The sequence below is a fragment of the Canis lupus genome, chromosome 13 (genome assembly GCF_048164855.1).
Source record: "Canis lupus baileyi chromosome 13, mCanLup2.hap1, whole genome shotgun sequence".
Classification (NCBI taxonomy): domain Eukaryota; kingdom Metazoa; phylum Chordata; class Mammalia; order Carnivora; family Canidae; genus Canis; species Canis lupus.
In genome coordinates this window covers 65,418,071-65,479,018 of record NC_132850.1, presented here as the reverse complement: position 1 = coordinate 65,479,018, position 60,948 = coordinate 65,418,071, and the positions used below count along the sequence as shown (strand labels likewise).

The following is a 60,948-nucleotide window of genomic DNA, read 5'->3' as shown; positions in this document are numbered from 1 at the left end:
TATTCATGTTACTTTATCTATTTGTTGCGTCCCTCCTCCACTAGACCATGAGCTCATGAAAACAGAGTCTCCAATTGTAAGGAGTCAACTTACCCAGATTATGTACTCAATAAATATGTGTTGAATGAATGAATGAGTTTTTTGAATAATTGATTATGTGGGTTTGGGGACCAATGTTTTGTCAACCAGATAAAGAATTTTTTTTCATATGCAAACTTTACCAACTGACTCACATTGTTTCTGCATATCTGCATTACAGGTCAGACCGTTCAATTTTTTATTTTTTTATTTTTTTATTTTTTTGACCCTTCAATTTTTTAAGGTACAGATTTTAAATGAGAAACTGCACAAGGACTAAATATCATACCTTCAATCAAAATTAATTCTCCTTCCATATCATTTTTTCATAAATGAGGTCTAGCCATAAAGCATGATTCTATACATGGAGTGTTGGATAATTCTTATTAAATGAATCAGTTATTAATAAAATTGAGACATTAAAGACAAGACTATTATTACAAGAAAGTAATAAAGCAGAAAAAGAAAAAAAATTTGAACTTTTGGAAATGAACTGGATACCACAGAAACAGTTACAACCCTAGGAAATGTAGATAAGATGGAACACATGGGTCATGTTATGCCTTGTGAGACATTAAAGCAAACATTGCAAAGCTCCCCTCACATTTTCATAACACGTGCACGTACGTGCACTCGTGTACCGAAGCTCCTCCCTAAAGTTCACAAAACCTCGGCGTGTGCACACCAGAGAACCAGGTTTTTAGAAGTCTTAACTGGTGCCACTTATATTTGAAAGCCTGTGAGAGCCAGGTTACAGGGGCCTTAGGAGAGAAACCGCAGGGTTCTCCTGGGAACCCCTAAGTCCCCACACCCTCTGAGTTATGGAGGTCACCATGGAGACATCTGCGTACAGCCCTGCTCCGCCGTGGACGGGCCACAGCTGCTAAACCTACTGGGGATCCATCACGCCCTGTCTGGCTGCATATTAAGTCACAGTCTTATTCCACAATTTCTGAGAATCTCTGAACCCTTGAGCTCATCCCAGGAGAAATAATTAAAGTCACACTGACTTGACTAGCATATGGGATGGCGTATGTCATTAACTATTTACGGTTCCAGTGTGACAGTTTGGAAGGCAACCGACTACACCTGAGAGGTGTGGCCCCCGTGAGTGGCCCCGAGGGAAATGCGCTGAGCAGTAACGCCCTCGACTGAGTTATCTCAGCCGGGGAGGCTGGGCAAGGTGCCATGGTGCCAGGGTATCAGCCATGCTCTTTGTTAGAGGTGACGGGCCTTCTCCGATTGCTGTGACTTAAAGTATGAAGTATGGGCTGTTCCTGGGTAAGTGTGTCTGGGATCGTCCAGTTCTGAAAACCTGTAAACACAATTGGGAAAATATACACCGCAAAGATATACACGTAGAGACAGAAGAGCCCCACATGCTTTTTAGAAGCCGCCAGACCCACCCATGATCTGCTGCCACTGAAGAGACATGTTAGGCAAGTTTTCCTTTCTAACGTATGATCTTCTAAGTACCGAACTTAGTATACCCAAAGCTCGCTTGTTCACACTCCTACTGGGATATGTTAAAAAACCAGCCACCTCTTCCAGTACATAGTTCCAGTTGTGCACTGCACAAGTAGGACACATCGAAGGAGGTACCACTCAGATCATATCCACGTGCTAGCGTACACATGCACCAACGTAGAGATCCAGCTCATGAGCCAAGTTCTGGATCAGCAGGCAAGGCATGAGCCACGCTGGCACGGAGGGCCACGCACACACCTGGAAGAGCTTGCACATGTATACTCATTAGCACACACCATGTGCACGGATGTCCCGTCAGAGCTCACGCTGGCGTTCCTGAAACCACGTCTCTTGCTCCTCTTGCCCACTCCACTCAGAGTCCTCACTTCCGCCCCACGCTACCCCAGCCTGGTCAGGTCTTCTGACCTGTTCCAAGTTCTAAGGATTTAATTACAAAGGATCTTTCCTAAAAAGGAAAAGAAGGCTTGGTTAGAAACCCAGGTGACTCTGCAAGCACGTCGGTGAGCATGGACTCAAAGCGAGAGGTTCGGGGTCTTGAGGAAACTGGAACAAAGCAGGAACTTGGAGGAGGAGGGCAGGCTGGGCGGGCAGGGCCCAGAGGGTGAGTGGGACACCGCGGCCTGCCGCGTGCGCGAGGGGCTCGGGCCCCCCCAACCCCGGGCCACACGGACTCACTTTTCCTCCCCAACATCCACACGGGAAGACCGGCTGCTCCGGAAGCGTCTGTCAGACCCCGAATCACGTCAGCATAGGTGCGAGGGTGGCCCATGGGCTTTCGGGGAGGTTCCCACAGTCAGGGACCCTGTGCACCTCCGGCCCAGGGGCCCCGGCTGCAGCTGTCGGGAGGGGGGACGGGGCTGTGGGTGCAGCGTGTGGACGCCTAGTTCACCCCCAGCTCCCACCCTGCTCTCCTCACGTGCATGTCCCCCGTCTCTCAGGGCTTCCAGAGAGCAAAACCAGGCTTTCCTTTAGGGTGAAGCAAGGGGCGCGGGGATCCACCTTCCCCTATACAGTCTCCCAGGTGGTGCCTCCTCTGCGACCTTCTCCTTCCATAACCTTCTGAAGTAACTGGCTCTTCCGGCTCTGAGCCCTCCGGGGTTCTCTGCAGTGAGCAGGCTTCCTGGTCATCAGCCTCCTCGGTAAGACGCTAAGTTGCAAGATCGGATCTATATTTGCTTGAAAAAAAAAAAAAGTATTCCTACCCTTTCTCAAAATATAAGTTGACGAAAGCAGAAATACCGTGTGGCTCATTGCAAAGGAGAGGGCTGGTAGCAGGGCTCCACCTGCTTTAGGGAGAGATGACAGCGGGACGACAGTGGGGCGACAGCTAGAGACATGGTGCAGGCATCGTGGCCGCTGAAATGGTCTCTCGCTCTCTCTCTCTTGAGTTTCTAATTGCTTTACTTAGATGCATCATTTTAGTGCTATTTCAGGAGATTCAAGATACCCGCACGTATTCAATCCATGGGGTTTACCAGGAAGGCTACTCTTTCTTTTAATCGTTTACCTTCTCTTCTCGTCCATTTCCCCACCAGAATCCATGTGGCCCTGGTGACACTAAGTCAGCTTATAGTCCTTCCATGCTCATATCCCTCCAGTTGCTTCCCAATTCACCGAGTCAAATCCAAAATCCTTAAAATTCTTGTGCAGCCCTGCTACCTGGCCCCCCTCCCCTCCCACCACCTCTTTATTCTCATCTCTACTTCTCCTCAACCAGCTCTGCTCCAACCACCGGCCTCCTTGCTCCTCCCAGATCACAGAGAGCACACTCACACCACAGGGCTCCTGCTCTTTCTGCTCCCTCGGCCTGGGATAGCTATATTCCCAACTCCCTCCATCCCTGTAAGCATTTCATAAAACATCTCCTCAATGAGCACTGACCCTTCTGTTTAAAACAGCACTACCACCAGCCCCCATCTCTTCCTCCAACACTTGCTTTATTATTCTCCATAGCACGATGACAATCTGAGATCCTTTGTATTCAATTTTTATTTATTTCCCACTTGTGCTCAAAATATGTCAATGAAGACAGACTTTATTCTGTTTATTGCTAAGAACAGTGCCTGACACATAGTAAGCACATGATAAATATTTGTTCCGTGGATAAATGAATACGTGAATGAATGAACAACCCCACTCCCCAAGGATCTGAGTTAGGAAAATCCGTCAGGTAGTACAGGGTATCTCTGACCAAGGTCTACTGGCAGATGGAGACCCAACGAGAGGTGAGGACAACTCACCAGGAAGGAGAGGGAAGTCCAGGCTGGTGATCCACGATGAGCATAAGGCCATAGGCTTTACAGGAGAGGTGGATTCCAGCACAATACGTGGTTGGGTCTGGAGACGTCTACAAATCAGCTGTCTAGCCGCCTTGACATGGTTCTGTAACATGAGCAACAGTGGCCGACTATGTAAGTGTGAACAGAGCTTGTAAACCAAGCATAGGCAAGACCTCAGGCTTTTTATAGACCTGGGGCAATAAGAGCTTGGCCACAAAGTGGTGTCTGCACGTGGGATCATCCAGGACCAGAGTTCAACGATGTAGGCACCATGGGATTGGAACAGAAACACTGGTGCTTGTGCATCAATAAGGCTTGGCAATTTTCTCTCTCGCCTGGCCTATGAAAAACAGACAGACCTTTAAACCAAATAAAGGATAGCAGGGAAGAAGAGAAGGGCCATGGGGATGCAGGGTCAAAGGATCAAAAGGGGCCTTCCCGATACTTGGGTGCTACAGTGATTACGTTGGAAAATACAAGAGATTTGACCCATTATTTCCATGAAGCTGATGAAACAGAGAGCATACTGGCTAAAGTAGTGAGCATTTAATGGAGTAGGATGAGGAGACCTACCTTTCCGACTTACTCTGATAACTTGTCATAAAACACCTGGCAGTGTCCATACACAGAAGCACTCAAAAAATGGGTGCTCAAAAAATTAGACAAGTAGTAAAGCACCCCCAAAACCATTAGTTGTATTTCAATGTCCATGCTGCTAAAAACTAGGTCAGCATAATTTTCTCAGTTACTCTTCATTGGCAAATTAAAAAGCTGGACATCGTCCATCTAGGCCGTGAAGCTGCATCACTGGCATTATTATAAACGGGGCAGGTTACGTCAGCTTCAAGGAAATTGGTGTTCGTCACTTAATTGCTTTGCCTTACAAAATAATACAGGCTTTTAGTCCAGTGACTTTTTAACTATGTTTCTCCCAATTTGAATTCAATTCCCTCTGCTACAGAAAAGGAAGTAATACCTACCTCACACACATTTTATGAGGATCAAATGAGCTCGTGTTTGTCAGCAGCATATAAATGTAAGGCTCTGTTGTTGTTGCCTCTGCTGTCCTTTCAGAGAACACACTTCACGCTTCGAGTACCTGTTGCATGATCCATGAGGCAATGTGCTTGCCTCTGAGGGCCAAGCTAAGCCAGACACCTACGATCCCCTCTGAGTCCGTGGGTCTCTGCCATGTGCACAATGGGAACAATGGATGTGAATGTTCCAGTTCCATGGTCCTAGAAGGATTTGATAAGAAAGACACTGTATGGTGGCATAAGACCATTTTTACCTATTTTACTTATTATAGGGCAACTTTGAGTTCTTAAGGGGCATTACTAAACCTGAATTGATCATACAATGCAAAGGTCATGCTGACAATGCCACCACCAGCATTTCCACAATGTGTTAGTTACTCGGATGTACATTAACAAAAATTTGTTATGTGTCTAATGCAGTGGGATAAATATTAAGGCCATGATGGATAATTCTGATATAAATAATCATGGTCCCCTGAGGTGAGAATTTTAGGATAGGTTTGTATGCTTTTTGTTTGTCTATTTCTTTGTTTTTTATTTTGTTTTAAAATAATTCTTTTTTTAAAAAAAGATTATTTATTTATTTATTCATAAGAGACCCAGAGACACAGGCAGAAGGAGAAGTAGGCTCCTTACGGAGAGCCTGATGTGGGACTCGATTCCAGGACTTGGGATCATGCCCTGAACCGAAGGCAGATGCCCAACCACTGAGTCACCCAGGTGCCTCTGTTTTAGAAGAATTCTTAAAAGGTGTCTTGCTCTTCCTTCAAGGTAGTGTTGCCAGATTCGACAACTAAAAATACAGGATACACTGTTAAATTTGAATTTCGGACAAACAACAATTTTTAAAACTTTTTTGAAGAGTTGACCACTGATTTTGGTTTTAATCTAAAGCAAATAATTCTCTAATTTTTTTTGGGGGGGGAGGAAGAATGACATATATTGAGGTAGCAGCATACCTACATTCTCTACATAGTTCTCTCTCTCTTTTTTCTTAATATGGCCTGCAACTAGAAGGAACTGAATGTTTTTAAATACAGAAGTCATATAATCAGAACTTTCCCCTAGGATGAGAGTTCCAGCACATAATATATACAACAGGTAGAGATAAGGAAAATCAGTTGAGATCCTGCTGTTCAGGGTCGGAGAGAAGTCTGAAACCCAGAGACAGAAATACAAATAGAAAAGGAAGGAACGGTGTGTGAGAGATGGCGAGTCTACATGCCCAGGCATTCATTAAATGAGGAGAAAATTAAATGTCAAAAGTAATTCTAGAGTCCTGAGTCTCAAAGAATGTAAGTCTCACCTGAGGAAGATGAGGAAATCAGAAGAAAAGACTAATTTGGAGGACAAACACTGTAAAATATCTTTAGGACTTACAGAATTGCAAATTTTCTATTAATTAAGCATATCCAAAACTAGGATATCTAAGTCTGCATGGAAATCTAAATGCATTAAAATAAACTCGATAAAAGCAGAAAACATACCTATGCATGCACACACATACACGCACAAAGCTTTAAACGTAAATAAAAAAATTATGTGATTTCCCGGGCATGATAAATTCAGATTGTAATTTCACCCATTGAATTAATCTTCTTTCCAAGAAAAGCAAGCATTAAAATTGTTTAACTCGAGTAATCTAATCAATACTTATTATGCATTACTGGACATGCTGGGGGCACAGATCCAGAGATCGGCCAGGCCCCTGGCTGCAGAGTTTAGGTACGTCAGAGATAAGATCGACGCATAGACGTAGTGCATCACTCCAGGGGGAGATGAGAGGGATGAAGAAAAACGAACCAGGGTCAGTATTAGAGAACGACTGGGTTTCTGGGACTCTATCTCAGGGGATGTCAAGGAAGTGTTCTTTGAACAAAGACCTAGATAAAGTGAAGAAATGGCTCTGCTCAAAAAGCAGCCCAGCAGAAGTACTAGCAGCAGCAGGGTCCCTGAGGCCAACAGCCAGAGAGTATCACTTGTTACGACTTTCCTTCCTCCCCATCCTTGCTGTGGTTCCACTCTAGGCGGTTTACTCCCCTCAACCAACTGTAGGCTAGGGCGTGCATTTTGCTTTGGGGCCAATGGCATGGGAGTGGTTGTAATAGAGTCACTTCTGTCCAGAGGTTGTGCATGTCCTTGTATGGTTTGGCTTGGTCTCTAGTGTTCTTGCCATCTGTCATCGGTGGGTGGATGGCCAGCTCTGGGTGGCCACGGCTCTCAGGACGAGAGACTCATGAACCTGACCTGGAGCCTGCAACAGGGCTGCCCACCCAACCCACCAGGCCATGAGCAAGGAAAAAAAAATCTTTATTTTAAGCCCCTGGGATTTGGGGAGGTGGAGGGATTTGCACAACTTTACTGCAACCGAGACGTGAGTGATTCAGCGACAGAACTGAGCTTGAAGGTTTGTGGAATACGAAAAGTTGAAAGAGCTAGAGCAGAACACATGGCAGGAAGGATGCTTCAGCCCACGGTCACAGAGAAATTACAGTAGACTCTGTGGGGAGTTCACGTCAGAAATGTCCTCTAAGTGGGATGGGGAGGATTGTGAGGCTTGTGCTGTTCAAAGGTCCTGCTGGAAGCTGTGCAAAGAGTAGAATTAGAGGAGACATGGATGGGGAGGGTACCAGTGAGAGGTGGTTCCAATGGTCTGGGCCAGGTGTGACGGGGATGGCACCACAGGTAGCGGTGGGGAGGACAGATGTGACTCCACGTGACGCATCTGTAGGTTGGACTGGCAGGACTTACTGGTGAGTTGGAGGTGGGACTGCAGGTCAAGACACATAGAGGTGACACCTTAGAATCACGGAGAACTTCCTAGAATACTCCCAGCACAACTATTTGCTCTATGGGAGGCAAGAGACACATGTGACATGGTTCTCACATATTCACGCCTGTAAAATAACACATGAACTTTACATTAAAATAGACTTTGCCTTTAGAACAAAAGAAAATTGAAATCTTACGGCAAATATTGAGGATTTCCAGGAACATGCTACACAAGAAGCAGCATTATTCATGTCTGGTACGTTCACAGATTTGGACCTGTATCCACACACACACACACACACACTTTTAACCATGATTTAAAGCCACCTTAAGCAGTGCAGACACTGAGTCCTGCGTGAGTTGCTGGTGACCCTGTGCTTTGAATCAGGATGTCAGGAACTAGAAGGAAAGGACAGAAGCAACGACTTGCCACGGCGTGTGCTGGTGTAGCCGCATGGCAGGAGGTTAAGCACGGCTTTCAGGTGTCAAGCAAGGCTGGCTGAGAGAAGATGACCCCTCAGATAAAGAGCGAGCCAGGCCAGTTTGGGGAGGGGGTAATGTTGGCGTCCACAAGTGTCATGTTCAAGGTGACAGCAGACTATTGCGTGGAAGCGAGCACTGGTGCCCGGAGAGAAAGGCCTGGAATACCGCTAGCGATCACCAGCTAACAGTTTTGAGCACCTGCTTGGTGCTTGGCACTCGTGATCTCACTTGACCCACATAAGAGCCCCGAAAACCAGGTCCCATTGAGGAAGCTGACTGGGGGAGTCCTACGGCTTCCCAAGTGGCAGAGCCAGGCTGGTTGCAAAGCAGGTGTGCAGTAGAGGCTGGGGGGGGGGCGGGCACGGAGAGCTTTGGGAACCGAGTGCCCTCGGCCTCTCTTGTAGTCGCACTGAGGCCAGTTTTCACGAACTCTGCTAGAGGACATCGGCCTCCAGTTTGCCCTTCCTACCCCCTACCCCGGCTTTTCAGCCGCCAGAGTCCCACATGCGTCTGCCTCTCCTTGATGCTCAGCACAGTGACCGCCGTGTCCACTGGTTCGCTCGCTCGCTCCTGCAACACATCTTTACCAGACACCAGGCGAGGAGGACCAGGCACTGGGCTCTCAGGGTGCGCGGATCTCAGGAAAGATGACGCTCCCCAGCCTAGAGAAGACACGGCCTGGTGGAAAGGAGGGAGATGAGAGCTTGCCGCTGCAGGCCAGTGTGACGGCCGCGTGACACAGAGGCAGGGCCTGGCCTGCACTGCGGGTTGAGGAAAGCAAGAGATGCTTTCATTCTCTCTGACCAGATACAAAAAGGCTGCACTAATTTCTAAGGATGGTCAATGTAAAATGACAAAAACTGGGTGGCTTGCAACAACAGAAATGTATTCTCTCAGTTCAGGAGGCCAGAAGTCTGACATCACAGCGTCAGCAGAGCCTCCAGAGGCTCTAAGGGCAGATCCCTCCTTGCTCCTTCCAGCTTCTGGCGGCTTCTGGAGGCCGTCGGCTTGTGGCAGCATCAGTCCAATCTCTTCCTCCATCGTCATGAGGTCTCCTTCTCTTCCGTGTCTATCTGTCCTCGAAGGAAAGGACATCTCAGAAGGACATTTAGAGCCCGCCCTAAATCCAGGATGATTTCTTCTCGAGATCCTTAAGTAATCACATTTGCAAAGACCCTATTTCCAAATATGCTCACATTTTGAGGCTCTATGGTTCCCATTATGAGAAAAATAAATGGTCTTCCCAGGCAAGAACAACTCTGGCCACAAGCGACAGACTTATGGTGAGCCCAGCTGGATGAAAGAGGGAAATCGGGGAGCCTGTAAATGGAGAGGACGGTAGTGTCCAGCGGGGCCCGGTAAGCCAGCTGGTCTCTCCTGCTTTGCTGCTCATTCGTCCTGGGTTTTCTCTGGGTCTGTGTCATCCTCTACACACCTATAGAGTGGCCTCACCCCCAGGCTGGAGACAGGGCCACTGAGAGCACCACACTCTCAACTTCTCCTTCATCATTATAGAAAGTGTGATGCTCATGTCCAGCCCAGAAGGCAACACGGCAGAAAGGATTGTATTGGCTTTTTTCCAAAAAAAAAAAAAAAAAGAGAGAGAGGTACTGTATAAATAATGAAAAAAAAATCTCTTTAGACAACCAAACAAGAAATTAAAAGTTTGAGACCATGGCCAATCTAAAGGTTCGAACAGAAAGCATATGACTCAGAATGGTTGATAACTACATATAAGAATGATTGCTATTTTTTTCTGATAAAATAAAAATCTAATGCTTTTTAAAGCACTACTTTAAAAAAGCAAAGAGAATAATTAACTTAACTCACTGGAGAATATAAGACAGTCGTTCATCCTGAAGAGAGGAGTGGAGTGGAACCTCTCTTTCGACCTAACGGTCATTGCAAGTATTTCTATTTTAACTTCTTACACAGGGTGTGAATAATGCAGGAGTTAGAAAAATTTACTGGGCCAGATACTCATATTTCAGGCCTTGCAACCAAGAGGCAAATTGAGGATATAATGTAGGTGCTTCTATAAGAATGTAAAATATAACCATTTAAAGCCATAAAACAATGCAAAGCAAAACAAAAATAAGACTTTCCTAGCTCTTGGTTCATACAAGGACAGGTGACAGTCCCAACTTGTACTTCCGGCTACAGCTGGCCTCAGCTGGCCAAGCCCTGGGGCGGGCCTTCGGGTCCCAAGCCCTCCACATCTACCATTGAAGTTTGATCTTGGCTTTCCTTGAGCCCACCCCTGAAGAGCTCTAGAGATGGTTGGGTGATGGCAGTCGTCTAGTTGATTTTTCCCTTTGCCGTAAGGAAATGGCCCCGGGCTCTGACGCAGCCTGCTCCTGCCTCCAGCTCTCGTCTGCACCGGAACCCAAACAAGAACTTGGTTCTTTTATCTCCTGACCCTGGGCCCTTCCCTCCATAGTGAAGTGCCTCTTACAGATTCATTCTTCTCAAATCTCCAACACCAGGCTACTCAAGTTTGAAGACACCGGCATCCCTGTCTGAGCTAGGCCTGATCCTGTGGTTGGTCCCAGTTTGAAAATTGCCGGGGATGCCACGGCCAACTGGAGCAAAGAAATGCGACATCTGCGGGGAGGGAGTTGTCCTGCTTTAGAAGGGCACTTTGTCAAATCTCCCAGGCCTCAAGGGCTATGGCCCAGGCCGCCAACCTCCCGGACTCCTCTGTAAATGGCAACAGCGACACCAGGAACTGCAACAACAATTAACATGTTTGTGCATTTACTCTGAGCCAAGCCCTTTTGTCAGCTTTTACAAGCATTCATTCATTGTTTTACGATTCCCAAAAAAGAAGTAAAAATCTTTGCAGCTTTTCTTTTCTTGCAGCCCATCAGAAGATGCACACAGCTTGACTGCGTGAATAATCACATTACATAACCCAATTCATTTGTCGTGATTCAGGCCGGTTTTTAGAGCTCATGATTTATGGCTCTGACATGCCATCATGAATTAAAACAGGGCGGGTGTCCAGTATAGCTCACAGGAATGACGTTCCACCCATGAAGCCCAGATTCTCCAAGGTGGAAGGCAGCCAGACATGCCGTGTAAAACCTTATGCACGATAACTTCTTGTGTTCCTTGGCGTGCGGCACACTTGTATCACAGCACGGGCACCCCCGCCCCCTCCAGCACATAATTCATTCTCATCCGCGGTGAATTCTCACAGCATTTCATCAGGATCCTGCACCTGGTAACGGAGATGCTTGCAGAGAGACCACCATGGAAACAGAAAACATCACGAAATGAATTCTGAAAATTGGACTCTGTTTACTGCCAGAAAGCAGATGAATGAAAACATTTAAGCAGAGAAGACCGCAAAGGCCAGTTTAAGGTACCTAGATATTCTAATGGCAGTTACGGTAAGCACGCAAGGTCCTACTCTGGAAGACCTCAATAATCCCCCAGCTGTATCCTGCAGTCGATCCAAACTGCCTTCTGTTCTGTCCTTTCCGCCTTCAGATCTTTGTCCCTTCACCCAAGCCAGCCTCAGTGTCTGCAGCTTCCCCACCACTATCTTGATGTTCCAATTAGTGGTTCTCAGTTTTTTCCCTGACAGATACAACTAAGGACCTCAACGCCCTGCTTGTGGGTGCCGTGGCCCGTGTTGGCAGGGTGAAGCGGCGGAGGCATATCTGCAGGGAACTGCATGCCATTTGAGAAGTCCCTCCGATTGAGGGAAGGGGTGTGCAAGCTCCCAGCTGAGAATCCCTCGTCTCTCACTGGATCTCAATTCTGGCTACACAACAGAACGATCTGGAAAGTTTACAAAAGATCTGAAGCCCGGGCCCAACGGCAGAGCAATTGAATCAGAATCTCTGGAGGTGGGTCCAGGGCACTGTCAGGTTTTAGAAGCTGGACAAGGGGCGCCCGGGTGGCTCAGTCAGTTAAGCAGCTGCCCTCGGCTCAGGTCCTGATCCCAGGGCCCTGGGATGGAGCCTGGCTCCCCGCTGGGCAGAGATCTGCTTCTCCTCCCCCTGTGCCGCTCCCCCTGCTTGCGGTCTCTCTCTCTCTTTCTCTTTCCCTCTCTCTCTCTGTCAAATAAATAAATAAAATATTTTTTTAAATGCTGCACAAGTAAACAAGTAAGTCTGTTAATTCTGAGAACCACTGGCCTAAGTTCTAAATTTTACCCTATCTCCCAAGATCTCAGCTTTCTTAAATCCCTAGGTAGAACGTCAGTAAATACTGCTCCACAATATCTTCTTTGAAACCCTGGGATCAGATGTATTTCAGAATTCAGAATGTTTTTTGGAGACCCAGTGTGTGTGTGTGTGTGTGTGTGTGTGTGTGTGTGTGTGTGATTAGATTACGTAACACCCCCAGGAAAGTATGGGGCAGCACCTCATAATCAAACACATTAACACCCCACAGTTGGATAAAGAGATATCCAAACAAAGTGGGATAAATAGTCCATATCTTAGTTGAGACCAGATTTAGTTCCCAAACTAGTTAAGAAATATGTTTCGATTTTCAGAGCTTTGAGATGTTGGAATCATGGGTGATAGATTGTAGATCTGGGCTAGTCAAGAAGCTCCCTTTCCTGAAGTACAGACATTGATCACAAAGATGTGCAAGACTTGGATCCCTCCCTTGACAAGGTAATAATCTAACTGGGGAAAAAAGGTAAGAGGTCGTAGACAGCCAACTATAGTCCGGGCCACCTTTCTCGAAGCATCCTGAGGACAGTGTTCTCAATCCTGCCTGCGCGCAAAAGTCACCCGGGGACTTACAAAAATATTGTCACGGATACCCTCCAGAAATAATTAGATCAAAATTTACATACACATATTTTTGCATAAAAATACATACTTTATACATATACATATGTTTGGCACAAATAGTGGGTTTAAAAATAATTGTGAAGGAGAAAATACAATTAGAAGAAAGCAAGCAGATTGATATCCTCTTGGGGAACGTAAGTAAAAGTGGTTTCAACACTTGTGCTCTTTGGGGTTTCAACAGTTGAGAAAAGACCCAGGACGTGAGAGGAGGCTATGGAGGGATACGGAGCAGTGGTGAGACATGATCTAAAAGGAGAAACTTGGTTTGTTAAAAACATAATAATAGAAAAGGGGGAAATAGTTGATGTACTTCTCTTTCTTTTTTTAAAAAAGATTCTATTTATTTATTCATGAGAGAGGCAGAGACACAGGCAGAGGGAGAAGCAGGCTCCATGCCGGGAGCCCGATGTGGGACTTGATCTCGGGATCCTGGGGTCATGACCTGACCCAAAGGCAGATGCTCAGCCACTGAGCCCCCCCCCCCCCCAGCCGGGTGCCTGAACACATTTCTCTTTCAACCAGTGCCTCTTGGTTAGGTCGGGGGAGAGGAGTGGCAGATGAAGATGAAGTAAGAGAAGCTCCTCACCCTACTGTGTCTCACCCTCTTGGCCAGCCCCCACTCAACACCAGTTAAAGACAACTTCTCCAAATCTTCTGCCCTCATGGCAATTTCTTATATACTATCTTGCGATATCCCATCAATTTTTTGAGCTGCAATTTAAGTCCTTTATTATGAGTTAGGTCTTTACACATACATGCCTATCCTCCTAACTACATCATAAACTAGAAAGGAGAGAATATTTCTTATAATTCCTTGTTTCCCCACAATACTACCATGCCTTACATAATTTAGATTTTTGGTAATGTGATTTTTTTCTGTAATGTGACATCATAGCTTGATGTCAATGAGAGGACGCTTGAAGAGGGACGGCTGAGCGTCCATTTTTTTCCTAATTTATATGGAAGCACGTGGCACATGCTTAGTGCCATAGTGAGATACATGCTATGCGGGGCCTGTGACGTTAGTTATGTGCACAGAAAACAATCTAGGTCATGGCACGTTAGAGGCTCAGGGAGGACTGACTCAGGGTTCAATCAGAGTAACAGATTACTAGGAAAAAATAGATATATTCTCCATATATAATTATATAAAAATGCATATTCTCCTGATATATATGCAAATGCCCCACACATACAACATGGATTTGTTATGAGACTTGAACCGGGCGGTCGGAACGGAGGGTGGATGTAAGGAGGGGAAGAGCAAGAACGGGCTGGAGTCCACAGCACAGCCTGTTCTGACTGAGACCCTTCTACGTCCAACCTTTGTGCAAAGGTGTCCTACGGAAACCAGAGCCCTTGGTCACAAGTCCACACACGTCTCCCAGCCCAGAGTCTAGGAAGTCATCTGAGGAGGGAGGGGCCATGGGACAGTCCAGGCCCCAGGGCCCCCACTCAGGATGAGTCCTTGGGTCAGCATCAACACCGTGAGCTACAAGACAGTCGCTGGGGCCTCCGTGCCCCCTAAACAGAGACGTGAAGAAAAGCAAATTCTGGGAAATGGAGTTCCACTTAATCAGGTTGACACATTACAAAGCCCCCATGAGGACTTTAATTTACATTGTTTAAGAGGTTTTAGTGGAACAAGATATTTTCTTTAAAAGTATTTTTTTGACGTCTTTACAGAAAACAATTCTAAACCATTAAACTATGACACGTGGACTGGAGATCAATGATTTATTTTTAAGGTTGTCATGACACTGACGATATCCAAGCCAATGGCTTAGGTAAACCATCAAAGACCACAAAAGGTATGCAAGCTGGATATTTGAAAATGTCCAAAGGATGAAGGGAATTTCCTCAACCAGGGTTGGTATAATAATGGCACACCCTTTATAATTTTCTATTTTCTTCGAAACATGAAAGTGGAGTTCTGTGCATCTTCCACAGAGGCAAGAGTTCTAGAATTTAATGTCTGACATAACATCTTTCCCTTAATTCACCACAAAGACTTATGTCTCCAGCAAACTGTTCATCATATTTGCATATGATTTCTTTCCAGTGAATCCAGTCCTTTGAAGCCATGAACTTCCAAACATAAATAGAAATGAAAAATAGCACTCATCAAAAAGAAGACGTCGTACGTCTCCACCAGTCATTTTTTTTTAAATAAGAATCACCCTTTTTCTGGAATTTGAAATAAACTACTAGCACTTCTGAAAGGCCTCGCTAAGTGTGACCCTGAGAGTATGGCGTTGCCGTTATCCTTATGCAGCCCATGGGAATGTGAAGACCGCATCGAGGTGGAGCAGTAGGAAAGGGGCCCAGTAGTGAGAGGCTATCTTACCCTCGGCCGTCTTCAGTGTCTGATCCATCTGTGTGGCTCTGGCTTATTGTCACGCGGCACTCTGAAAATCAAGTTTTCCAAGCCATAGATGAGCACAAGTGTTGGTCTGTGCCACAGGTGTGAAGTGCTGATGCTGACGTAACCCTTGGTGCTTACGCCCATCCACACTACAGCTAATGGCCAATGAAATCGGGCCACAGGCCCTGAGTTAGCAAGGAGTCACCTTGCAACAGGCAGCAGCACCTAAGTTTACAGGCTTGGCTGAACTTCCCTTGCACAGCAAGCCAAAGAGGTCAGCATTGCCTCTGTTTCACTAAGGAGGAGAAGGGTTGAGTGACTTGTCCGAAACCTGTCTGGTTCCAAAACGCACGTGTGCTGCTGTAGTATCCCCCCTTCTGCAAGCTCTCTTTGTGGTCACAACCCAGGACTTTCCTCATTTCAGTAATAACAGCCCGGATTATGGAGAACCGTCCGTAAAGATGCGAGTGTAAATGATTTATGACTTTATGATCATTTAATCCTCACCGTTGTCCCACAAGATAGAGATAACTATCATCAGCATGATATACAAAAGGAAAGTAAGCCTCAGTGAGGTTCCTTTAGTGGGAAAAAGAGAAAGAATTTGTGCCCTACAGTGAGAAGAGGAGAAAGAATTTGAATCCTGGGGTTGGTTCATCTTCCACATCTTTATTTCAACTTAAATAATACCCCCCAAGCCCATGCACTTATCCAACTGGCTTCAAGCTACTTTATTTCTAACCTTGCTTCTCATTACATTGAATTGCCTCACACTTTTGGTTCTCTCTAATTTGGGGGTTTTACCTTTGACCTTTTAAAAATATTTTTATTTATTTATTTGAGAGAGAAAAAGAGCTCTAGGGGTAGGAACAGGGTGGAGAGGGGGAGGGAGAGGGAGAGAATCTCAAACCCATACCCCCCTGAGTGTGGAGCCTGACATGGGGCTCGATCTCAGGATCCTGAGATCATGACCTAAGCTGAAACCGAGAGTTAGACGTTTAACCAACTGAACCCCCAGGTGTCCCAACCTTTAAACTTCTTGAATTTGTTTTTTCTTACTTCACCCATCAGACACTCTAAACATTTTGACTGATGGCCAGACCCCAGCTATAAAGACACCCCTAAGGACCTTGTTCAGTATATTGCACTGTAGGACTGCATGACCCCAGGCCTGGATGTGCTCCGTGCTAGTCCACAAGGGGATTAGGACCCAGGCCAGACCAGACTTCTCTCTGTAGCCATCCCTCAGGTGTCCACATGAACAAAAAGTAAAAATTTTTGCTTGTCCTTCACCACCGCATTCCCTGACTCCAAAATTTTTTACTATACCTTTGACCATAGTCTGCTGTGCACACTCATCTTGAAAGTCTGGTAAAAGCTAATAGTGAGATGAATCAGTCAATTTGTGCACATTAATGCATTCCCGTAGATTGCACTTCTATGTCTTTGAAAATGACTAAGCAGCATCGATGGCTCTGCCCCAACCCGGAATTCAGCAGAATTTCTGCCATAAAAGACCCATAAGGAGGTACATTTCCAGCTACAGCTGGAGGATTAACTGCGTTCCTGTTTGTCAATCTACGGCAATGGTGTTAATACCTCCAAGTGTGAAAATCGTCAGCTAGTCCCGTAGTAGTCATCAAAGTTTTGTTGACCAAATGGCTGAATGGAAAAAGAGGTTAACCATCTCGGTGGACCAACTGTGAAGTGTTGATTGAGCCAGCAGGGAGCTCTGAAAAGGAGTTTCCTCCTCCTGGAGTTGCCACCTGGTACCCTCAGGGTAGACAAAAGTGACAAGCTAACCATTGTATGCGGAAATCGCGTCCAAGTGTGTTCTGCAAACAAGTGTGAGGTGTGCAGTCCCACCAGAGGAAGACTGGGCAGGTTCCCGTAGCTCCGCAGCCGCTCCCCGGACCCAGGGCGGCTGCCCTGAGCCCCATTTAAGGAAAACCATGAGACCCCTTTAGCCATCTCTTTATGGGCTAAGCGAGCAGATCAATCTATTTAGGCCCGTTCAGGGTACAAAGGAAAATCTCAAATCTCTGCCTTAAAAACACTTTAAGAAATGGGCTGTGTCTGGTTACTGCACACACTGCGCGATAATTTCCGTTGCACCTTCTCCACACCCCCACCAACAGGTCTTGGAAGCAGAGTATAAGCCTTAGAACAAATGAGTCGTTGGGGTCATGCAAGAAGTAACGCGTTTTTTGTCTCAGCCACAGGACCTATTAGCAAACGTAGTGGCAGCTGCGTGCTGCAGCTCCCTGGATTATTCCTGACGCCAGCACGGCGAAGGGACTGTGGGGAGCGTTTGCACCAGCCTCCTACAGGAGCGTGTCTGCTGGGCACGTTTGCAGGAGAGAGAGCTTCACGGGCTGTTACTTTGAAAAAAGTTGGTACCGATACTCTGCCTCGTAGGTCGCCGTGGAGGAAATATCCAGGATGTTGTCTTCTTTCTGCCTCCCAAAATACCATATGTTCATGCTTTTGCAAGGAAGAAATACACAGAAAACTAAAACCAGGGTTAGCAAGTTTTACTTGTTTTTTAATTGGCTTTGTGCTCTTCGTGGCGTATCAGAGTCACTTTCCCAGGTCATTCAATCTTCCCCTGACTGTGAGTAATGGAATATTCTAAGTTTAGCAATGCTCATTCTTGAACTTTTGGGTTAATTCCAAACTCACTATTATAAATCACACTTTGAGGAACAAGCTCATGCATTAAATCTCTCCGCGGGTTTCTTGGAGATACATTTTTAAAAGTAATGACAGGTCAAAGCTCTTCGAGTATTTTTAAAGACTCTGCTAAGCGCCGTCAGGTGCAGGCCGGCACCGACTGTGCGACAGAGGAGAACGGGTCATCTGTGGCCTGTCCTGGGCAGGAGCAGCCTCGATGCAACCCGGCCTGTGGGGCGCCGGCCACGCTCCTGGCCACCAGGTGTCAGCGCAAGGCAGGGCGACCGGGCCAGGCCTGGCCGGGCCACCCCGGTCCCCTCGGCCACGTCCCCCTGGGCGCCTGCAGTGACCTCGGGTCCAGGGCTGACCGTCGGCTCTGCTTTAGGGCCCCCCAAACTGTTCCACGGCCTCTGCGGGGCGAACCTGGTCTGGGGAGGATCTGGCCGGCGACAAAGCCCTCGCATGTGCTCGTTCGGCAGCCACAGCGACACAGAGTCCCCCGGAGACAAGTGGGTGTCCCCCGGGAGCTGAGCAAGGTGGGTCAACCACGAGGTGGGGACGCTGCCAGGAGGGCCTCTCCAAGCGGACGGGGGGCACTCGGGTCTGCTGACCTCGGCGAAGGCTTCCTTGCTTTTCTTTTCCTGTTATTTTATTTTCTTTTTATTTTTTTTACTTCACGAGAGACACAGAGAGAGGCAGAGGCCCGGGCAGGGGGAGAGGCAGGCCCCATGCGGGGAGCCCAATGCAGGACTCGATCCCAGGACCCGGGGTCACAGCCTGGACCAAGGGCAGACGCTCCACCGCTGAGCCCCCGGGCCCCCCCTTCTCCTGTTTCCGAGGAGAGGCCACCTCACACCCTATTGTGCGTGGAACGTGCAAAGATGTGATGGAGCTGTTTTAGGGGTGCTTGGTGCTTGCAGAAGCCTTGCACGTGCAGCCCGAGGTGCCCTTGATGTGCTGCGGCCACCGGAGCAAAAGGTCCCTGGAAGGGAAAGAGACACGGGGGTGCTTCACGTCGTCCCGCATCATGAAACATTAAATGAGGCTTTAATCTAAAATATGCTCAGGAAATTAAAGGGACTTTCGATTGATACCGGTGCTTTCATCACAAAACATTGAAAATGTGAGGATAAGGGTAGTGACCTCTGTTGAGTAATAAGCCCTCCATACCAGCAAAAAGGAGGGTTAAAAATAAAAACAGGGGGATCCCTGGGTGGCACAGCGGTTTAGCACCTGCCTTTGGCCCAGGGCGCGATCCTGGAGACCCGGGATCGAATCCCACATCAGGCTCCCGGTGCATGGAGCCTGCTTCTCCCTCTGCCTGTGTCTCTGCCTCTCTCTCTCTCTCTCTGTGTGTGTGTTACTATCATAAAAAAAATAAATAAATAAAATAAAAAATAAATAAAAATAAAAACAAGGATAAAGGAAGGTCCTGAATCTATAATCGACTAATTAGATTGTCTAATCTAATCTCTGCCTCTCTCTGTGTCTCTCAGGAATAAATACACAACATCTTAAAAAAAAAAAAAAAATTAAAGCTTCCCTGAAGGGAAGACGTAGGTAACAAGTACCCAAGGGTTGTCTTCTAAGCAAAGCCTTGCCACCTGCCCATGGCTCCTGTGCGCAGGCCAGCATCGGCGTGGAGGTCACGAGGGGACAGACCCGGAGACCCAGTCGCAGCTCCCGAAAGCCAGGGCCCGGGCGTGGAGCAGAGTCTTCCTCGCTCCCCTCCGAGGCAACCAGCCCCGCGGACACCGACCGTGGGCCCCTCGCCCCCAGGACCGCCAGACAGTAAGTTCCCTACAGGACACGGGGTCTGTGAGACTGGGTCGTGGCCGCCCTGTACCTCCTGAGAACAATAAGCACCTGTTTATTTAACTAAACCGCTGGCTGGATTTTCTATTCCCTGCAGTGGATGCAATCGTCACTAAGATCGGGAAAGGGAAGAAAATGAAGTCATTATGGGGGTGGTGGGGGGAGGAGCTGATGACCGGGATGAGGCCGCCGGTCACGATGTCAGAGGCCAGAATCTTCCTTTCTTCACTAGGAGACTCATATTTTATTTGTCCAGTGACATATTTGCAGCGGAACGGACATTAGAGACCTGCTTGCACCCCAAAGCCGGGTCCTTTGGGTGGTTGGTCGGCAAGACCCCCAGCCTGCCCAGAGAGAAGCCTCCACGCCTGGGCCCAGGTTTTCAGATCTGCCAGCCTTGAGCTCATCGACCGGAGGTTTCCGATCTTCATAGTAGTTGCGACTTATTGGAGCCATCGGTGCAGGTACACAGACCCCAAAATATATCCCACCTCATTAAGAGCGAAAAGTTTGTGAGGTGTACCCCCAAGGTTTTTCTCCAAGCTTCCTCTGAGCGGCCTCCTGTACGGCGTCAGAGCTTGGTGGCATGCAAGGTGTCACAGGAGAGCGGAACTCGAGATTTTCCAACCGGCTTTCCATCAAACGTTGTATGAAGAGCTGCTGCTTCATACACTCTCGCCGCAGGGACTCGTAGAACTTCGTCTTCGCTCGCAGCAGAGAGAGCCATCCGGCCTGTCTTTGGGCCAAATCCAGGTCTGGAAGCGTGGGTGCTGCTTTGTGCCCGTCTGGATAGTTGGGATTTTTGTGGGGTTTTTGTTTTGTTTTGTTTTGTTTTACAGCTGCTTCTCTCCTCTTAGATATTTCTGGTGTGAAATTAAATCAGCCCTGAAGTCACCCATGATGAGGATTTGGGGGGACAACATGGAAAGACTGCGACCGCCAAGAAAAACCAGGAGTGAGCAGATTTGAATGACACCAAAAAAGGTGATAAAGTCTGAGTGGAGGAGATTCAAGAGAGGGAAGGGTTTTGTTTGAAGGGTGAAAGAGAATGGTCTAGAAGGATAATGATAGTCTGATGATTGATAGAATTCCAACACCATCTCCAAGCCTCATGGTAGATGAATTACGGGAAATCTAGTTCATTCAGCTCAAGGAAACTACAAGTGAGATGGTGACTTTGACCTTGGGTGATGGATGATGTATACACCTTAAAACATTATCAAATGAATCATTCAAACAATTGATGCCCAGTGGAATGTAGAAGCCTAAATTATTTGAGTGAGTCTCAGATTTGGAAGGGATTTTATGGGTATTTAGTTCAATCTCACACCAGAGTAAGGGGATTGTTTTTGAGTTTTCATCTCAAGTGGAGGGCAAAACCCCGGCCTTAGATTTTCCCTGGGTTACGTGACTGCGTGTAGAGAATAAAGCAAAGAAAAGAATGGTTGGTAACACATTGTTCTGAATGTGTTGATTCAGCAGATTATTTTTAAATACACCCAAATTAAACTCTCATTTTTTTCTTTCAGATTCCAGCACAAAGGGGCCTGTTTCCAAAGAAAAAGCTCTTCTGACTATAAATATACACTGACAAACTGCATACAGAATGTCCCAGAATTAGGGTAGGTTAGCAGAGAGCTAGCATCCCACAATTTGCAAAGGATGGTAATAAATATATGTTTATTATACATCATTTCACGCCTTAATTTTTTGAGGTGCTACCGTAGTCTAAACTAAACCTGACGGAACAAAGTACATTACTATTTTCCCCTTCCCTCTCTTCTATTAGAAACAAGAAAAACAGCAGCGGCGCCTGGGTGGCTCAATCAGTTAAGCATCTGACTCTTGGTTTTGGCTCAGGTCACGATCTCAGGGCCGTGAGATCGAGCCCTCCTTCCAGCTCCGGCTCAGCCCCTCAGCCCAGAGTCTGCTAGTCCCCCTTCCTCCCCTCTCTTCTCCTCCCTCTGCTTGCTCTCACATGCTCCCTCTCTCTCTATCTTTCAAATAAATAAATAAATAAATAAATAAATAAATAAATAAATAAAATCTTTAGGGAAAAAAAAAAAACCCATAAAAGCGAAATGATCTGTAAAGTGCTCAGTGCTGGGAGGAGAAGTCTCTCTGGATTTGGCAACTTGTCACCCTGCCATGTACTGCCTGCTGAGCACTGGCTTGCTAGATGTTGCAGAGCTAGGCTAAGAGCGAGAGACCTCCTAAGTATTAGCTGGAGAGCTCCTAAGCACGGGTATTCATTCGGATTGGAGATTTTGAAGAATGAAAAATAAGGTACTGATTAAGTGCATGCAAATTATGTGATGAAAATCGGAGAAGGACAAACATTGAATGTTCTCATTCATTTGGGGAATATAAATAATAGTGAAAGGGAATATAAGGGAAGGGAGAAGAAATGTGTGGGAAATATCAGAGAGGGAGACAGACCATGAGAGACTCCTAACTCTGGGAAACGAACTAGGGGTGGGGGAAGGGGAGGAGGGCGGGGGATGGCAGTGACTGGGTGACGGGCACTGAGGGGGGCACTTGATGGGATGAGCACTGGGTGTTATGCTATATGTTGGCAAATTGAACACCAATAAAAAATCAATTTATTAAAAAAAATTATGTGGTGAAGCAGCACACCCGAGGCTATAAATGCCTCACTTTTCATTGAGCAAGGAATGCACACCATGTAGGACTTCCAGGAATAACTAAGTTTGAGCCACCCCCTGGACTCTTTTTGCAGCATCAGGGGTTAATGTGATAAAACAAATAGCTCTGAAAAAAAAAAAAAAGCTCTGCTAAAACCTAGTACTCAGTCTCTGCAAAAGATACATTTTATTTTTCCAGGATCAAAACAATTAACCCAGAAGTGATATTTGTCAGAAATACATGGTCCTCGGATGAAGTAAAGCAGCTGCAATATCCAAAACTCACAGTTTTCTTTACTCTTCTATACCTGAGTGCGGCTTACCAACCCTAATTTCCACTGCATACGGAAATACCTAATGGTGTCATTTCAAGAAAACCTGGTTCTTGTGGTTTATTATTCAGGTTTTTTTGGTTGTCTCTCTCGAGCTCAGGGATTCTTACTCCCTCCCTTACTCCCAGGTGGCATCCCGGCCTGGGGGAAGCTTATGCAGCGTCCCAGGACCAGTGGGGGGGCAGGAGCCGAGCTTTGAGTCTGTGTGCTCTCGTCTAACCCATTACAGAAAAACTTACTCTGACACTTGCTAAAATGTTAAGGGAGATTTTATTCAACTATTAAAATAGGGGCTTGCAATAGGGAAGGGAGATGGGGCTCAAGTTCTAATGCAGTTAAGGACAAGTGGGGATTTTTAGGCAAGGAACAGGGTGAGGGGGAAAATCACTAAGAGGACACACCGAGGATGGGGGGATACTTACGACACTGACCCAACAGGATTCTTGCTAAAAGGAGGCCAAGGATGCACACATCAAAATAAGGAATAAGGAGCTTGATCAGATGCCCTGGGTCGGGGTGGTGGTGACTCATCACGGTCTTTGTGAACAGGAGCTGGGCAGGACCACAGCTGAGGCGAAGTTGGAGAGGGCTCAGAGGAGCCTGGCCGGGTTGGGTCAGGAAGAGCCTTCACGGGCGTTCTGCAGCCTCCACTGAGGCGCAGCCCATCCTGCTGGTCTCGAGTCTCCATCACGGCCCTTCTAGCATCTACAGCTGAGGCCCTCAGCCCACGGCACCCTCCACTCCTCGTTCACTCAAGCTTTCTAAGCCCGCTGCTGACATCTTTCTGCTGTTCCCAGGGACTCAGAAACTAATCTGCATGATATTGGGGTGCCCAGCCCCCCGGGGATGCCTTCCGTGTCACCCACTTAGACATCTCCTACTAGCTCTTGTTACTCTAACTGGGGAAGCTTGGGGGCCTCTCTTCACGGCTCCCATTCTCTTTGGCTACTTTTTGGAAAGCCATTCAAACCCTCCCATAATTCACCAAGGGTTTCCACTAGTGTGGACTAATAATGAAGGAAGCGATTGTTCCAGATCCGCCCAACTTTATCTCAGATTTGAAGACAAGTACTAGAAAAACCCATAATGTAATTGGAATTGAGAGATGAAAAAAAAGGGGGGGGGAATGAGAGCAAATATTTTCTTCTTTTATGGAATGTTTTTTAATCAGCAAATCATCCTCTAGGATTAACAGACATCCTACGTGTAAAGGATAGTTGTGAATTAAATTCTGCTGACATTTTTTTTAATGTATGGAGTATAGTGTTCCTTGATTATAAACCAGGAAGTAATCTTCTCCACCCAATATTCTAATTTCGGTATATCACTGTCTGTAAGAAGAGGCAGAAACCTGAGCAGAAGGAGCACTTGTCAAGAAGTCAGGGGTCTGGGACCTGTCTTGGTTCTGTCACTAACAAGCTGGATGATCTTGGGCGAATTACTGTACCTCTCCCAACCTTGGTTACTACATCTGCCAAATGATAAGCGATCTGAATACGTAAGCTTCTTTTTGTTGTGATATTCGATGACTGTTACTGGAAGCTGGGCTCTCAGCTTGAGGCCAAGAATACAGGGACACGTCTGGGCATGCTCAGCACACTATCGTGGCAGCCAGCCTGCTGGCTGGTGCAGGAAGACCCAGGTGCTTCTTGGAAGAACTCATTCCGAAGGAAGGCGAAGCTAGACTCCAGAAGCCTGATTGGCAGCAGAGCCTCAGTTGGCAGAAAAGTGGTTATTTTGAAAGTGTGACAGTGTTCACCATTCTTATCTGTCTTCTAAGTGTATGTCTAAGTTCAATGAGGACTAAATAATTAAGCAATAATAAATTACTAAAACGCGAAAGACTGGTTTCACTAAAAAAAAAAAACTCTAAAAAATATGGAGTCAAAATACAGTGTTTCGTGACCTTCCAGCAAACTGTGTCACCAAGGGAACGTGGGCATTTTCAACATCCATACCTGAAGCAGAATCTCAGCCTCTCGATTGTTGTTGCATTGGCGGCTGGAGGAAGCACAGCAGCACGGAGAGGGTGGGATGCCCACAGACACGGAGCAATCGGTGTACCACGTAGACCATCCTGGCACTGCCCAGCAAATGGCCCCAGCACTCGGTGGGTCCTGGCATGAGCACAGTAGTTCTGAAACCGTCATGAGACAGCTCCGAGGGTGCCCACTGGCCTCTGAAGGACTTTGCGGAGGCTAGAGGGCCTGATTGAGCATAAACCTAGAGCACAAATGCTGCTTTCGACTGCACAACGTGCACATGCCCTTCTTCCAGTAAGAGAATCTAATTTTTCTTCCGGAAACCATCCATACCTCACTCTTAGTCTTAGTAGTTTGAATACAATTGATCCCCTTCCCAGCTCCAGGGGGTGGGCATGAGTCCCAGAAAAGGCTAATTGATATATTCCATCCTTTTGGCTGTGGTGATTATGTTATGGACTGGCGCATAACCAAGGCCAGGCCATGAAATGAAAGTACAGGACTTTTATGGAATTTTTGGAAAAGAGACATTCTGAGATTGCAAATGATGAGGAAAATGGAAGCCTGGAACTGCCAGAGAGTGATACATGGCAAAAAGCCTGCCTGAGAAAGAAAGAAACACAGAGGAAGGAGAGCTCAGTGTTGTGAAGAATTCTGAAAACGTGGAGGTAAGGCCAAAGGTTAGGGAACACGTCCTTTCAGGGGTCAAGGCCTCCCAAAGCCTATCTAGGGAAATGAATTTAGTCTGACTCACTCTTTTTAATTGATTAAAGATCCAGAAGTAGTGAGTCCTGTGCTAACCTGTAGATATTTGTCTGGTAGAGATGCAAATGATGTCTGTCCAGCGGAACAGATCATCCTAAACATTTCAGTTCATTGCCTTGTTGGCTATTAACCAGCTTATGTGTCCCTCCAGCAATCTTATTTTAGTACGCCTCTATTGAATTGCCTTTAAATGTCTAGCTTCTCAAATGATGTTTGGGCCAGTTTTAATATCTTTATGTTTCTCTCATTAGCAATTTAAATAAAATTTTTAACTCATGGTTTATTTTATACTCACCCAAGAGTCATTTTTAAAAAGTATTTAAAAAAAATTATACTTCAACCCAAGAGATCAAATTAAAAAAAAAAAAGAAAGAAAGAAATAGAGAACAAGTCCTGTCTACTTCTTCATTTCAGTACTCAGATCCTGCTACTCCTCCTTGTGGATTATCCCATCCTTTGAGTCGATAAATTCTATATTTCGGCAAGCCAGTGTGATCTAGGTCTCTCTTTTGTATCCAAGAGTCTGACACTCAGTTCCAATATTTTTTCCCCCTACCACCAGGCAATTCTCCAATGCCAGCTGCAGGTCCATCAATTCAATTCCATTCTGATACTATCTACCCACATATAGCATCAGATTCTACAGTTGAAGGATTCGGTCCCATAAGACTCCCCTTCACCTCAGGTACCAATCACAGACCTGGGCTGTTTACTTGTGCTTCTGATGCACCCCTATAGGTTCCAGTGTCCCCCTCCTAGCATTGGATTAATTTGTTAGATTGGCTCACAGAACCCAGAAAACATTTTATTTTTACTAGGTCCCCAGCTTATTATAAAAGATTATAATTCAGGAACAGTCAGATGGAAAAGATGCGCCAGGCAAAGTGTAGGGAAGGGAGTTCAGGGCTTCCATGCCCTTTTCAAGTGAGACACGCCTCAAATCTCTTTGTGTTCACCAAACCCGAAAGCTATCTGAACTCTGTTCTTTTGGGGTTTGTGGAAGCTTCATTACATAGGTATAATAGATATAACTCACTGCCCACTGGTGATTGTTTCAACCTGTCGCTCCTCTTCCCTCCCTGGAGGTGGGGGAGGGGGTGCTGAAAGTTCCAAATTTGTAATCTCTGTTTTGGTTCTCCTAGCAACCATCCCCCATCCCCAAGCCATTCCCCCAAATCACCTCATTAACATAACAAAGATACCTATATGGCTGTCATCACTTGGGAATGAGGATGAAGACCAAACATATATTCCTTATTATAAACCACAATATCACAGTATCCATAACAGTGGTGATAAATACTGATGGGTTCAACAGCCAGAAAAAAAAATGCAGGTTGGTACCAATTGAATATGTAGCCTGACAAGATTTGAGAAATATAGGGTTATATGTTAAAATAGAAATTTTTAGTCTTAATTTTAGCTGAGGTCCTGAAAACAATAAATACTATGTACCACCTTCACCATGTACCAGCATTAAGGCTAAAAAGGCAATTCTTTTTTTTTTTTTTTTATTTAAAAGAATAGTTTTATTGGTGTTCAATTTGCCAACATATAGAGTAACACCCAGTGCTCATCCCGTCAAGTGCCCCCCTCAGTGCCCGTCACCCAGTCACCCCCACCCCCCACCCACCTCCCCTTCCACCCCCCCTAGTTTGTTTCCCAGAGTTAGGAGTCTCTCATGTTTTGTCTCCTTTCTTATATTTCCCACTCTTTTTTTTTCTCCTTTCCCCTTTATTCCCTTTCACTATTATTTATATTCCCCAAATGAATGAGACCATATAATGTTTGTCCTTCTCTGATTGACTTATTTCACTCAGCATAATACTCTCCAGGTCCGGGGATCCCTGGGTGGCGCAGCAGTTTAGCGCCTGCCTTTGGCCCAGGGCGCGATCCTGGAGACCTGGGATCGAATCCCACGTCGGGCTCCCGGTGCATGGAGCCTGCTTCTCCCTCCTCCTGTGTCTCTTCCTCTCTCTCTCTCTCTCTCTCTCTCTATATATATATATATATATATCATAAATAAATAAATCTTAAAAAAAATTTTTTTAAATACTCTCCAGGTCCCTCCACGTTGAAGCAAATGGTGGGTGTTTGTCGTTTCTAATGGCTGAGGAATATCCCACTGTAGACACAGACCACAGCTTCTCTATCCATCATCTGTCCATGGACACCGAGGCTCCTTCCACAGTATGGCTACTGTGGACATTGCTGCTAGAAACATTGGGGTGCAGGTGTCCCGGCGTTTCCCTGCATCTGTATCTTTGGGGTAAATCCCCAGCAGTGCAATTCTGAAACCCAGTTTTGTGAACTTTAACTCACCGTTAGCTTTAGCTTATAAAATAAGAGGTTTTAGAAGCTGAGAAAAGTATGGGATATTGGAAGACTGTGCTTATGAGGAATATTGTCACTGTGTTGTGTGCTCCTAGCTCATGGGATGCAAGTAAAATCCACCTTTCTCAGCCCTCAAGTTGGGAACCACTCAGAGAGTGAGGGATGTGGGCAGCTACTTGAATCATAGCTGAGAATATAGGGAGCTTGAGACTGCAGCTCGTTACTGCTCTGATGTACCTCGTCAATGGGAAGACTGGGGAAGAGACTGTAGGAAGATCGGTAGACATCTGTGACCTGTGAACAGGACCACATCGGCTTTTACCGCTCCTGCAGAGTTTAGGCACATATATCTCGTTCCTTCTGATCCAAAATAGAAAATAAAGAAACTCTATTTTCTTTGCACGCCTGAATGACAGAGCAAGAAAATCTGCAAGTTCATTTTATGTTTGCCAGGAAAAATAAAGTGAGCTCCACTTAGCCAAAAGCCTGGCCACGAAGGGCACCTGGGTGGTTCCGTCTGATGAGCACCCGACTCTTGGTTTCGGTCATGATCACCGTGTCCTGGGATCGAGCCTTGTGTCAGACTCCGTGCTCAGCGTAGAGTCTACTTGGGAGATTCTCTCTCCTCTCCTTTCCCCCCTGCTCCTCCTCGCCCAAACGAATAAATAAATAAATAAACTAACAAACAAACAAATAAAAAAATAAAATATTTTTTTAAAAACCTTGCCACAACTAGATATTCCTTTATTATTTTTTAATGGTTTGTTTTCCTTGTCAGAGAATGGTCATCAGGAAGTCCATTAACTGAGATGGGAAATATAGGAGAAGTGGGAAAGGGAAAGATTGTGAGTTGTGTTGAAATAGAGATTCATTCTTGTCACGGTTTTATGTCTGAAGTTCATACAAGAGATCAGAGCTAGAAAAGCAGATTAGTAAAACTATCTGCATAGAGATCATTGTTGAAGCTATGAAGCTGAATGAACTTGGCCTCAAAGAGAGAATAAAAAGACAAAACAACCTTGTGAGACACTCTTGTTTCAGGGGGAAATAGCAACAGATGAGTAAGAAAGAAAATAAAGAGTAGCAGTGAGATGAAGCCCACAGGGGCCATAGAAACCGATGGAAGAGAGAGTTCTCAGAAAGAAGACCACATTGAAGCTGTTCTCATAGTTCACTTCCTATCTTCATAGGGACAGAGTAGACAGAATTAGGTCCCTGGCTGAGACTGTAGGACGGAGGGCTGCTATTGGTGGGGGAGGGGGAGCTTCAGAAACAATCACAGATTGAATGAAAGTACTTCTGGACAGTGGAGGATGCAGCTGAAACCATAGCTGTATTGATTTGTAATACAGCAAATGGGACTGACTTCTGGTGGCTCCCCGACAAGCACCAGGAGCATGTCTTTATTAAGAGAGCTAAGTGTATTAGACTTTAGGAAGAAAGAAGAGCACCTTGATGGAATCTTAGCACGTTGGCAGAGAGAGGTCAGAGGAGGATATTTATAGGATTTAGAACCTGGCTGGGTGATTTTTAGGAAGGTTGGGATTATACAGAGTCATGATATAATAGCTTGGGAACAACTACTCAGTGCAGCAAGGATCTTGAAGCAAATTTTTATGGTCAACCTGTTAGTCTTCTTTCTCAGAAGCAAATATTTCCTGGAACAAGGAGCTAAGCTATTCTGTGCTTGTTCTCGGAGTCATTTACCACAGAGACAGGAACGTATACTCAGTTACTGTTTTGCATAGGAACAGGAAATTGTTCTAGTTTCAGTTCTCATTTGATAATTTTCTCTGGAGATAGCAACAAAGGAGCAGGAGCAAAAGGAAAAACATGGGATTATCCAGAATTCAGAACTGACAAGTTGCGTAACATTAACTGGGGAAGACGGTGACATAGTCAAACCTGTAAGGAGAACACAGCTGAAATAGCAGAGCATTGAGCCGGAAGGCAGGTCAAGACAGGGAAGAGTCCCAAGGCGAGCAGAAGGTTGAAATAACAAATATCAGAGTCAATGAGAGTGAGGATTTGAAGAGGTCACATGATAGCAGGTTGAGAAAGGATAACAACATATTTTTAAATATGAGGGGCGGGGGTGCCTGGGTGGCTCAGCCACTTAACTGACCAGCTCTGGATTCCGGCTCAGGTCATGATCTCACCATCATGGGATCAAGCCCTGCATCCGGCTCCGCACTGTGCTGAGGCTGCTTGAGATTCTCTCTCCCTCTCCCACCCACCACCCCTCCCTGCTTGTGCCCTCCCTCTCTCTCAAATAAGTAAATAAATATTTAAAAATAAGTAAATAAATAAATGGAGTGAAAAATTATTTCTAACACTTACTAATTACAGGTAATAGATTCCCCAAATTATACCAATATTTATAGAACAACCCAGGATAAATGATTCTCTTGTCCTTTTCACCAATTTTCTGACTGGTAAATTCACTTGTGGGCTTTAAAACTATTTCAAATCCCATCTCTGTGAAGCTGTTTTGCCTTTCTAAGGGATATGCACTGAAAAATTTCACCACCCTCTGTCCAGACCTCTAGAGCAAATCCCATCACAATAGAGTATATTGTTCACATATGCAAGGGAATTGAAAACTACACTGCTTTTTAAAACAAAAACCAATTGCAGACACTTCTGTCCCTGAGGGAGTGGCTACGTTTCTCTAGAGCATCTTTTAGTTAACGAAAGAGATTCACGGTCCACCATGGCTGTGACCTCCAGAGGGTGATTTGGAATGGTCCAGTGAAACTAAGAGAGAATAAAATCACTTTGCATTTAAAATGGGCAGGAATTGGGGAGATTGGAAGGAGATCAGTGGCGAAATGCAAGGAGACTATTGAGAGAGCAAAGGCCCAACACACACAGGGGCTAGTGGAGCGAAATTGGCCAGCTGCCAGTAACGAAGGTAACCGAAGAGATTCTAAGAAGAGAGTACGGTAATATTCACATTTAATCACTTCCTCTTTGTCACCATATGACCCCAAATCCTAAATAAAGTACACTAATGCACGAACGCCTGTGTTTTAAAAGAAATCAAGGAAAGGGTGCTGAACCCCACATCTGGATATGTTCAGGGCATAGAAAACAGAACAGCAGTGGAAGGTGACACACAAGGAAAATGAAGTCATTGAGATCACCAGGAAACTGGAGTGAAGAGACCATGAGGATGTAAGCCCATGGAAGATAAAACAACAACAATGAAATCTTGCCAAGGGTGATGGGCTTCTCTGTGATGTACGATATTTGGGCAATTTTCCTTAAATGTAAAGGAAAGGGGATCCCAGCTGCCATCTTGGACGTATGTATGACTATATATATGTCCCACTTACCATATGTCACACACTGACATGCATATGACATATGATAAATGGTCCACAAGTATTTTTTACGTACATAGATAAAATATATGGATAAAAACAGTTCTGTTGTATTAGGGCTAGAGGATTAGATAGTTTCTTGCTGTTGTGAGGAATTATCAAAAAGCAGGAGATCATGTCTTACACTTCACATTCAAAGACCTATAAAGGGAAAAGGGTCTCATATACCTACATGTCATATGCTACCCTTGATAAGTATGAGTAAAAAAAAAAAAAAGAAAGAAAAGTATGACTAATAAAAGTGGGAGGGTAACCCTGCAATTATTGAGAGAAGGTAAAGCATAAAGGGAAATGAAATCCTTATGAAGAATATAGGAGTACGCAGAGATTACAGGAAAGAAATCATGACCAAGGTGATGCACTTAGCCTTGACAGTACAGTCACTTGGGTAATTAATTCTTACATCATCTCCGTAAGGAAGATAGCAGCAACAAATATAACAGACAGGAAACCAGAGGCCAAAAAAAAAAGAAAGAAAATCAGATTGTACTGGTGTATAATATTCAGCAAATCAGTAGCAATCTCCAAAGCCCCGTTTCCTATTGTAACTTTGGCAGCGAGGAAACCAAGGCTGCAAAGGGAAGAGCACTTTCAAAATTCAGTAGGTTCTTTGCCAACCCCACTGCAACTACAAAGCCTTGATGGTATTTTATTTCAATACCCATCTCTCTGCCAAAAGAAACCACTCTTGTCATACACCTGCTGTTGCTTTTAATATTAACCTTTTGGAAATTTTCAGATAACATTGGAGGCCCTCTACAGAACTAAGAATCACAATATTAGTAGTAAATTGTGATTTAAAAATTATAGAAACTTGCATTTTATATACCTAAATCATTTTTTCCATACCATTCGGATGGAATTGAAAGCAATAAACCTTGCTTCAAAGATTTAGATTTACAGGCCACATTTATAATAATAAAGCACTCTTCCAAACTAAAGCAGAAAAATGGAGATTAAAGCAATGCGGTTTTTTCCCTTATTTATAGAATCAAGGCAAGGCGAGCAAATTCAAGATGATAGTGCTGTCGACAGAGTACATGTGAAGTGTGAGGATTACTTCAAGCCATGAAATCACTCTATTTAAATATGTAATTTCAGTGCCAGCTAGCTGAACGTAGTAGGGAGAAATAAATTAAATTTAAAAGTAAAAAACTGTTTATTTTTTTTAATTGTTAGGAGTTTACACAGAATACATAATATGTAAAAATCTGCCACTCAGACTACTTTATGGAATAATATGTTACTTGAATAATTATTAGAATATTTAATAGAAAAGTACGAAATCTTTATTCTACTCTCTTGGAAAAATCAACAGTGCTTGAACTTCTCATTTTTGAAAAAGGATTTATAATACTTAGCACCAGATGACTTTTGCAAAGTGCTTTTAGAACCTGGATAAAGAGATTGCTCTCAAATACAAAGCACTGGATATTTTTTCCCTTTCTTTTCTTATTGTAAAAAATAAGGACTCCATTCAGCCCATCACGTCATTTTACAAAGTCAAACAAATCACTTATTTTCTTCCCTTTTATATTTTCCAGATTTCCAGGCAATTTTTCAGAAACCACTTTTCCTTCATTTTAACAAAAGTACCTTCCCTCCTATCCTCACAGTTGCCTTGCATGTCTGAGACTGACTTTATAATCTTACTACCCTTATGCCTATTGTTGTAGATGTTCTAAAACAAAGCTGCCATAGAGTGAAAACTGTAAAAATAAGTGAAGACTGCTGAGATCAGAACAAACAAGGCTATTTATTCAGAGTTTACTATGTTATGGAAGTCAGCCATCTCTTGCATTTAGCAGAAACTCACAGGTGAACAGAGAAGTGACAAAGTTTGACAATAAAAAACAATGTGGAAGGCTTCAGGTATTATCTGATTAGAGGTTGCTGGCATTGGGAAGCTAGAGAGGGAAACCTAAAAGCTGGGCATCAGACCCAATTTTGGTGGGGAGCCTATCTAGCTGTCCAAATATTAGATCTGCCCTGAGCTGGAAGCAGAAGCGAAAAATAAGGAAGCAAGAAGCCTGCTCACTGGAGGAGTTGTACGTTGACTTCCCGAAATGGTTGTTACAGAAGTTGTGGTTTGGCTTCCAGACTGTTTGCTGCAGATTGTGGCCAGAGTCCCATCGTCATATAAGGTTTGGCCTGGCCACTCTCTGTACGTCTAAGGCTCTCTTCTCCCTTTTTGGTCGGTGCCTTACCTGTAAGAGGTTAACCAATTAATGGGAGGCTAGAGAGCCAATCTTCACTGCTCATGAATTGTTAAGTCACCGTCATATTCAACCGTCCAGCAAGGTTGTCTTGACCTATTCATTGCATCATCAGGGCAATCATCTGATGAGAGATTGGATGTTCTGGCAGAATGCAATGGAGCAACATAATGACCATTGTGACAGAAACGGGAACAAATAAGAGTTCCTACAAAATACATGGAAACAGGAATTCCAGTTGTCCAACCTAGGCCAAGAACGAATGCTTGGACCATGAGGACCAACCTTACAGAGACAAGTAGCTTTTTCATCATGGTGATGTCTAACCTGCTCTGCTGTGTCCTATCACTGATACAAGTAGAGTGAGAATTAGCAACGGCACAGATGCCACCATGACTAGCCCACAAGAAATCCAGAGCAATGGTGTCCTTCAGTACTTGCACCGGTGAGTTGAGACTGATCTGTGCTCCACCTAAAGCAGAGATGTTAGCATCAGTAACTTCTGCCGAAGTTAATGATAAGTTTCTCACAGGCTTTTCCATCTTTATGATTCCCGTAGATGGGAACACTGATTTGATTGTTCGCATAAGCTATGAGTCAGTAATTCCCCCAAGTAGAATGCCTGAATAATTAAGGGTGGCATGGCTTTGGAGCTTGTATCCGAATCAGAATTTCGAGCCTTGATGATTTATAGAATGAGGGCCCTATACACCGACAAGTCTCAGAGTGCTAGTCTTACAGCGTGTGTGGGGCTAGCTGAGGCAAACGCAACCAGGCATCCTGTACGCAGAGAAAATAGTATCCAGCAGGGGCACATGGGGAGCTGGGGGAAAAAGGAAAGGTTCTTGACAGAAGGTCAGATCCAAGGCCTTACGTTAGTTGTGTTACATATTTGGATCTCGATTTAGTCTCTTATGGTGACAAGTACTTGGTGCACCACCCTATGAATGTTGTTGAGTTCAACTGTAGAATAACTGTGGTTTTTATCAGTAGATTGCAATAAATTTTTTTTTTTCTTGGAGAGAAGCACATAGCAAGGTAACAGATAAATTTGTTTAAGGTCATTTGCCCATGTTTAAGGTGTAAGTGGAAATGTCATTGGTTCTAATTCCCTATGATCCCATTTGATGAAAACAGAATGTATCAGTAGTCATGGGGATAGAATGATAAATGGAATGTCCAGCAGTCAATAAGATGGGAAGCAGTGACTACTTTTAGGATGGCTGTGTTTCAATCTAACAATTGTCATAAAGGAAAAAAGAGAAAAGGGACCATTTTGAATGGGTGACAACCAGGGATCTATAGAAAACGAGAATGATTATAAGGAAGCAATGGAAAGCAAAACAGGAATTATTCAGGTGCTCCTGTCCAACAACTTGGGTCAATGTATCAACCATCTGAGCTCATCAGCTTATCCCAAAGGCCTTGGGTCAGTGGTCTACTTCTGAAGATCAACTGTTTTTTAGGGGATCTCTGAAAGTCCTCAGATTGAGGTTTCTTGTTGGTGTAACCTTTTAATTATGTGAAATTTGGATTGCTTCACTTCTTTTCTCCTCCTCCCCTCCTCCTCCTTCTTCTCCTCCTCCATCTTCTTCTTCTCCTTCCTTCTCCCTCTTCTTGCCATCAGCTGATTGCTTCTTTAGTTGTGAAATGTGAAACCCAAGGTTTGACTTGCTTCTACTTCACTGTTACTCTTGTTAATAATACCTGACAAGGTATCCGTGTCTAACGAGGTTCAAGAGCAATTTTTTCTGATATATCTTCCAATAGGCAAATTCTGGTTGAAAATCATAAAGGGGCTTTTTGGGAAGAAGCTGTAGGAAGATAGCCTCAATCTATTGGTGAGTATAGTATTTGAGTCCCTTGTAATATTTTGTCATGTGTGTTTACTGCAGAAGGAAGTCTTGTATCAGAGATGAAATTCCTAAATGTATGGGCCTTCCAGTTACCAATCCAATACAACCGATAAGAAGACCACCACGTGACGACAGAGGCAGAGATTGGAGGAATTCATCGACAAGCCAAGGAATGCCAGGGATTGCTGGCAAACACCAGAATCTAGGAAGATGCAAGAAAAGGACTTTCTTCTATAGGTTTCAGAGGGACTATGATCCTGCCAACACCTTGATATCAGATTTCTAGGCTTTAAGAGTAAGATAATAAGTTTCCAGTGTTCCAAGCCACCCATTTGCGGTACTTTGCTGTGGCAGCCCCACAAAACTAAATACAGATCCCAGAGGAAGGAGGTTATTGAAGAGCATTCCTTAGGTTCCAGAAGACCTGCTTAGGTATGAGATCTCTGAAGAAAGAGTCTCTTACTAAAGACTTCATCAATTCCTAACAAGGTGTCATAAATCAGAAAAGCTTGGCACCCGCTCTCTGCAATATCCAGTTAAGCCTAAAAACCCTCCCGAATGTCATTTTGTGAGGGATCTAGGCTAAGTCTGCATTGTCTTTATCAGGACAGAGCCTTCTTTTCTTCTTAGATATGGCATGCCCTGTATAGGTAGGCAACCAGAGGAGAAGAGGGAGGGCTTATTTTAAAAATGAGTTTAATTTATTGTTGCTTAAGTTTGTCAAATTGCTCACTAGCTTTGGCCAAAGAATATTTTGGAAAAACAATTTTTGAATTAGAATTTGATTAAAAATATGGTATTGTGAACTTAAAAAACTTGTTAAGAGATTGGTGTCTAGGTGGATCAATCAGCTCAGTGACTGACTCTTGATTTCACCTGAGGGTTTTGAGATCAAGCCCCGAATGGGACTTGATGCTCAGAGGGGAGTCTGCTCGAAATTTTTTCCTTCTCTTTCTGGCCAGCCCCGCCACACACACATATATGCAATCACATACTTTCTCTCTCTCAAATAGATAAATCTTTTTATTATTTTTATTTTTATTTTTTTAAGAAATATTTAAGAGGGTAGATCTCAAGTTAAGTCTGCTTGCTATAATAGAATAAAATAAAATTGTAATTAAATTTATTTTTTAAAAGATTTTATTTATTTATTCATGAGAGACACAGAGAGAGGCAGAGACACAAGCAGAGGGAGAAGCAGGATCCCTGCAGGGAGCCCGATGTGGGACTTGATCACAGGACCCCAAGATCATGCCTTGAGCCAAAGGCACACACTCAACCACTGAGCCACCCAAGTGCCCCATAATTAAATTTAAATACACTGTCAGAACACTTGCCATTTCTGATAATGGAGTTTGGAATTTATTCAAGAAATATTTAACATCAAACAAATACTTACTTTTGGTAGTAAATGTAATGTATTTTGTTTAAATATGAATCCTTATAACTTGCCTTTTCAACATATTTTGGTTAACAATGTTGCTCTACAGTATTTTTTTCTACAACATCAGAATCCAGGTTTTCTATTTTTAAGATTTTATTTATTTATTTGAGAGAGAGAGAGAGAGAGAGAGAGAGAGAGAATAGTGACAGAGATCGTGGGAGAAAGCATGAGCAAGGAGGAGAGGGAGAAGCAGACTTCTCGATGAGCAGGGATCCTGACCTGGGGCTCAATCCCAGGATCTTGGGATCATGACTGGAGCCAAAGGCAGATGCTTAACTGGATTGAGCCATCCAGGCATCCCCAGAATCTAGTTTTTTGCTCTTAAGTTTACATTTGGGGAAAGAAAGGATGTTCACAATGAGGATGAAACATGTGGAGCCTTTATCAGTCTTCAGCAAGGATTTAGAGATTGCCCTTGTGCCTTATAAGTGAACATGTGAGAGGGAATGTAAACCGAGTCCTCAGAGGATTCAAAGCTCTGTTTAATTTGTGGATTTTAGGGTAACACTTCCATGATTTACCTCTGGGACAATTTATTAAATATTTTGTGTAAGAGATAATTTGGTTTAGAAGCTTCTGCATAAAAATAAAAAGCGCTATATCCATTAGCCCTGAGAAATCTTATTTCCATTCGTTTATGTGGTGCCTTTCAATGAACAATTTTGTTTAAGTCAAATGCTCCCCAGAGGGGTCATTGAAGGCTCAGATCATCCTTGGTGAAGTAATGCCATTTAGAGGTAGAGTAGCCTGAGTAATGAAGATTAGGAGACGGCGTATAAGGAGCAAGACTTCTCCCTGGAAGAGCAGAGAATGTAGACCTAGAGGATCCCATCAGAGCGGCAACTGTAGACCAAAAGCAACACTTATGCTCTTTGGGTCTTGGGCCTCTAACCTACTGTGACTATCTACCTTTGAATGCAGACCCCAAAATGTGTGTTTTCCCCACCCTCTGCTAGCAGGTGGAAAACTAGAGAGAATGCTCTCTCAGAATCGAAGCCAAGTTTTCCGGACAAAAGTCATGACAAAAAGAGAAACTTCTCAAGTTTCATTGGTGACCAACACCAAAATCTGCCCAAATGGACACCAGACCAGGAAGAACTTCAGATTTTACTCTCCCAAGGCTAGCTGGAACTATAGGCTTATGAGCTTATGCCTTGTTCTGCTCTCTTATTCTCCTTCTTGTGACAAATAACACTAAGTACGATACATTTGAAAGGTGTCCAGATGGGGAAACTGAAGAGAGGCTAACCGGAGGGAAGGCATCTTAAGTGGTTGGTTTGGGGAGCTTACTGGCTTTTTTTAACTTGGTCTGAATTGGAAGCAGAGATAAAAAATAGAGAAGTTGTCAGTAATTGACCAAATCCTGACCATTTTGGATTGGTTGACGCAAAGATTGTGGATCAAAGTTCTGTTGTCGTACGTGGTCGGGCCATTGTTCATTTGTACGGTCTTTCAAAGCCTAAGGATAGATTTTCCCTTCATGAAAAGTATTTTATTGTGACACAGTGTCTTTGTCAAGCTGCTGTATCAGAATACCACAGACTAATGGCTTATTAACAACAGAAATTCCTTTCTCACAGGTCTGGAGGCTGGGAAGTCCTAGGTCAAGGTGACAGCGGATTTGCCTCCGGGTGAGGACCGCTGCCTGGTGCGGAGCTGGCTCTTCTCCGTGTCCCTCCAGGGCAGAAGGAAGGAGGGCTCCGGGGGCTCTTCCATAGGTTGTCAATCCCCATGAGCTAATCCCATCACCCTGGACATTAGGGCTTAGCACCCGCGTTTGGGAGGGATACAAACATTCTGTTTATGCCACACACATAACATTTAAGCAGAGAAGACAATTGGCAAAAAGCATTTTTTAAAGCAGAAATGAGATTTTTTTTAAGGAAGATCTTCATCTGTGAGATGTTTTTTTTCTAGTTACCGCATTAAAAACCAGACTGGTTGGCCCTTAAGGCTATAAGAATTATGTTCATCCAAGATGACATTCATTAAATCAAACTCTTGATTTTTAAATCTCTTGTTATGCTTGCCTTGGGGTAGTCACAGCAAAAAGAAATTTGAAAATATATAATAAAACTTCATTAACTGGTTTCTTAAATTCAGAATACTTGATAATTCAGATAAGGAAAATACTGAGGCTATTTAGCCACAAATATTTTGCTTAAGTAAATTATATACACCTAAAAGTTTAAAAATCTGTTTTTCTTTTTTACAGTTTTTCAAGTTTTATTGAAATATAACTGACATGTACTATTTAAGTTGAAGGTATACAATATAATGATTTGAGATATATACTCCCCAAATGATCACAATAAGTTTAGTTAGCATCCATCACCTTTCATAGTTATTATTATTTTTCTTATGATGAGATTTTTAAATTTCTCCTCTCTTATCAACTTTCACATATACTCTACAGTATTATTAACTATAATCGCCATGCTGTGCATCACCTCAGAACTTATTTACCTTATTTATAACTGGAAGTTTATACCTTTTTTTAATTTTAATTTATACCTTTTAACTCCATTCAGATCTCCTACCCTCTACCCCACCATTTCTGGAAACCACCAATCTGTTCTCTATTTCTAGGAGTTCAAGATTTTTATTTTTATTTTTTATTTTTTTTATTTTTTTAGAGTTCAAGATTTTTAGATATCACATATAAGTGAGATCATATTTTTGTCTTTCTCTGTCTTGCTTATTTCACCTAGCATAATGCCCTCAAAATCCATCTATGTTGTTACAAACACCCGGATTTCCTTCTTTTTTATAGCTGAATAATATTCACCTATATATTCAATATATCCACTAATATTCAGTGTATCCATTGTGTATGTATGTATGTATATATACTACATTTTTTCATTGATTCATCATCATCACATAGGTTGTTTCCATATCTTGGATATTGTAAATGCCGCAATTGTATGAGCTTACAGCTATCTTTGACACAACAACTTCATTTCCAGAAGTGAAATTGGTGAACCATAGAGTAGTTCAATTTTAATTTTTTGAGGAAGTTTTATATTGTTTTCCATGGTAATTCTACTAATTTACATTCCCACCAACAGTGCACAAAAGACCCCTTTTCTCCGCATGCTCCTCAGCATTTGTTATCTCTTCTCTTTTTGCCGATAGCATCCTGACGGGGGAGGAAGATAGCCATTGAGATTTTGATTTGCATTTCTCTGATCATTACTGATGTTGAGCCCCTTTCATGTCCTGTTGGACACTTGAATACCTGCTCTGGATAAGTTTCTTCATGTCATTTGCCCTCTTATTAATTGGATTACTTTCTTTATTGCTACTGAGTTGTGTGAATGCTTTATATATTTTGAATATTAACCCCTTATCAGATACATGATTTGCAAATGTTTTCTCCCATTTTTGGGGTAGCCTTTTCATTTTGTTGATCACTTCTGAGGTGTGCAGAGCTTCTCAGTTTAATATAGTCGAAATGTTCATATTTTATTTTGTTGCTTGGGCTCCAGGTGCCGTATCTAAAACAAATCACCAAGACCACTGTTAAGGAGATTTTCCCCCACGTTTTCTTCTAGAAGTTTTATGGTTTCATGTCTTACATTTAAGTTTTTAATTTATTTAGAGTCGATTTCTAAGAGTGGAGTAAGATAGGGGTCTAGTTTCTTTTTTCTTTCTTTCTTTTATTTTTTTATTTTGTGTGTGTGTGTGTGTGTGTGTGTGACTATCCAACTTTCCCAGCACCATTTAAGGAAAAGACTTGTCTTTCCTCCTTGAGTATTCTTGGCTCCTTTGTCAAATATTAACTGGCCACACATGCATCAATTTTTTACCAGGATCTCAGTTCTGTTCCATTGGTCTATGTGTCTACTTTTATGCTAATACCATACTGCTTTGATTGCAATAAGATTTGTGAAATAGTATGAAATCAACAAGTGTAATGCTTCCAACTTGGTCCTCTTTTCTCAATATTATTTTAGATTTGGGGGTCTTCTGTGGTTCCAAACAAATTTTAGGATAATTATTTCTGTTTCTGTAAAAAATTCCCTGGAATCTTAATAGAGACTGCATTGAATCTATAGATGGCTTTAGATACAGTATGGACATTTTATTTTTTAAGATTTTATTCAATTATTCAGAGAGAGAGAGAGAGAGAGAGAGAGGCAGAGACACAGGCAGAGGGAGAAGCAGGTTCCACGCAGGGAGCCCGACGTGGGGCTACATCCCAGATCTCTGGGATCACGTCCTGGGCTGAAGGCGGCGCTAAACCACTGAGCCACCCAGGCAGCCCTAGTATGGACATTTTAATAATATTAATTCTTCCAGTCTATGAACACATAATAATGTTCCATTTATTTGTGCCTTTTTCAAATTCTTTTTCAATGTCTTATAGTTTGCGGTATATAAATATAGATACTATATATAGTATATGGTATTTCTTTATTTCTCTTTCAGATAATTTGTTGTAAGTATATAGAAATACTACTAATTCTTGTATGTCAATTTTTGTATTATGCAGCTACCAAATTAATTAATTGGATCTAACCATTTTTTGATGGAGTCCTCAGAACTTTATATACATAAAATCGTGTCATTTTTATTTATTTATTACTCATTTGCTTTTTAATTTAAATTTTACTTAGTTAATCTACAGTGTAATATTGATTTCTGGAGTAAAATTCAGTGATTCATCAACACCCAGGTGCTCATCACAAAAAGCGCCCTCCTTAATACCCTCTACCCAACTATCCCATATTCTGTAAATAGTGAAAGTTTGACTTCTTCCTTGACAATTTGGATGCCTTCTACTTCTCTTTGTTGCTGAGGGCTAAGATTTCCAGTACTATATTAAATCATAATGGTGAGAGTGGACATTCTTGTCTTGTTCCTGACCATAGGGGATGATATTAACTATGGGTCTTTCATTTATGGCCTTTATGATGTTCAGGTATGTTCATTTATCCCTATTTTGTTGAGTGTTTTTATCAAGAAAGGGTGCTATATTTTGTAAAATGCTTTTTCTGCATCCTTTGAAAGGATCATATGATTCTTATACTTTTTAAAAATTAATGTGGTGTATCACACTGATTGATTTGTGGATATTTGAACCGCCCCTGAAGCCCAGGAATAAATCCCACTTTTCTGTGGCGAATAATCCTTTTAATGTGCTGTTGGATCCAATTAACTAGTATCTTGTTGAAAATTTTTGTGTCCAAGATCATCTGGGATATTGATCTCTAATTCTCTTTTTTAGTGGAGTCTTTCTCTTTTTAGCATCAAGGTAATGGTGTCCTTGCAGAATGAGTTCAAAAGATTTCCTTCCGTTTCTATTTTTTGGAATATTTTTTCCTTAAATGTTTGGTAGAATTCCCCAGGGAAGTCATCCAGCCCTGGAATCTTGTTTGTTGGGAAATTTTTGATTACTGATTCAATTTCTTTGTTAGTTATGGGTCTGTTCAGATTTTCTATTTCTTCCTGTTTCAGTTTTGGTAGTTTATATGTTTCCTTTTTTTTTTTAGTTTATTTTTTTTAGTTTATATGTTTCTAGGAATTTATCCATTTCTTCCAGACTGCCTAATTTGTTGGCATATAATTACTCATAAAATTCTCTTATAATTGCTTATATTTCTGGGATCCCTGGGTGGTGCAGCGGTTTGGCGCCTGCCTTTGGCCCAGGGCGCGATCCTGGAGACCCGGGATCGAATCCCACGTCGGGCTCCCGGTGCATGGAGCCTGTTTCTCCCTCTGCCTGTGTCTCTGCCTCTCTCTCTCTCTCTCTCTCTCTGTGACTATCATGAATAAATAAAAATTAAAAAAAAATTGCTTATATTTCTTTGGTGTTGGTTGTGATCTCTCCTCTTGCATTCATGATTTTATTTATTTGGGTCCTTTCTTCTTTTTGATGTTTTGCTAAGAATTTATCAATTTTGTTAATTATTTCAAAGAGTCAGCTCCTTGTTTCGTTGATCTGTTCTACAGGTTTTTTTAAATTATTATTATTTCTGTATCATTGATTTCTGCTCTAATCTGTATTATTTCCCTTCTGCTGGATTTAGGCTTTATTTGCTATTCTTTTTCCAGATCCTTTAGGTGTAAAGTTTGGTTGTGTATTTGAGATTTTCTTGCTTCTTGAGATAGGCCTATACTGCCTATCTCTTAGGCCTATACTCTTAGGACTGCCTTTGCTGAATCTGGAAAGTTTTAGACTATCATGTTTTCATTTTCATTTGCTTTTGTGCATTTCTTTATTTCTTCTCTAACTTCCTGGTTAACCTACTCATTCTTTAGTAGGATGTTCATTAACCTCCATGTATTTGAGGTATTTCTAAATTTTTTCTTGTGATTGACTTCAAGTTTCATAGCGATGTATGCATGATATGCATGATACGATCTTGATCTTTTTGTACTTGTTGAGACCTGATTTGTGACCCAGTATGCAATCTATTCTGGAAAATGTTCCATGTGCACTTGAAAAGAATGTGTACCCTGCTGCTTTAGAATGAAATGTTCTGAATAAATCTGTTAAGTCCCTCTAGTCCACTGTGTCATTCTAAGCCCTTGTTTCCATGTTGATCTGCTTAGATTATCTGTCCATTGCTGTAAGTGGGGTGTTAGGGAAGCAGTTGCTTCCCCTAGAGCTGAGGCTGGGCAGCCCTCTGGGACCAGGAGGCCTGCTGGGTGAGGGCCTCCTGGGTGGGGCCTGCTGTCTGGACTCCGGAGGGGAATCGCCCTGGGGGACATACGCCGAGCCTGGTGCAGCAGCCACCCCTCCAGCTGCACATCGTCGTTGAGCTCCCTGAGGGGTCAGACTCGCGTGCGTGTGGACGGAAAAGGACCTCCCGGTTCTCTGCCTGCAGGAGGGGGTCCCTGACCCCGTGCCCCCCACTCTGTCTGAACCCCCCGCCCAAGTGCAGGCCTGCAGCTCTTACCTCCCAGGTGCGGCTGTGCTCCAAGGCGGCACAGGTCAGACGTGCACTGACCCCAGGGTCCCCAGGTCGGGGCTGGGCCAGCTGGTGGCAGCGGTTGGGGGTGGATGGGGGGCGCGTGCACAGCAGCTGCTGGCCCTGCGGCTCCACAGGTGCACAGGAGAGAGGCAAGGGGGGCCTGCACTGTCCCACTGCACCTGGCAGGCCAGCCTCCCCTTCCCACCAAGCCGGGGATCCCCGGGCAGTGGTTCTGAGCACATTCTTCTTGTGCAATCCTGTTTGAGAGCTTTCACTAGTTTTCACTAGTTTTTGTCCTCTCCTCCTCCTCCCTGGCTGCTCCCCCTTTGGTCACCGCCCCCCCCCCGACAGCGTCCACCACTCCTTCCCCCCAGGAACCCTCTCCCTGCAGTTCCCACCTCACACGGGTAGTTTTTCTGGTCTGTAGACATGCAGCTACATCCTCTAAGGCTTCAATGGGTTTCTGGAGGGTCCAGAATGACTTGATGTTTGTCTAGCTAGGCCCAAGGGACAGGGCGGGCTCGGGTCGCCCTAACCCTCCACCGGCCACCTCTCTGTTTGCTACCTTTACATAGAGACAATGTGACTTCTTTTCTGACTCTGATGTCTTTTATTTATTTTCCTTAGCTTACTGGCCTCACTAGGACCTTCTGTGCTGTACCGAGTAGGAATGGCGAGGGAGGTATACTCGTGTTGCCCGGGGAATTTAGATGAAAGGCTTGCAGCTTTCATCCCTGAACATGACGCTGGCTTGGCTTAGCACACATGGCCTTCGTCCCCCTCCTCTGTAACCAACCCAATCTCTGCTGGTCTAGCCTGATTCCCCATGATTCCCAAGAAGCAAGACCTGAGTGGGCCTCCAGGGAAGCCAGCCACAACGCTAGGGGAGATGGATGTCCACCTTGGGCTCTCTTTTTCCCACCAGAGAGACCACGGGCCCCAGGAGGCCCTCCCCGTGTGTAGATGTGCCAGCCCGGGGGAGGGACAATGTAGTCGGAGTGCACCATTCCTCTTACCCTCCTGATGCCGTTTTTGGTCTTTGTGGTCCAGAAGGGGCTCCAGCCTCACCCCATGTTCTGTTCTGAGATTTTCACAACGGTGTCTTGTCAATAGATAGTTGTTAGCTGGTCTCTTTTTGAGAGGGACAGAAGTCAGGGACAACATATGTTGCCATCTTGATAGCATCATTGCCAAAAAATCTGCTTTTCTGATTCTTTAGTCAGAATTTCTACTAATACTGATTGGTTCTCCCAATCTCACTAGTCTAAGTAAAAGAAGACTTCATGAGATGTTGTGTTTAAAGTAAAACAACATGACAGCATGAAATTCCATGTGATTTTAATAAAGATGACTGTGAAGCAGGTAGTTTCCAATAAGGTGGATGATTCCTAGTAGACTTATTGTAAATGGAAGTTCACAAATTGGTAGGAATTTTTTCCTATAAAATGTACACTATTCAGCACTATAGACATTTTCTTACTACATTACTAAATAAAACAGGGAAATACAAGGTGTAGTTAGATTTAAATAATATTTCCCAGAATAAAAAAATAGAATTCAACTAAGTAACCTCAAAGATCCCTTTTAGCCCCAAATTTTGATTAATAACTCGCCTTTGTATAAAGCTTATTATGTTCTAAGCACTTTGAAAAGGTATGTTTTTTATGTGATTCTAATAATATTTATTGAGTGCTTGCTGTGTGCTGGACCCCTTTTAAATTATTACCTCTTTAACCCTCCAAGTGATCGGGTGATGTAGTGATTATTATTATTCTCTTTTTATAAGTAACGAGTGGAACCCCGGAAAGATGAAGCACCTTGACTCCAAGCTCATTCTCCCTCTACTTTGCCAGGTTGCTGATGCTAATGCAGAGAAGGGAGCCAGTGGAACTGCAGGGTTGGGGATGGTGAGAAGGAGGCCAGATGAGGCAATGTCCTGGGGCTAGAAAGCCAGAATTGGGGGTTTTGTCTCCAAGTTATGGGGTGACGCTGGTGGCCCAGCGCATAAGCAGGGAATCTACAGCCAAAACCCAATCAATCCCACCATGGGTTTGAGAACCAAGAAGCTCCAGCAAAAGCTGAGTTGCCAAATCTCAGCAAGAACACCCTAAAGTAGCCAAATTGAAAAAAGAGTTATTCACTTAAAAAGTCATGATTGTTGTGGTCCTGGAGTGCAGCAAAGGGGACTGCTGGGGAGCGAGGTAACTCCATAGCTGGCACGTGACCAGCTACCTCAGTTCATATTAGCTCTCGCGGTGTCCCGTGAGGAGGAGTTCAATCAGGGAGCACTCAGCAGATGGACAGGGACTCGGGGCCTTGGTAAATGGCAGCTTAGGGAGCAGCAGTGTTGGAGGAAAGAGCAAGTGCTTAGGAACTTTCTGGACTCTGTCACTCATTGGATGTATGACTTTGGGGAAAGCCATCTACACTCTCTGGGTTTTAATTTCCTCATGTATAAAACTGAAATAATAACAACCAAACAAATCATTTGTTGTCCAACCTAAAGTAATCACATGGTCTGAAAGTGGTAATTAAAGCAACAGATATCCTCATCTCATCACTGACGCTCAACCTATTCCTGACCAGGCCTGCATCAATACAGTGCTGTCTAAACCACCTGTGCTTTTGGAGAAAATAAATTTAACAGAACCTGTAACATAATAGGAATGTAACCATTGGTAGCTGTACTCAGTATTGGGTTTTTCATAGACGAAGGACAAGGGGAGATGGGGAGACCTCTCTAGTGAGTAACTCTCTTGGGCTGATAGTTACTCAATTGGTTTCTCTCAATTAACAAAACCTAAACCAGGTTTAATAAAATTCATCTTGACTGTCTTTTAAGGGACCAATCTTTCAGCTGTTTTGTGCTTTTAGAGGTTTTAAGACCATAGTATGATTCCGTACAGATGGCTGCCAAACTGATGTGCTTCCCCCTTGGTATCTGTGCTTCCCCCTTGGTATCTGTGCCTGTTTTATACGTGAGGAAAAAAATGACTGGGGAGGAGATAGCAGGAGAGATCTCAAGAAGTATGCTGGTTTTTTTTTAAAAAAAGATTTTATTTATTTGTTAATGAGGGACAGAGAGAGAGAGAGAGGCACAGGGACACAGGCAGAGGGAGAAGCAGGCTCCATGCAGGGAGCCTGATGCGGGACTCGATCCCGGGTCTTCAGGACCACGCTCTGGGCTGAAGGCGGTGCTAAACCGCTGAGCCACTTGGGCCACCCAAGAAGTATGTTTGATATGATCAGGATTTCTAGTACACAATTATCCCAGGCTCCTAGATATGAACCACTAGGTGATACAGGGGCTTCCATGGTTCATTGCTAACTGTTGTTTTGTTCTTTGTGACTTCCTATAGATACACAACACAGCAATTCAATATGTTATTTGCCTATAGTAAACTTTACCCAAAGAAATATAAGAACTGAAGTGAGGAAGGAAGGAAGAGAAACAGGAGGAAGAGGAAAAATAGTAAAGGGGAATCAACATGACCCCACCAATTTTGGTTCTGAATTAAAGGTACATTTCTATGAAAAAATAATAGGACAAAATATTCAAAACAGATACTTCTGGGCAATCAGAAATGTATCGTCGCCAAACCAGTGAAGGACCGCTGCTAAAAGTCTGTCCATCATTAGCTGGCTTGTCCCTAGTCTGACACCACCGCAGGACAGCTTACGAAAGAAAGATACAGCTAATCAGGCCATACTACTACTCTCATTAGCTTCCACTTCAGACAGCTCTGAGACCACCGTTTGAGAAGAACAAGCCATCACGTCAAAGCCCTTTGACAATGTTCGTGCTTTAATTTGTCTATTAAAAAATACTATACAAACAATAACATATGAGCCATTATCTTCCTTTGGTTGTTACATGCCGCACGTTTCCTTACTCTCACGGCTCTCGCACACGGTGTTGTCTTTGCTTAGAACACCCTCTCGGCTTCCCACATCAACCTCCATCCGTTATTTCCCAGCCTTTGTCTGGCTCATTCCTACTCACATTTCTTTTTTTTTTAAATAAATTTATTTTTTTATTGGTGTTCAATTTGCCAAAATATAGAATAACACCCAGTGCTCATCCTGTCAAGTGCCCACCTCAGTGCCTGTCACCCCGTCACCCCCACCCCCTGCCCACCTCCCCTTCCACCACCCCTAGTTCGTTTCCCAGAGTTAGGAGTCTTTCATGTTCTGCCTCCCTTTCTGATATTTCCCACTCATTTTTTTGTCCTTTCCCCTTTATTCCCTTTCACTACTTTTCTAACTTAAGTTTCCTGCCTACGTGCTCTCATAACAGCCTGTGCTTCTCCTTTCCTTCATTTTCAACCAACTTATTTATTTTTTTAAAAAGATTCCATTTATTTATGAGACAGAGAGAGAGAGAGAGAGAGGCAGAGGGAGAGGCAGAGACACAGGCAGAGGGAGAAGCAGGCTCCCTGGGGGGAGCCCGACGTGGACTCGATCCCAGGACCCTGGGGTCCTGCCCTGAGCCAAAGCAGGCACTCAACGGCTGAGCCACGCAGGTGCCCCCAACTGACTTCTTTTAAATACCTGCCTTCTCCTTTTTCTTCTCCCACTCCGTTCTAATAAATTCACTCCTTGCACTATAACAACAGAAGATCCTGCCTATACTGCCTGGCACATAATAGGGACTCAATAAATATTTGTTGAATGAATGGATAGACAGGACAGATTAAAGGAGAGAATCACACAAGTATCCTGATGAAGATACTATATTAGTCAAAATAATACTAGCTTTGATAACAAAAAAATCAAAACTATAATGATTTAACACAAGAAGTTCTTTGCTTGCTCACATGATATTTTAATGCAGGTGTTTCTAGTTGGGGAGAGGAGATCTCCTTCATGGTTTGTCAGAAGCCAGGCTCCTTCTGGCCTAGGAAAGGATGAAAAGGGGCGTTAGAGAAGCCTCATCCACATCTTAAAAGGCTCAGCATGGAAGGGACACAGACCATTTCTGGTCACATTCCATGCAAAGGGACTAATCAGCTGCCATTTCTGGAGGCACAGGTGCTGAGGCCTGGAGTCCTGGTCTGGGCATCCTCCTCCCAGGGACAATACCACATGTGAGAAAGAGTCCAAAATCTCCGTGGCCAGCCAATGTATAACTAGCATGAACACACAATTAGGCCAATTCAGACAATTTAAACCGAAACGACCCTCCCTACCAAAACCACAGAAGCCCAAATTCTCTGGTCTGCACATTGCTAGTTAATTCCACAACCTTCTGCTCCATTTTGCATGTGAAACTGTGGCCTTCCTGGGACCTTTATCATGTGATATTTTGCATTATTAAGAGTAAAGTCCCTGAAGTTCTCTTTAGCCTCCTTGAAGCTGTTGCAGCTTTACCGTGTTGCTGTGATAGCTTTATTTAATAGTGCGTCAAAATTCTACATACATCAGAAATGACCTAAGTGTTTTCAACATTGCCTTGGCTGCCAGCGTTATCTTCTAATTGCCAAGCTTGCCCTTATTTAATTGCCAACAGTATAACCTAAGGTGGCATGACTGCATACCCAGAAACAGCTTTGCAATAATATATACAAGTGTCAATAATTTAAAATAGGATGACACTGGGCTTTAAACTATAGCTCAGTATATATATTTTTATTAGTATCAAGGAGAAGAAGTAATACAAGGATCTCTAATTGAGTTTAGTGAACTCTTGCCACATCTAAAGGCAAGAATTAGTAGTTAATGTCTTAGGATGCTTTATAGGTACACCAATGTCACTTAAATAATAGCAAGTGTATACCCAATGTCAAGTGGAATAAATAGAAAATAATATTGCAAGTAATAGTCAAAACAAATTTGTTGCGGATCATAGTCTTTCCTTGGAGTTACTATAGGAAAATGGTATTTTATGCAGATACCGGTAGAGTCATATTTTCAACGGAGAATATTCTTATGAGGTCACGTTGATTTAAAAAAGTTAAATGTGTGGTGCTTACCATCAAAAGCAGGTGATGCTGATTCAGTGACAGTGGCTACCAAGATGATTATATCTGCTTTCCTGAGTTCTCAGTTGCTCCCGTCCAACGGTTGGTGACACGGTGAAGAAGCAGTCACTCATGTCACCACTGGTGACTTGTCACATCGTCTCCGCCTCAAGGAGGACACATATTGTGCTCTTCAGCCAAAGGCAGTTGAGTTCACCTTATTATTCATGTGGCCTTATTTTCCTTCCAGACAGATTATTTGTTCTTACTTTAAGGATTAAGTGATAGAGTGGGACACATGGGATATAGTTGTTTCATTTCTGCTGTTCAGGAGGATCTCTGGCTCCTGAAGCCTGAGGTTTAGATGTTCCTTCAATTTTCAGTTGAGCATATCCTTCAAATAAGCTCATTTATTGCTTACAACTTCAAAATCTGTAATAAGATAGTCACCCGAAGGCACCAGGTTGCCGAGAAGCATATGAAGGAAGCCCTGTCAGGTCTAAAGAGTTTAGAGCTGCGGTGAGCGTGAAGACAGGCCAGCTCCAGTCAAGCTACCTACAGGCGATGCAGAGTCCACGGGCAGAGCCGAGACGCGGATTACGTGGCCTGGGAGACCTAACACCTGGCACTATGAAGTCCTTCTAATAACTGGTGTTGAAACATGAAGCCAGTCATCACCTCAGCCAGTATCAGTCATTATACATGTGAGAAGGTATCCCTAAAATGCTTTAGGGTTTGCTAAATGTTTCTGTAGTGGGTAAACGTATTTTAACTCAGGAAGATTTAAAATTAAGTGTAAAAACATTTTAGAGAATTACATTTAAAATAAACCAATAGGGCAGCCCGGGTGGCTCAGTGGTTTAGCACTGCCTTCAGCCCAGGGCATGATCCTGGAGTCCCGGGATCAAGTCCCACACTGGGCTCCCTGCATGGAGCCTGCTTCTCCCTCGGCCTGTCTCTCTCTCTCTCATGAATAAATAAATAAAATTCTTAAAAAAATAAAATAAACCAATAGTATTAATAATAATAATAATAATAATAATAATAATTGTGTTTCAGGAATCTCCACATATTTTGTATTTTGTGTACTTCTACTATTTTAGAGAATTTGGCCTGTTAATATAGTCATTTTGTAATTCTCTTTTAAAGGATACAAATATGTAATTTAAATGAGTGATTTTTAGTTTATGTATTATCTGAATATTTAAGGCAACTTAAGAGTCACTATTTGCAAATTTAACTTATTAGACTTTAAATTATCCCGGACTTCAGAGAGATTTTGTTCATTAAGCCTGACACCAGGAATATCTAAAAGGGAAATACAAATATTAAATTTATAATTGAAGTTTAAGGTGTCTTTTTTAAAAAATATTTTATTTATTTATGATAGTCACACACACACAGAGAGAGAGAGAGGCAGAGACACAGAGGGAGAAGCAGGCTGCATGCACCGGGAGCCCGATGTGGGATTCAATCCCAGGTCTCCAGGATCGCGCCCTGGGCCAAAGGCAGGCGCTAAACCGCTGCGCCACCCAGGGATCCCTTAAGGTGTCTTAAGATACTTAACTTGCTTTGTAAAAGAGGCTATTACCCAAAAACTTTAAAAATCATATATAGAATTTGACTAACAAATAGAATAAAATCATAAATTGAATATAAAAGTTTCAGCATTTGTAGCTTTAATAAATAGAATATTTTTTGCTCAAAACAACCAAAAAAGCCCACATTAATAGAATCCAGAAGGAGAGATGTAGGAGGAGGGACATAAGCTTCCCAGTCAGTTGAGTTAGCCATGTTAACAGTGAGTGTTACGTACAATGTAAATGTAGTATTTAATCATTTTTTTCCCTCAGCCTCAAAGTTAAATTTCTCCTATGCTTTCCAAGTACATATTTGTTTATTTGTTTCTGAAGACACACAGAAAGTGATTAGAGCTTAGATTTATTCTCCCGAAGCAACTGGTCTCCGGTTTCATGGATTGCCCACATTCACAAAGATAAGAAGGGGGAAGAAAATACACTCACTTAAAGGGTAGAATGAACAAAGCTCTGAGCCAGGGGTTTGAACTGGTTTCTCTCGGGAACTGGTTACAGGGTTGGTAACGTCACTTTTCCTCCTCTGTGAAATGAACAGACAATAAAACCACCAAGATTTTGCCACCCTCAATATATTATTAATTCATTCATTACAAATTGCAATTATTCTATTATTCCAACAAGAATTCAGACTAGATATTAAATAATATCATAAGTTGTGATTAATCCTTTAAAAATACTCTTAAAAGGAAAAGTCATGACTCATAAAAGGAATGCATATCAAAGGTTTTACTTAGCTCCTGAGTACGCGAGGGAACCAGTAGGATGTCACTGACTTGAAGAACTCAAAATACTGTACATTCCTAAGCAGATAGGGAATGCTGAAGTGGATTCACACACGGATGCACAATTGGCCAAACTGGCCACTATCCACGGAGCGAGAGTCCAGAGGAAACCTGGGGGTGACACTGGGGTCCGGCCCCCGCCTCAGCCCCACTGCCATCAGGCAGGAGTCCTGTTGCCTTTGCCTCTGAAATGTATGTTGAGTCTGTTTTTAATCCCTCTATCCTGACTGCCACTGCTCTATTCCGGGAGCCATCAGCTTTTATCAGAACTATTTTCATCTACCATCACCTTTAAAATATGTGGCAGGAAGAGATTTTAAACTAGTAATCTACTTCTTAAATTATTGCCGTGCTTTTTCTTCCTTTGTACCGGTTCAAAGAGTCAACCCGGTTTTTATTGCCAGCCGGGTAGGGAGGAGGCAGAGGGAAAAGGACTGTAGCAGAGCAAAAATTAGAAGTAGTTTGATCATCTCCCAGGCCTTTGTTTCCAAAGACGTAATTCCTAAAACTGGAAGAAAATTAAAGAGAGCACAGACAAAGTAGCTAGGCCGGAATCATCAAAGAAAAATGATTTCCCTAAAATGGTAAAGAAACTCCCAGGACTTTAGGACATAGGCTGCATCATGAGGACAGAGGCCCACGGGTCTAACCCCAGAAGAAGGTCCCACTGCAAAGCCCCTGGAGGAGTGGGAAGCCTCCCCGTTTAAGAATCTGGAAAGCCTCGCAAAAACTCACACACCCCACCCTGACAGAGAGCCCCCGGATTTGGACAGCTATGCTGAAGGGGACGACTGATTCCCAGTAACAAGCGTGAATTTCAAAATAAATGACCCAATAACCAGAAGCTGTCATTCCCACTCCAAACATTAGCCTCGCCAAAGACTAGAACAATCTAGAAATCTGGGGTAAATCACAATGTCTAGGGTTCAAATGATCCACCAACTTTATGGGATGTGAGGCTTATACTAACCAGAAATCAAGTTAGAGAAAGTAAAGAGAATTAAAAAAAAAAAAAAAAAAAAAGGGAGGGGAAGCTAAGAAAATACGAGAGATGTTCATATGTATAAATAGGTAGGTCTAGTTATTTTGAAAAAACAAAAACCCACCTCTTGAGGCAAACAATTTGTAAGAAGCTGTATAAACCACTGTAGACTTTTCATAAATATGTCACTGTAAAAGGCCCTTCCCCTACAGGACAGCAGAGCTGCGTGTGGAGAGGTCAGCAGTTCTTAGAGCTGTAGATGGTTTAATGACCAAATGGGGACCAAGAGCTACGAGCTTGACCTGCATAAGCTGGAGTAATCGGGTTAGATTTCTGACATGGTGCAAGGGTGACGTGTGACTGCGTATCTGGTTTCCAAAGACATAATCACCTTGAAGGGTGACTGCAATTTTAATAAGGAGGTAGGCTAGAAAAAACGTCTGTTGGGAGAAGGAAACACAAAAGGTAACTTCTCTGTCAGGGCCTTTGCTGGGCTCCAGATGAAAAAAGAAAAAAAAATAATAATAAGGAAAATAGTCTCCCTCGTCCATCAGAACCACAGCCCCACCCTCACGCGGGTTTGCGGTGTGAACATGCATCACCGAGCTCGGGGAACCCCAGGTTGTTATAGGCTGGAGCCCATCCCGGACACCTAGCAGAATCCAACACAAATCTTCGCTAGAACAGAGGTTGGCAAACTCTGGCCAGGAGGCCAAATCTGTTTTTGGATGGCCTGTGACCTCAGAATGGCTGAAAAAAATCAAAATAAAAATATCTCACAACTTAAGAAAATTGCATGAAGTTCAAGCCCAAGGCCTACAGCCAGAGGTTTCCTGGGACACCACGATACTCGTTTACGTGTAGCTGCTTTGACGCCACAGCAGCAGTGTCCTTTGAGTAGTTGTGACCGAGTTACGTGGGGCTGTCACGGCTTCACACTGCTGCTGCCAATCAGAGATGAAGAGATGAAGTCACTCTTCAAAGTGCTTCAGGGCAGCATTTTGCGCGTCACACACATCACAGTGCCACCACATTTTATTGTATTTTTTATCATCATTGCGTACCAAAACAAATTAAAAAAATGTATCAAAACAAATTTAAAAAAATGAAAAGTAGACTCTATCCTAGTTTTATTTATTTTTAAAGATTTATTTATTTATTTATTTATTTATTTATTTATTTATTTATTTATTTATTCATGGTAGACACAGAGAGAGAGAGAGAGGCAGAGACCCAGGCCGAGGGAGAAGCAGGCTCCCTGCGGGGAGCCCGACATAGGACTCGATCCCGGGATCCCGGGGTCACGTCCTGGGCCGAAGGCAGGCGCTAAACCGCTGAGCCACCCAGGGATCCCCTCTATCATGCTTTTAAAGCACAATGAGATGTGAATTATTTTGTTATCTAATGGAACTGCAAAGGGTCGTGCTATCGCTAAACTAAGTTCAGTAATACCAGACTAAACAATTGCCGCGCTGTTATCCATACACAGGAGTCCCTACTTAGAAAAGTCATAAAATCTAAAACAAATATGTCATTAGAGTAGAATTTTTCCATGAAAATCAAACATCAAAATGAAGCTGCAACCAAAGGAACTTTCTAAGTAGCTCATTTGTCAGGCAAGGAAGAAAAACTGCTTATCAGTTGTGAGTTAAAGTGTATTTGATTGCAGCAGCTAAAAATAAGTGTCCAGATAAACCAAACCGGTACAGACCATCAGCCTTTCTGTTGCTCGAAGTGTGGAGGACGTTAGGAGCAAGAGCGGCAGTCAACTTAAAAGCCAGGAAGATGGTTTCTCATGGTTTTCCTTGGCTCTTTTTTTTTTTTTTTTTTTTTGGTTTTCCTTGGCTCTTGATGGGTCAGGAGATGTTTCCAATGCTGTTACAATTATCTGAGCTTGAAATTACTGGAAAATTAGCCTCTATTAATGGTCTGAGTAAAACCAAAGTCAAGAATATTTTCAAAGAAGATGAAAAACTATGAACTTGGTGTAACCTGAGGAAGACTCTAGTAAGATGTATGACAATTGATGGTGGCAAATCATGCAGGGCAGAAAAAAAGCTTAGTTGGGTAAATTTACAAATAGTATGAAAATGTAAGGCGTTTAAAGCCAAGATTATTCATCATATTTTTCGCTACCACTATTTGTGGAAATCATTGTGAATCATCATGTATTATTAAGCCTGAGTGTCATTGGTGAATGACTTTTGCTTTTATGAACTTCGCCACTTTCAGTTCCATGAATATGCTTTTTAATAGAACCTGAGTGTCCTGACCTGTTCCACCACACATTGATTCAATGACTTAGCAGCGGTGTGGTTTTCCTATGATTTTTTTTTTTTTTTTTTTTAGCTCAGAGCTGAGAATAGACTTTTCCTGAATGAGAAGACTACCCTCCATATTAAACATTATGTAATTATATTGAACATTACATAATAATTATGTAATTATTGGATTCTCTCTATCATTGAAGACTGAACGACTCTGGAAGTTAGCTTTTGCGGCTTCTGCACGAGCTAACTTCTTTTGGTTTCAGGTAACAGAATCCTAGTTTGAACTAGTATGACCCAAAGGGGAAATTTATCAAAATGCTCCCAGAGTGCTGAGAAGGCCAAAGGCGTGGTTGCACCTCCGAGACGAGTTGCATCTCAGGGACTGGAAAGTCACTGGTTCTCTTTTCTCCCATTTCTCCTTCTGAGAGTCAGGTTTCCGTATCCCACCTCAGACGAGCTTTCTTTAGCATGCTGGGGTGGCCCACCAGAATGCAAGCACCCATCATTTAATCTCCAAGAGCAACTGTCAGTGGCATTTCCTGGCCCCAAGTTTTAAAATCCTGGGAAGTGCACTCAGCAAAGCAAACAGAGTCCAATGACCACTCCATGTCCATCACTGCGGCCAAGAAGGCAGGCTCCACGGGAAAATGCAGTCACCACGGGAGCCCCTTGCTTATAAAAACGGAATAAACACTTCTTTTTAAAGAAAAAAAAAAGTCTTCTCCAGACAGATGAAGCAGTTGCATCCTTAGTAGAATATTCAAAATATTCTTATATCAGCAATTCTCAAGTGGCCCACCGACTCCTAGGTTTCCCAAGATCTTGTCTGGTCTGCAGTCAAAAACACTGCAAAATGTTATTATAGTAACACTAAGATGTTACTTTACTTTTTAATTTTATTTAATTCAACTTATGTTTTTGGATGTTGACTTATGCATTGGTGATGATGCGAAAGCAATTGCAGGTAGAACTTTGTGGTGTCTTAGCGAAACCGGAGGCAGCGGCCAGCATTACGGGCCTCGCTTTTACGTTCTTCACTACCACGCCTGTTCGGTTCAAAGGGGAAAAAAGCAAGTTTCACTTAGGAAAGTCCTTAAAGAGGAAGAAGAACCATTAACTTTGTCAGATCTTCACCTTAGATACACATCTTTTTCATACCGTGTGTAAATAAATGGGACGGATGCATAAGGCATGCCTGCTGCGCACCAAAATGCGATGATTGTCCCAAGGAAATGCACTTAGGTGATGACTCAAATCGCATGCTGAACTAACCACTTTTTTTGAGGAACACAAATTTTAATTGAAAAAATGACTAAAAAAAATGACTAAGACAAACTATGATTATTAGGCTTGTCTATTTGTATGACATTTCTCTCCATGATGTGAGCCTGTCACTTCAAGGAAGACAGTTGACAGTATTTGGTGCCAATGGTACGATTCTAACTGTCAAGCGAAAATTAGAACTTGGGGGCTGTGAGAATTTGGAGACACCTGGGTGGATCAGCTGATTGAGGATCTAACTCTTGATTTTGGCTCAGGTCACGATCTCGGGGTTGTGACATTGAACCCCGTGTGGGGAACTGCACTGGCTGTGGAGCCTGCTTAAGATTCTCTCTCCCTCTCCCTCTGCTCCTCCCCTTCTCTCTCTCTCTTAAAAGAAAGGAAGAAAGAAACAAAATTTTGAATTTGGTCAACTTTGTATCCTTTACCATTAACTTGACACCTACCTAATATTTAAAGATTTTTTTTGATCATATAGGTGGAGATATTAATAAACGTAAGTTTTCAGTATCATCTATAATAAAGTGTGTTAAAATTTGGAAGGTCTTCCTAACTCAATGAACCAATATTTTCTATATAACCAATGAATGATGTTACAATATCATTTATGGGTAGAAGATACAAAGTGCAAGTTAGACCAATGAACTTTAATGCAATAGAATATGAAGATTTCATTGAAGGGGACCTCAGTGGCTCCGTCAGTGAAGCGTCGGCCTTTGACTCAGGTCATGATCCCAGGGTCCTGGGATGGAGCCCCACATTGCGCTCCCTGCTGAGTAAGGAGCCTGCTTCTCCCTCTGCCTCTGGCCCTCCTCCCACTCATGTTCTCTCTCTCTTTCTCTCTCAAGTAAGTAAATAACTAAATCTTAAAAAAAAATTTCATTAGGCATTTTCAGATTCCATATTGCTGCTAACTTTTAAGGAAATACTGCTTGTTGGGTTTTGGTATAATATAAAAGCAGAAAAGCTATAATTATCTGAAAGGGTCCTTAAAATGCCCCTCCCACATAAACAAATGGTTTTGGGAGTTCTCAATCCATTTGAACAATGTAAGGGCGTCCTGAGACCAAAATGTTTGAGAAATGCTGCTCTAGCCTCTGCGTACATACACAGACACCTAGGGACAAGCAATATTGTCGATGCCCCTGAAGAGTAAGGACCTTCTAGTACTACAATGACAACTGGAAAAATTTTATTATCAATAATCATTTTTTTCATCATCCTAATCATTCTTACCAAACATAACAGTAAATACTTATTGAGGCTCTGCTCTAAGGTCGGTCCTAAATGCTTTCTGTGCGTTTAATCCTTACCGCAATCTTCTGAAGCAAGATATCATTATTACTTATCATCATCTCCATTTCACAGAATGGGAAACAGAGTCAGAGAGGTTAAAGAGGGTCAGAGGCCATGCAATCAGAAAATCCTAGACTCTAGACTATTCCACTGAGTTAAGAAAGTCCCACAAGCACTGCTACATACTTTTGCAGGACGTATCATGAGACAGATGCCAAAGGCGGGGCCAATGAACGTTCTCCAGCCACATTGCCCATTATAATAGCTGCTGGCCATGTTAGGTTATTGAGTCTTCAAAATGCACCCAGTCTAAATTGAGATGTCACGTCCGTATAAAATATATACTTGGTTCTGAAGACTTAGAATTAGAAAAAAAAAAAAAGTAAAATCTCTCATCAACACATTTATTTCCTTTACAGGTCAAATATTTTAGAGATTCTGGGTTAAATAAAGCATATCATTAAATATACTTTAATTAATTAATTGATTCACCTCTTTCTTTCTCCTTTTTAAAAATATGACTTCCAGAAATTTTTAAATCACACATGTGACTTGTACTTTACTGAACAGCACAAGTTTGCAGCATCAACTAACTCAATCACGTTTCAGACTTGTCTAAATAAGAGGTTTCATTATGTGCATCACCTCCCAGAAGCCAGTTTCTTCCTTCCTGAAATATTTGAAGGGCTTCCTCCTTAATTAAAATAAAAATCAGTGACACGTGGTTCTGTGTCCTCAAAGAGCCCGTGCAGCTTCAAACAATTTTATTCAAATCAGGGAAGTAATCCCGGTTCATCTTGCCCTTTTAAAATTGCTCTTGTTCAAGCAAATATTTCTTGGCCAAGTTCCAAATATACACTTTTACACACATATCACATCACTACTTTTAATCGTTTTTGGCATTAATATTTAAAAAGAGGGAATCGGAGTTAAGAAGAGAGGAGCAAAGTGATGTGAGGAAATGTAGCAGAGCCCACCCAGCCAGTCTTGCAAGGCGATGGAAGCAAGAGAGAAAAGCAGCCCGACCCAGCAGTGTCTGCAGGCTGCTGCTTGCTGCCTCGGGGGGGGGGGGGGGGGGGGGGGGGGGGGGGGGGGGAGGATGGGGAGGTGAGGAAGGGGCTGCCCCCCCTTCAGAGCTTCCCCAGCGGCTCCGGGAGGCAGGGCTGGAGCCACCCGAGGCAGAGCCCAAGTCACATACCTGAATGTGGGAGAAACAGCTGCGGCGGGCAGGGATGCTTGGCTCTTGCACTTTGGATGCGAAAACGGTTTTCTGCTAAACCCCCAGAGTTTCCCCTCCAACAGTAGACACCGCTGATGGGCACCGAGCACATGCCAACCTTTTTCCATATATAATCTTCCCGATAACCCCAGGAGGAAGCGAGAGGTCGTGGTGCCAAGTAATTAGAGTGGCTCAGTGAGTAGATGGTAGAAAGCAGGTTAGAATCCAGCCTTCAGGGGCCGTGGGCCGGATCCGAACCCAGACTCTAGCCGCTTCCCAGTACTGCCTCGCCCAGCTCTCTGAACCAAGCTATCCGTCCCTCCCCGGCGAGCAACAATCCAAGAGCGCAGAGCTAGCACTTCTACATTCTCTCACATGTATTATTTGACATTATCTGAAAATTATAATAAATTCAGGATGTCGAAAACTAAGTCAACCCAGGGCAATTTTTTATAAGATGTTGAAAGTCTACAACCTTAGAAATCCATTTTAACAGTGATCAAAAAAGAAGGGAAGTCAGCAAAAGGCAGATTTATCTCAGATTTTATCCCAGTGGAGTATTAGCAAGGAACTGAGAGAATTCTATGAAGAAACCGGTTTTTGCTACAAGGCGCGTGCGTGACCGAAGGGTTGCATGCAGATTCCATCCCCGGCCCCGCTGCGGAGTGCGAGTCCCCCGGTGTAGGTGTAGTATCTCATAGCATCTTTAGGATTCCTTCATATTTACAGTCTCCAGTATCTCTCAGCTCTTTATTCGTAGAATTAGTATAAGCTTATGGAGCATAAAATTTAAACAGATCACATAAAATGCTTGGAACAAATCCCAATATGTAGCAGAAGCTCAATAAATATTAGTGGGTATTACTATTTATAGTCTTTAATGTAATAAGTTATTGCACGTATTTTAAAACCCTTCAAAAATTCAGTTTGATATTCAAAAACAGTCCATCCATTTCTCCCATCCCCTGATTTTTAACATCATAATTATCGCATATAGTTTTGTGATTGTTCATCAGTGTTTGACTTTCCACTACTAGAGTATAAGCAGGGATCCCTGGGTGGCGCAGCGGTTTGGCGCCTGCCTTTGGCCCAGGGCGCGATCCTGGAGACCCGGGATCGAATCCCACGTCGGGCTCCCGGTGCATGGAGCCTGCTTCTCCCTCTGCCTGTGTCTCTGTGCCTCTCTCTCTCTCTGTGACTATCATAAATGAATAAAAATTTAAAAAAAAAAAAATAGAGTATAAGCAGCTTCCTGATGGCAGAGACAATGATCCTGGTGGCATCCGTCCCGACGACGGTTCCCCACTCTGTAGCTCTCTCTACCTGGGCACAGGGAGATTGCGCTTCCCTGCTTTCTTGGAGGGGAGCACGGCCACTGACTCAGCGGCCAATGAAATACGAGCAGAATGGGTGACGGGCACTGAGGGGGGCACTTGACGGGATGAGCACTGGGTGTTATTCTGTATGTTGGCAAATTGAACACCAATAAAAAATAAATTTATTATTAAAAAAAAAAAGAAATACCAGCATAAGTGCCACTTCCAGGTGGAAGACACGAATGTTGTGTGCGCCTCTCCAGTCCCTCTCCCTGTCCTAGTGAGCGTGGAAGCAGGTTTTGAGATGGAGGTACAACACCGAGGCTGGTTCGACATGGAGGGTGGCTACTCTGGGGAATGACCTGGAGCCACAGCAGACGTCGATGAGCAGGGAAGAAGTCATAGTGCCTATGCCTCTGAGAACTTGGGGTGGTTTATGGCAGCAGCAAACCCTAACGTACCCGACTATTACAACCTGCAACACTCCACAGCCTGGCGTAAGGTCTGGCACCTCATAAGCGATCAAATATGTTTTCAGTAAACTAATAAATGGA

General features: G+C 43.4%; 4 long non-coding RNA genes across 6 annotated transcripts; 2 read left to right on the top strand and 2 right to left on the bottom strand.

Annotated features, from left to right (window-relative positions):
- Positions 1 to 309: 309 nt before the first annotated feature.
- On the bottom strand, positions 310 to 26,628 carry LOC140602278 (uncharacterized). 2 transcript variants are annotated; one of them, XR_012005252.1, is made up of 5 exons: positions 26,568 to 26,628; positions 4,826 to 5,083; positions 4,037 to 4,185; positions 3,807 to 3,948; positions 310 to 2,741 (listed from the first exon to the last, which is right to left on the bottom strand). It is a non-coding gene; the product is annotated as an uncharacterized lncRNA (long non-coding RNA). The 2 variants fall into 2 exon arrangements; XR_012005253.1 differs by lacking the exon at positions 4,037 to 4,185.
- LOC140602277 (uncharacterized) lies at positions 18,287 to 21,468 on the top strand. The gene is made up of 5 exons (XR_012005251.1): positions 18,287 to 18,528; positions 19,620 to 19,783; positions 20,064 to 20,560; positions 20,665 to 20,791; positions 21,337 to 21,468. It is a non-coding gene; the product is annotated as an uncharacterized lncRNA (long non-coding RNA).
- A 6,359-nt stretch (positions 26,629 to 32,987) lies between the features above and the next one.
- Positions 32,988 to 34,580, bottom strand: LOC140603203 (uncharacterized). The gene is made up of 2 exons (XR_012006263.1): positions 33,564 to 34,580; positions 32,988 to 33,458 (listed from the first exon to the last, which is right to left on the bottom strand). It is a non-coding gene; the product is annotated as an uncharacterized lncRNA (long non-coding RNA).
- LOC140603202 (uncharacterized) lies at positions 33,959 to 47,512 on the top strand. 2 transcript variants are annotated; one of them, XR_012006262.1, is made up of 3 exons: positions 34,619 to 34,896; positions 35,363 to 35,858; positions 47,050 to 47,512. It is a non-coding gene; the product is annotated as an uncharacterized lncRNA (long non-coding RNA). The 2 variants fall into 2 exon arrangements; XR_012006261.1 differs by lacking the exon at positions 47,050 to 47,512 and having other exon boundaries at positions 33,959 to 34,896; positions 35,363 to 36,138.
- The last annotated feature ends 13,436 nt before the right edge of the window (positions 47,513 to 60,948 follow it).